This window comes from Mixophyes fleayi, chromosome 6 (assembly GCF_038048845.1).
Source record: "Mixophyes fleayi isolate aMixFle1 chromosome 6, aMixFle1.hap1, whole genome shotgun sequence".
Lineage (NCBI taxonomy): Eukaryota > Metazoa > Chordata > Amphibia > Anura > Limnodynastidae > Mixophyes > Mixophyes fleayi.
Genome location: NC_134407.1, coordinates 190,062,803 through 190,134,891, shown reverse-complemented (window position 1 = coordinate 190,134,891; position 72,089 = coordinate 190,062,803). Strand labels below are relative to the sequence as shown.

General features: G+C 37.7%; 1 protein-coding gene across 1 annotated transcript; it reads left to right on the top strand.

Moving 5' to 3' along the window:
- The first annotated feature begins 41,009 nt into the window (after window positions 1–41,009).
- Window positions 41,010–68,180, top strand: BPIFB4 (BPI fold containing family B member 4). Its single transcript, XM_075215393.1, has 15 exons — window positions 41,010–41,136; window positions 42,569–43,151; window positions 44,691–44,795; window positions 45,863–46,006; window positions 46,095–46,158; window positions 49,055–49,115; window positions 50,216–50,307; window positions 50,998–51,183; window positions 53,073–53,126; window positions 60,884–61,054; window positions 62,696–62,763; window positions 63,872–63,914; window positions 66,424–66,487; window positions 67,069–67,145; window positions 68,157–68,180. Exons 1-15 carry the CDS (start codon window positions 41,010–41,012, stop codon window positions 68,178–68,180), a joined length of 1,863 nt encoding a protein of 620 aa, XP_075071494.1.
- The last annotated feature ends 3,909 nt before the right edge of the window (window positions 68,181–72,089 follow it).

The following is a 72,089-nucleotide window of genomic DNA, read 5'->3' as shown; positions in this document are numbered from 1 at the left end:
GTGGAATATTGGAAGGACTTCTTGGTGCTGATGGATTATTGGGAGGACTTCTTGGTGGTGATGAAGGATTGTTGGGAGGACTTCTTGGTGGCGATGATGGATTGTTAGGAGGACTTCTTAGTGGAGATGGATTGTTGGGAGGACTAATGGATGGTGCCATTGTGGGGGACCTTCTTAGCACAGTAACTAGCACCATTGGGTAAGTTTAATCACTGTATATTATGTCACATTTATAAAATATATCATAACTAATAATTCTGTTTATATAGTTACACTAAACTCTAAAAATTATATTATTTAATTACATACTGTAATTTTAATTAGAATAATGAGGATATGTCTATTATGATAATTATGATAATGAGGATATGTATATCAACTTTAACACTTTAAACAGACTATTTAACATATTTAATAAATTATATTGCAATAGAATTATATCTAGGATACTATATATTATTATTATATCATTACCAACTCATAACTGCTTAGCTAGACTGTATGAAACATTTGTCAGTCAATCAAAGGTTGTTTGCAGCTTTATTTTTGACAATAAATGTGTATCACAAATTCATACAGTCCAATGAGCCATAAGACAAGCTACATTTTTTTTTTTTTAAAGAATATCACATTTTTATGTAGAGATTGTTATCTACTAACTTGGTTCAAAAGTGCAAATTTACAGTAAAACCGTAGCAACCAATCAGCAATTGACTCTTAGCTGTACAGTAGAATACATTTTTTGAGCAACACAAAAGTGGAAAAGTATTGTTTTTGTGAAAATCTTTTGAGGAAACAAACAAAACTGGATATTGCATGTTACTACAGGCAATATGTCACATACATACGGAAGGATTCACACATCTACAAAGTCAGAACAACTAAAACATTTTATTCATTTGACATTTTAAGGATTTTTTCTGATAAAAGAACTAGTGTCTCTTTAAAACATCAAATGAATAAAATATTCTACATTTCTGAACATCACGGAACTTGAGCGTAGTTCCAACCGTATTCAAATCCAATCGCATCTCAAGATAAGTTTTCATTTGAATTTGGGTGTAAGTACGTTTTGCCTACACAGTCCTTGCCCTATGTAGACAGACATAATAGAGTACAGTATACGCACTAGTATATGTGCAATATAAGGTCACATCAGAACGCACACAAATTTATGCTATAAAATAAATGAGCAACTCTGAACAGTATAATAATTAGGAAAAATATGGATTGTTAAAAATGTTAATATATATATATATATATATATATATATATATATATATATATATATATTTTTACATTAAATGCATACATTATATCAAGATGTCCTTAACATGTTCTTAATGTGTACTGTACATACATTATGTTTTTATGATCTATCTGAGTTGCATAGAGTTGTTCTGTGCTACCTAGTGACATGCATACGTGTAGTTTTTAATATAAAGACAATTATATCTTAGTCATCACTATCAGTCAGCACTTACACTTGTCCTGTAGCATGTGAAAAATATGCGGCTAAAATAACAGTACTTTCGAGAAACCCAAAACTTGAATCTGCCACATCTGCTTTGGAATGCCCTCGGCACACCTTTACTGCACATTGCCTACATTTGGCCGCCTCTTCCCTCCCCTGTTCCGCCTTTCAAGTCGCAGGCAGTGGTAGGTGTCATTTGCGTTCGGACATGAATTGCATGACGGTGGAAGGAATATGAGTCCCCAACAGGGCAGAAGAGGGATGCAAAACTCCTGTCTCATTGATGCACAAAGATTTTAGAGCCAAGCAAACACTTATTTTAAAAAAATGTTCATGCATCCATCTTGTTCTGTTGTAATTTACAAAGTGGAAGCATTTGTCTGTTTGGTTGCTATGGGTTACATCAACTTTTGCTCATGCACCAGTATTAGCAGTGATCCATCTGATTGTTTTTCTTCCTGCATAATATTTAATTTTAATGGTATAAAAATGGAATGATTAATATTCAATTTCAAAGGTTTACCTTTGGCAACCTTCCTAAAACACAGTATGATTTTTATGTATAATTGTATAATAATAATAAACAAAAAAACAAAACAAAATAGCAATAAACAAAAGCAACATAACAATGAATTATTTACAATTATTTTACAGGACTGTTGACATTACCTTCCCAAGTATTATAATAACACCACTGGAAGAAGGTCTTGGATTTAAAATTGAAGCCAAAGCAAGGATTGCTTTAGGGGGTGATTCTGGGTAAATTATTTTCTGATATATATAATTATTATTTTTAAATAGAATTACACTAAAGTGAAAATTAATATAATTTGTTTATCGTACATTTCTAAAATATTAGAATGCAGCAGAATACACAGGAAAATGTAGTAAGGCTGTGTAAACAGTGATCTGTGTACAAAGTATGTGTTTCTGTGTTGGTGCAGTGTTAAAATATTGCTCAGTGATTATAGTAAAGTTTTACAAATATAGCAATTAGGTTCACTGCAAAAACTCCAAAAATGTCACAAGGAGCAAAGCTATTAACATCATGGGCAATTTCAAAAAGAAGCACTGAAATGTCACCAATATTCACAAGCTGTATATAAGTGCTAGGGATATTCAACAAACTTTTGCAGCTTGTAAACTTGTTGTTACTGATGAATTATACCTGCTGCTAAAAGCAAAGATCAACATATTTGCACTTAGAATTTTAGATGACTTATTAAATAGTTCTGAAAATGTTTCTAAATATATGCTAAATCAGTTCTTGTCCAGTTTATTGAACTTAAAAGGAAAATTATAATCTTTAGAGGTACAGATGAAGCCATTGTTATCTCAAAACCTTTTGTGTTATATCATAGTTGCAGTTTCTAAACTTATCAACTATTCCTGGTGAAGTTTCTCCAAAAAAGTTTTAGCATGTAGATGTTATTACAGTTACTGTTAGCATTAAAATTCTTTATTTATTTAGCACCAACAAAATTATACAATAGAGCTGTACAGAGAATATTTAACCAGTTACTTCAGTTACTGCCCCACTGAAACTTCTGGAACAGTCCAAATACTCTAAATTCTACACATACATTAGGTTTGGTTTTGTCATAAGCCAATTAACCATCAAATGCTTAATTAACCCACCCACTCACTCACAACAAAACTACAAACTACCACCTACCAGGGCTCATAAAATTACATTACATTTAAATGGAAAATTTGCACTGAGCCAAAGTAACTAATCTTAACTACTTTTAGCTTTTATCTGTGTAGTGCATGCTAGACAATGAAAGCAAGGATTCAATTGGTTGCAGAAGTACAGTGCAATTTGTTCAACTAAATGCAATGTTAGTTAATGAGCCCTATTGAAACCACAATTGCAAACAGCTCATTACATATACAAACTTACACATGCCGTACACAATTAACACACACTAGGACCAGACCTTCCAACATGACCAATTTAAAATATTGTACAAGTGAGGCCATGTCCTTGTTCCCCTTTGGCCACACCTCTAAATCAACTAACTGCTTACCTCCCAGCAGTTGGGTAGGCAGCATTGGTGGGGGGGGGGGGGCGTGGCCACGGCCTGATGGGGGCATGGCAGGCCTGACTTGGCGTGGCAAGGTTGATATGGGCACGGCCACAATTCTGGGGAGTGCCTAGCACTTTTGAAGTGCTAGGCTGCTCTATTCTCTCTTCCCTTCCCCCCCCCCAAACCCTTTCATTGCCATGCACACGGTACCCATTCCCTACTACTCTGACATGCAGAGCATCAGTGACCAGAATACCTCCCAATTTTCCCACTGATCGGAATAAAGCTGTCCCGATCAGGATGGCAGAACAGAGCCCTCAAATTGGGATTGTTCCGCCTAAATCTGGAAGGTTGGGAGGTATGTAACTGCATGCCAAAAATGACAATTTCATCTGTCATGTTTACACTAATTCAGTTCTGATGAAGGAATTATTTATCACATTTTATGTAGTATTTTAAGGCATTAATTAGAAAAGGTTCATCCCACCTCTCCTTTCTATACAAACTGGGTGTTTGCACTTTACAGGTGCCAGACTATGTGTAACTTTACCATGTAAGTTAAACAACATAGAACTTTTTTTTATAGTATAGTATTCAATTTATGGAAATTTAGTAATTTCAGTCATAGAATGCATGGTTTAGCAAATATAACTGAACACCCAAAGCCATCTTGGTATCTTCATGGAAGCACTAAGGTGAAAAAGAGTTAGGAAGGACATAGCACTTTTTTGAACTTGTGTTGTTTTCTTTTATATTTTTGCAATTAGTATAGTGTACAATACTTCAATTAGTAGCATGCTTTGAAGTATTTATTATGCTCAAATAAAAAAAATGTTTATTTGACTTATGGTGTTTATAAAACTTGGAAAGAGACACATTTATGTTGCAATTGGTAAAATGGGAGAAAAATGTTCCAATATAAATTATACATGTAATATATATGTATAATGATAGTACTTAGTTTTAGTTAAAGAGTTTTTCCATTAAAATATTTTTTTTTAAATGTCATGAGTGGAAAATTTTTGTGTTGATTTTTAGGACAATCATAGAGATTGTGCAACATTTTAAATAAACTACACTATTGTTGTAATATAAAATGTTTTGTTTATCTAGTTAGCAAGTTAGTGGGTTATACCCACTTATAGCTATTATATGTGAGCTGTACAAGTTTAGTAACAGAGGCACTCACAGCTAATACAAGACCAACCTGGAGCATTGAAGAAATATATCCATCTCGTAGACATTCAAGTATGCTAAAGTGGTATTTCTAGTGTGCAAAAATAAAGGCACTGCAAACTTACATTGCACCTGCCTATTGTAAATACCTCCTAGGGGTAGATGTATGAAGCTCCGATTTCAGCAAGACACGGCAAATCGGCGAATTTGCAGGGGAAATTTAAAGTGGCGTGAATTTATGGTACAAAATATTTTTTCAAAAATTGAGGGGATGGGATACATGGTATAATTTTCATTAAAAAATAACAACAACAATAATAATAATAATAATAATAATAATAATAATAATAATAATAATAATATCATAATGAGTAAAAGCATATTCAATAAAGGCATTTCCCTAATTAATATTATTTATTTTTTTCATTTTTAACAGTCTAGGTATCTGTATCGAAGCTGACATTACTGTATTTGTCAGCTTACAACAAAATTCTGGTGGCCTTGAAATAGTAGTGGATGAATGTACAGAGATCTTTACTGGCATTAGAATGAAAGGTTTGGGGTAAGTCACATGCCTAGTGTGGTTCTGGCACCCTTACAAACACTCAGCAAGTTATGTTTTGCTTGTGACCTTAATCATGCAAAGGATTATTAAGCTATCTGATCAAGTCAGCACATACCTCACCTGTGCACACAAAGCAAATTTATCCAAATATAAAATGTTAATGTATAGATCAGGCTAGGACAACAGAAGAGAAAAGCTGAAAACTGGAAAAGTCCCTAAACCACTATATTTTGATTAACTGCAACCCCTGCCCCAAATTTTTAGTCTTAACTTTGTATTAATGTCACAATTATGCCTATGTGTCTGCGTTTCTGTTTTTTACATTAATGACAGTTGCATTTTATCAGATTCATATATGTTAATCTACCTTTTACTCAATAAACCTAGATTGCTTGAAATGGGAGAAGGCATTATCCATGGAGTTCTGCCGGGCTTCGTAAGTAATAATAGTAATAATATTGTACATGCATGTGTGCATAAGGTGACTTGTTGGGGTGTTAATTCCAGACAGTGTAAGCTATGCAAGTAAATCATCATCAATATGTCATCATCATCATTTATTTATATACTGCCTGCATATTCCGTAGCGCTTTACAACTCCACAGAGATAAGGTCCTGGTTGGAAATCAAACTCATGACCCCAGTGTTAGGGCTAGTGGCTACTATCATAAGCTTGCAGAACTAGGAATAGAGGTCTTCGCCTTTAGCAGCCGCCTTTCCCATAGAGCTTGTCGCGCTCACAGTTACTCAGATGCCCCCAGGTCTTAAACTCAGCGTAGTGCAAGCTTATGAATAACACTGCAGCGAGAAAATAGGAGGTTGCGACAGAATAGAAATGGGTAGTAGAAACAGGCCGAGGTCAGGGGTCAGTAGTAAATAGCGTGGTCAAAAACAGGCAAGGGGTGAGGGCTGCCAGTAACAAGTAACCAAGTAACAATCCAGAGGTCAGGGCAATCAGTAAACAGTCAGAATCTAGATCAAGCCAAAGAGTCAACAAAAGAGAAAGAAGCAGAGGTCAGAGGACTAAACAGCAGCAAGTCAGCAACACAGAAGTGAGCAATATAAACGTCAGGGAGGCTAAGCCGTCCCTGCCTTAAATACTCAAAAAGTCAATCAGGAGCTAAGGCCCCCAGACTACACAAAATACCTCCCATATGTGCACACGTTCGGTTGCCCATAATTGCCGAGACACGGCGCAGATCAAACAAGCGTCCCGGCTTTTGCCCTGGTGGCGGCAGGGGGAAGTGATGTCCCAGTTTTCATAGCAATGGCCAGGACGCAGGAAGCCTGTAAACAATGAGCTGCAGCGGCTCAGGCACCGCCGTGACTCCTAACACCCAGCAGAAATGCTAACCACTGAGCCATCATGCAACATTTTAAATTATAAATGCCTAGAGGGCATGTATGTAGATCTAGATATAAGCAATCTATAAAATACCAGACAGAAGAGCCTTTAAGGCTATTCTTACCTAGGGGTGTATTGTTTTTAGGTTTGTGAGACTATTTTGAGCCTATTTTGCTTTCTTTTTAATCTGGTGGTGGAAAGTCTATTTTGGCTAGATGTGAATACAGAAATGTGGTGAGAAGGAAAAATATACAGTAGTAATGTGAGCAAAAGCATTGTGGAAGCAGAAACATCGCAGTCCACAAAAGTACACAGTAGCAAGCAGAGAGTTTGGTAGCCCTCTTGGGCTACTACTCACTTCCCTCAATCTTGCACATTTGAAAATAACCCCAGAAACATTGACATTCACATCAATGAGGAGGTGGGGTCTGCTTACTTGCGGTCTTCATCCAACCAGGTCAGCCCCCAAATTTGTAATTTTCTCTGTCCAGTAGTCATTGTTGGCATCTCTGCCCACACTATAAACATTCAAATATTCAATAGGAAAATGAAGTTTGCCTGAACGCTCTCATCATTATCATCATCATCATCATCAACATTTATTTATATAGCGTTAGCAGATTCTGTAGCGCTTTACAATTGGGAACAAACAGTAATAAAACAATACTGGGTAACACATACATATGTAGAGGTAAGAGGGCCCTGCTCGCAAGCTTACAATCAAAAGCAATGTTGCAAAATAGTAAACTGGGAAAGATGCTATGTTAATTGTAAAATGTCACTGGAAAATGTCTTTTAATTTTGTGACTCTTAAAGCATTTTGTGAATCAATGTTGTACTCTAAGTTTGTATAGACTACCCACAGATGTCATGCCTTTTTGAAAAGTGTATAAGTGAGTGGAAGATCTATATAGTGAATGATTTTCTGTGTGTGTGTGTGTATGTGTAAAAGGATTTAACTAACTCATACATTTTTAATAGTGGGGCAGATATTCATAGAAAACTATACAAAAAAAACAAAAAAAACAAACTGATGACATGTTTCGTGCTTAAAATCCATTCTAAATATATTTGTGATTTATTTATTATTTTTTTAAAAGCAGAGTCCAGAGGTGGAAAACTTAGTAGGAATAGCCAATAAAATCTTAACCATACTTGCCGACCTCTAGAAACTTGTTTCCGGGAGAGGGGGCGTGACAGGAGGGTGGGAGGGGGCGGGCGGGGGCCAATCGCGTCATTTTGGTGGGGCCAAAATGACGCGATTGGCTCCCTCCCACCCTCCAAAATGGCGTGATTCACAGAGAATGCCGTGATTCTCTGTGAATTCTGGAATGCGGGAAAAATGCCAGCTCTCGCGGGAACTCGGGAGACTGATCCGAATTTCGGGAGTCTCCCGGACTTTCGGGGAGAGTTGGCAAGTATGATCTTAACTGTCAGCTGCTCTTGCGTTATTGTAACATCCTGTTAAATCTGTAACCACCTTTTTAAAATGGAAGCCGCCATATGGCAGATTTCAATACTGACCATACTTGGCAGCAGGAGCAGCTGAACTCTATAAATGGTTCCATCATGACTACCCCAAAGCTGTTTGGTAATAGCTACCGAACTTGTTTACTGTAGTTTCTACTTGAATGTTAGAACAGCCTTTTTTACTAAAAAAAAAAGACATTACTGCATACTGCCATATTTCTATGTAAGTCCATGGCATAATCATAGGCAATAACAAAGAAAAATGGACAACCATTGCAATTTACACAGTATTTCCGATTTAGTACAATTGTATTTGCTCTTGGCTATACAGCAAATTCTCTTCACTTTGAGAGACATCAATGGCTTCTCCCTTTTAGGAAAAGCTAAGAATGTATGCATTTGAGGAAAATATACTGTATTATCATTGTTGTACCTGAACAGATACCCCTCATAGACAGTTCTGTAAAACTCATAAAATTTTATTTTTTTAGTGTTTAGTTACTGTAAATTATTATTGTGTTTATTATGTTCTTAGTTTATTATATTCTTAAAGTGCTAAAATTAATTATTTTAGGCACTCTGCAGATAGACTTGACACTGCATTTCTTAGATTATCTGAAAAGTATTTTGATACAACAGTATATCTAATTATAGTTAACTATACTTAATAGAAAACAATTAATTCCATATGTGGAAGTGACCCACAATGTTCTTTATTCATTGACTAAACAGGTGTGTCCTGTGTTTGAAATTGCCCTTGGCCTTTTGAACACAGCCGTCAAATTAGCAAGCGGTGAGTTTGATTATTTATTCATTTGTTTTATCAAATAAACACGGACATCTAATGGGGATTGATATGCTAAATGTTATCATATATTTTCTCTATTGTAGGTTTTCTTCCTCTAGACATAATTGGAAGTGACGGGGATGGTGATGCTGCACCAAATGGAGAGATGCCAAACTTAATAAGGGGGGATATTATAGGTGGCATTGAAGAAATGATGCCAGAGATTGTAGGATTGGGTGAATCAGCACTTGGTGATCTAGACTTTGTGAATCTATTAGGGGGTACAGGCCTTGATCTTGAGGATCTTACAATTGTAGGCTTTGAAACACTACATGAATTTACAGATGGTCTAACAAGAGGCATGTACTATGATGATGAGTTTTCATTTGGTGTAATGCCAGATGGGAATTCAAATTCAGCTGTAGGTAGTATTGGTATTGATGTGGAAGGTGTAACAGAAGGCATGAACTTTGATGTAGGCTATGGAATGGTAGCTGAAGGAATGCTAAATGTACCTGAAGTAGTAAAAGATATTCTTGATATTGATGATCTAACAGGGGGTACAAACTTTGGAATTCTACAGGGGATTACAAATGTAGCTGAAGAAAAAGTAGGTAGCTTTGGTTTGGAAGGTATTGAAGCAAATTTTCAAGCGCTAGAGAGTAGTCTTGGCATTGACATGGAAGGTATAACAGAAGGTAGAGCTTTTGATGGTGGTATTTCATTTGGTGAAGACTTTAGAAGGCAAGAGGGAATTCCAAGTATAGTTGAAGGAGTACAAGACAGTCTTGGTACTGATATGGAAGGCTTAGTAGGAGGCATGGGTTTTGGTGAATATAGTCTTGGTACTGATATGGCAGGCTTAACAGAAGGCATGGATTTTGGTGGATATAGTAATTCCATAGGTAATTTAGGGGGATTTGATGTAGACCTTGAAACATCTGGAGGCATGGGTCTTGGTGGTAAAAGTATTGATGCTGGCTTTGAAATGATGGATCAAATTTCAAATAAAGTTGGAAGTGTAGAAAGTAGCTATGGTATTGATATGGAAAGTCTAGAAAGAGGCATGGGCTCTAGTGCAGATGGAATTTCCTTTAGAATGCAAGAGGGGATTGCAAGTATAGTTGAAGGAGAACAAGGCAGTCTTGGTACTGATATTGAAGGCTTAACAGGAGGCATGGGTATTGAAATGGCGGAGAGAATTTCAAATGTAGTTGGAAGTAGCTATGGTATTGATATGGAGAGGCTAGAAGGAGGTATGGGCTCTAGTGCAGATGGAATTTCCTTTAGAATGCAAGAGGGGATTCCAAGTATAGTTGAAGGAGAACAAGGCAGTCTTGGTACTGATATGGAAGGCTTACCAGGAGGCATGGGTTTTGGTGGATATAGTCTTGGTACTGATATGGAAGGTTTAACAGGAGGCATGGGTATTGAAATGGCGGAGAGAATTTCAAATGTAGTTGGAAGTAGCTATGGTATTGATATGGAGAGGCTAGAAGGAGGTATGGGCTCTAGTGCAGATGGAATTTCCTTTAGAATGCAAGAGGGGATTCCAAGTATAGTTGAAGGAGAACAAGGCAGTCTTGGTACTGATATGGAAGGCTTACCAGGAGGCATGGGTTTTGGTGGATATAGTCTTGGTACTGATATGGAAGGTTTAACAGGAGGCATGGGTATTGAAATGGCGGAGAGAATTTCAAATGTAGCTGGAAGTGTAGAAAGTAACTATGATATTGATAGGGAAAGTCTAGAAAGAGGCATGGGCTCTAGTGCAGATGGAATTTTCTTTAGAATGCAAGAGGGGATTACAAGTATAGTTGAAGGAGAACAAGGCAGACTTGGTACTGATATGGAAGGCTTAACAGAAGGCATGGGTTTTGATGGATATAGTCTTGGTACTGATATGGAAGGCTTTACAGGAGGCATGGGTTTTGGTGAATATAGTCTTGGTACTGATATGGAAGGCTTTACAGGAGGCATGGGTTTTGGTGAATATAGTCTTGGTACTGATATGGAAGGCTTTACAGGAGGCATGGGTTTTGTAGGAAGTAGCTATGGTACTGATATGGAAAGTCTAGAAGGAGGCATGGGCTTTAGTGCAGATGGTTTTTCCATCGGTGGGTTTAGGGCAGAGAATGGAAAACCACAGGACAATTCTGATACAGCTGGAAAAGCAGGAAGCAGCTTTGGTAAAGACATACAAGGTCTTGCAGGAGGTATTGATTTCAGCGGAGAAAGTCTATCTTCAGGTAGTTTTGATGCAGGCTTTAAGGGGTGGGAATTCTCAGGAGGGGACATTATAGGTGATATGGGGGGAAGTTTTGAATGGCAATTTTCAGAAGGTGACTTTAATTCAGATTTGGGACTATTTAGTGATAATTCAGGCTTCAAAGAATGGAAATTCTCAGGAGAGGATTTAGGACAATTACAGAATTCAGGAAGCTTTATGGAATGGGAATTCACAGGTGGTGACTTTGATGGGGATTTCGGAAAACTACAGGGATTAATGGACTCTTCAGGTGGTAATGGTGCAAGTTTTAGTTGGACTAAAAATGGCAATTCTGGAAAACAGAGTGAAGGCTCTTTTGACTGGACCAATCAATTCACTGATTGGCAATTTTAGACAACAGAATATTACAGAACTATTATAATGATCTTCAGCTAGTTACAGAAAAGGTTATAAGGGAATGTCCTGAACCAGAATATTACATATTTTTTATGGTAATCAAAAGTTGAAATTAAACACATGAATACAAATTTGATGCACAGAGGTGCAATCCATTCTTTCACATGTTATGAATTAATTTTGAATAATAAACCACTTGTCATAAGCTGTATCATAAATTAATGTGATTTGATTAAATGTGATTTGATTAATAATAAATTTAATTGTCAATAAATTACTTTTCATGATTTTAAAGTTCTTTTTTGTGGTAATATGTTTGCATAGTGCTAAAAAGTGAGATTTCCAGAGAGCTCTTCAAACTTTAGAAAGTAATAAATACATATTATTTCAATCAGTAGATATCTATAACTCACATTGTAGAACTTGAAACTAGAACTTCAATCTAGAACTTATGAGAAAAACATATGTCAATATCTCAGCATGTGCCTACAATACTATTATCTTCTTAAAAGACAGTATAACAAACTACCATTTCTGTCTATGAATGTTTGATACTTTGTAGTATTGAATTACATATAGTAGTATTATGTTAATTTACTGTGATTGTAGTTATATAGTTTTCTAAGACCCAGGTGCATCAAGTTTCACCTTTCATAAAAACTATTTGCATTGATTCAGAGGAAAGCAAAACAAAACCCCCAGTTTGACAGTTGTCAACTTCTCCTGACAAGTTAAAAGCATTCATTAGTGAATCCAAAAATGGATGAACAGGTTACTTAGGTTTTCATAATCTGTTACTATTGTACATTTTACTATAGAACACCTTCCATCAGAGTGATCCAATGCAAAATGTAGGATTGGAAATTTTCATGCTCCCAAACAAACAGGTAGTCATGAAGGGCTATCTGGAATGTAAAATAACTATATAATGTGTTTAAAAAACTTCAAGGCTTGGAAATGGAAAATTGACTGAAAGCATCAAACTAATTACTATTGTGATTGTCTGAATCATAGTAGTTATACAATTGCCTTCTTTTCAGATGAACTGTACTTACTCTTCCCATGTCTCATATGTTTAATTAACAGCTGTGGCTAATCAACCAATTTGTCTAAACCTAAAAAGGGCGTTGATTATTAATTTTCCATACATTCAAGTGATCACAGATCAAGATTTCTGTGTGGAGTCAAACAAGACACTGCTACACACCAATCACCTCACCCTGTTTTACCAGACCCATAAACCTAACCTGTTTAAAAATCATTAGATTCTTGTAATTATACCATTCCCACTGTCCCATTTTTGTTACCCTCCATCCATCATCATTCTCTTTATTTGCACCTGATGCCAAACTTATTTTTAATTATCATATTTTAAATGAGCCATATATCTCTTTAAATGTGCACTGGGCAGGATACAGTCTCCCATAATTCCCTCTCCACCCAATAGAAGTGCTGATCTCAAATACAAAGTATGTCACAATTTTAGGTTTATATTGGAACAGCTACTCCCTTTCATCCTATCCATCCCCCACTCACGAACATCAGCATCTCTTCCATTCAAACAGACACACATGCTCATAAATTGTAAACCACACAGCCCCACAAACCTCTCAGACACATTAACATTTTTTACACCATTATTAAAAAAGTATAAGATTCTTTAAAACATAATATTATTATTATAACATGTTTTGATGAAACTTTTCTTAAAACAGTTACTTACAACAAAAATAAAATATTGGTTGGACTCCCCCCACATTAAAACAATATTTGAAAGCCCTTACAATTTTTGAAGCACCTACTCACAGCACAAACAACATACAATATATGGACCAATTGAATTGTACACTTTTGTAATGCAATAAAAACAAAAAGCAAAATATAACTGAAACACTTGGTAACAATATTAATACACTACACATACAGCTAGAGCCACTGACAGACAACAGCGATTATAGGGAATTAGAATCAGCAACTGACAATAAATCGCTAAATGATTCAAACTGAAAGAATAAAAATAAAAACATAAAATAGATTACGCTAACAAAGATTGATGATGATCTACAACACATAACTAAGAGTAATAATTATGTTAATATCACAAAACAGGACAGAACAGTCTTAAATCAACTAAAGACAAATTGGGAAATAGTGATAAAACCATTGTGCAAAGGTTGTGGGATCATGCTTCATAACAAGGCAATTTACCTTAAGCAGGGATATAATGTACTACATCACACCCTAACTTGCAAAATATTGCCCAATAACTCCATAGAATCATACCAGACAGTATTGCATTTTTTCCTAATAAATGGTCCCAATCATAACGAGCTACATTTCTCTCGAATAAACACATAAAATTTCCAGTATTCTACTACCATCACAAAATCTAAAAATAAAAACACAGAAATCACCCAATAATATTTGAAATAAATTCATTAATTGTAAAACTGTCACAATGCATAGGACAATTCTTATAAGACATTGTTTAAACACCACTATCATACATACAATATGCAACCCAAATCCTTCAACTATTAAGCATAATAAAATGGTAACCACATTACATCATAGCCATAAGTGACATAAAATCACTACACATATGCATAAATCAAAACAAAGATAGTAAGATCATGGGTTATTTTTCTAGAAAAAGTGAAACAAATTCAACAATACCAAGTAAATTTCATCATACAAGGCATTGAGGAACTAGCTTCACCTACAAAGGACCGCCATGTGAACCAGGTTTACACCAAGTTATGCCAACCTCTGTATGAGATGGTCTCAAGAAACGGTTGTTTGGTCAAACTCCAAGTGGACCTGGCTCCTGGCAAATATACACTGACAATACTAAAGTCGTTTGGAAGGGCATCCAAAAATCAATTCAGCAGTTCATACACAATATTAGGGATGTGCACCGGCGACTTTTGAGGTCTCGTGTTTTGTGTTTTGGATCCGGATTTTCGTTATTTTTGAGGTTCGGATTTGTCTCGCAAAACACTTGACGAAAGGTCTCGGTTCGGATTTAAGGTATTGGATTCGGATTTTTTTTGAAAAAAACATAAAAAGTTTAAAAATCAAGTTTTTGGGCTTATTTTCACTCCTAGGCTATTATTAACCTCAATAACATTCAATAACAAGCATTTCCACTAATTTACAGTGTATTCTGAACACCTCACAATATAGTTATTAGTCCAAAACGTTGCAAAAAGGTATCTTTCTGGACTGCGTAGAGGAGTGGGTCACCACAATATCTTAAAAACCCTGAACTTTTATGATTCGCACCAATAATTGTACCTGGACTGCGTAGAGGAGTGGGTCACCACAATATATTAAAAACCCTGAACTTTTATGAATCGCACCAATAAATGTACCTGGACTGCGTAGAGGAGTGGGTCACCACAATATATTAAAAACCCTGAACTTTTATGAATCGCACCAATAAATGTACCTGGACTGCGTAGAGGAGTGGGTCACCACAATATATATAATAAGAAAACCATCAACTTGTTTGATTCGCACCAATAAATGTACCTGGACTGCGTAGAGGAGTGGGTCACCACAATATATTAAAAACCCTGAACTTTTATGAATCGCACCAATAATTGTACCTGGACTGCGTAGAGGAGTGGGTCACCACAATATCTTAAAAACCCTGAACTTTTATGAATCGCACCAATAAATGTACCTGGACTGCGTAGAGGAGTGGGTCACCACAATATATATAATAAGAAAACCATCAACTTGTTTGATTCGCACCAATAAATGTACCTGGACTGCGTAGAGGAGTGGGTCACCACAATATATTAAAAACCCTGAACTTTTATGAATCGCACCAATAAATGTACCTGGACTGCGTAGAGGAGTGGGCCACCACAATATATTAAAAACCCTGAACTTTTATGAATCGCACCAATAAATGTACCTGGACTGCGTAGAGGAGTGGGTCACCACAATATCTTAAAAACCCTGAACTTTTATGAATCGCACCAATAAATGTACCTGGACTGCGTAGAGGAGTGGGCACTGGGCACCACAATAAAATATATAAAAAACCTTCAACAGGTCTGCATTACACTACACATACGGCTGCTCCTCCATCCTCTCCATCATATACATGTTGGAGTTTTAGCGTGTGACAACCTCTTGTTTTTGATAATGTCAGTGCATTTTGAATATTTTTCAATTTGCCCCACACCACTGAATGTACTTTATCTATGATACGCATCTATCTATCTTGACTGCGTAGTGTGGTGGCCCCGGTACACAATTTGGTACCGAGGCCACAATATAATTAAAAAACCCTCCACGTGTCAGAATTCCACCAAACAAGTATCTGGACTGCGTAGTGGGGTGGCCCCGGTACCCAACTTGATACCGGGGCCACAATAAAATAAATACACCCTCCACGTGTCAGAATTCCACCAAACAAGTATCTGGACTGCGTAGTGGGGTGGCCCCGGTACCCAACTTGATACCGGGGCCACAATACCTCCTCCAAACATGCTACAGACAATTCGTCATTGAGATCCCATTAAGTATGTTAAAGACAGACAGGGTCCAAGTGTTATTAGTTGACTTTATAAAGAAAAAAACTGTCCCTGTTGCACATAGTCGTGCAATGAAGACTTACTTTTTCATTTAAAGGCACGATCTTTCAAGTGTAGTGTTTGTAAGTCTAAGTCATATTATACTTTTGGTAAAATTGGTTTTTTTTGTTCCTCTTTATGTTAATTAATTAGTAATAGAATTAAAGTAGGAAATAGAATTAAAGTAGGAAATAGAGTGGTATAGAGTTGTAGTGTGGTATAGATAGAGTGGTCCACACAATATAATAATAAAACCCTCAACTGGTCTGAATTCCACCAAACAAGTATCTTGACTGCGTAGTGTGGTGGCCCCGGTACACAATTTGGTACCGAGGCCACAATATAATTTAAAAACCCTCCACGTGTCGGAATTCCACCAAACAAGTATCTGGACTGCATAGTGGGGTGGCCCCGGTACCCAATTTGATATCGGGGCCACAATACCTCCTCAAAACATGCTACAGACAATTCGTCATTGACAGACCCCAGACAGACAGGGTCGTAGTGTTATTGTTTGACTTTGTAAACCCAAAAAAATGTCCCTGTTGCACTTGCACATAGTCGTGCAATGAAGACTGACTTTTTCATTTAAAGGCACGATCTTTCAAGTGTAGTGTTTGTAAGTCTAAGTCATATTATACTTTTGGTAAAATTGGTTTTTTTTGTTCCTCTTTATGGTAATTAATTAGTAATAGAATTAAAGTAGGAAATAGAATTAAATAGAATTAAAGTAGGAAATAGAGTGGTATAGAGTTGTAGTGTGGTATAGATAGAGTGGTCCACACAATATAATAATAAAACCCTCAACTGGTCTGAATTCCACCAAACAAGTATCTTGACTGCGTAGTGTGGTGGCCCCGGTACACAATTTGGTACCGAGGCCACAATATAATTTAAAAACCCTCCACGTGTCGGAATTCCACCAAACAAGTATCTGGACTGCATAGTGGGGTGGCCCCGGTACCCAATTTGATACCGGGGCCACATTACCTCCTCCAATTTCCAAGTGTAGTGTTTATAACATCTTAACACTACACTAATTCTAGCACGTCAAAACCTCTTGTTTTAAATAATGACAGGGCATTTAACTTTTGATTTAATTTATTGAATTTGTTGGCATTTTCTTTTACTTTTTGAACATGGCAAACGACTGTTGAATGGTCACATAATGCCAAAAAAAAGTTGCAAGATGGAATTGTCCTTGGGCCCTCCCACCCACCCTTATGTTGTTGAAATAGGACATGCACACTTTAACAAACCAATCATTTCAGCGACAGGGCCTACCAAACAACTGTGGCTGAAATGATTGGTTTGTTTGGGCCCCCACACCAATAAAACAATTCATCTCTCCCTGTACAAACTAAACAGGCTCTACTGAGGAAAGATGTCGTCCTTATCCTCAACCTCTGATTCCTCTCCCCCTACAGTGTGTACTTCCTCCTCCTCACACATTATCAATTCGTCCCCGCTGGACTCCACAACCACAGTCCCTCTGTACTGTCTGGAGGGCAGTGCTGTACTTCATTGAGGAATTGATTATTCATTTTTATAAACATCATTTTTTCAACGTTGTGAGGAAGCAACCTCCTTCGCCGCTCACTGACCAGGTTCCCCGCTGCACTAAAAACTCTTTCCGAGTACACACTGGAGGGGGGACAACTCAATTAAAAAATAGAGCCAGTTTGTACAGGGGCTTCCAAACTGCCTTTTGGAGTTCTACCACGTCACTACCTCTAGTTAATTTAGATTGCAAGGCTTGTTAATATAAATACTTTGAAGATAAAAAAAAGCAGGCTGCACAGACTGTGGAGCTAGAAAGTGAAATTAAATGGACCACGTTACTTTGGTGGCTATCTATGCCCCCCCCCGCCCTACACTTGTAGTTGAATATAAATAAAGCAGCCTGCATAGACTGTAGAACTAGCAATTCAAATATACAAAGAAATGGACAAAGGCAGTTTGGTATCTGTCTGCATCAGATCCCCTCTCCACTAGGAGTAAAACAGAAAACTTTTCAGCCGTTATATAATCTAGAATATAAATAGAAATTGAGAAATGCAATTTGGTATCTGTCTGCATCATAATCATCAACATCCTCCTCAGCGCCAGCTACATCAATATCCTCCTCCCAGTGCACAACATTCACACCTTCATTAGCCAAATCTGTAACTGGACTGTGGGTGATCCTTCCAGCATATGCAGAGGGCGTGCTGCAAATGCTGGATGGAGTCACCTCTTCCCGTACAGTGATGGGAAGGTCAGGGTTCACAACCAACAACACCCTTGGACTCGCCTTGGGGATTTGTGATGTCATCTGTTTAGAAGGCAGAGTTCTTTGCTGTTTTGTTGTTGTTGCTGACAGCATAACTCTCTTAAATTTTTTGTAGGGGGGGGGAGGAGGGCTTTGATCCTTGGGTGAAGTTGGACCACTAGTCATGAACACGGGACAGGGCCTAAGCCGTTCCTTGCCACTACTTGTCGTAATTGGCATATTGCCAACTTTACGTTTCTCCTCAGATGATTTTAAGTTTCTTTTTTTGCTGTTTTTTGAGAACTTGGGCTTTTTGGATTTTACATGCCCTGTACTAGGAGATTGGGCATCGTGCTTGCCAGACGACGTTGATGGCATTTCATCGTCTATGTCATGACTAGTGGCAGCAGCTTCAGCATTAGGAGGAAGTGGGTCTTGATCTTTCCCTACTTTATCCTCCAAATTTTTGCTCTCCATTATATGTAGCACAAGATACTGCAGAATGTGTGAACTTGGTAATATTGCAGTACCAATGGACTTATAATGCTGGATTGGTTTTGCAAATTTGGTTATAATTATTATATATTTTTTTTTTTTTAAATTTTTTATTATTTTTTACTTTTTTTTTATTTTTTAAAAACTTGGGAATAATGGGGAAATAACTTTGCCCTTAGAAGCACAGAGCACAGGACACAGCACCACTGGACTGAACAGGACACGGCACAGGACCCAGCAGCACTACGGAACTCAGCAGGACAGAGCACAGGACACAGCACCACTGGACTGATACTGCAGAATGTGTAAACTTTGTAATATTGCAGTACCACTGGACTTTTACTGCTGAATGTGTGAACTTGGTAATATTGCAGTACCAATGGGCTTATACTGCAGGATTGGTTGTGCAAATTTTGTGGTAATTAAAAAATATTAAAGTAGTTTTTGGTATTTTTTAAAAAAACTTTTTTTTATTTTTTTAAACACAGGGGAATATTGGGGAAATAACTATGCCCTTAGAAGCACAGAGCACAGGACACAGCACCACTGGACTGAACAGGACACAGCACAGGACCCAGCAGCACCACTGACCTCAGAAGGACAGAGCACAGCACACAGCACCACTGGACTGATACTGCAGAACACAGCACAGCACAGCACAGCACAGCACAGCACAGCACAGCACAGCACTAAACAGCACAGCACAGCACAGCACTAAACAGCACAGAACTAAACAGCACAGAACTAAACAGCACAGAACTAAACAGCACAGAGGACCACCTAACACACCCTCCCTCTACCCTGATCAATGCCCGAGTGAAGATGGCGGCGACTAGCGGGGAATTTATAGGATCCGAGTATCGCGAGATCCGACAACGGGATTATGAGTCAGAGCCTCAGTTTCACTTTTGAATTTGGCGCCAATACCCGGATCTGTCTCGGATCCGACTCGGATCCGCAACGTTCGGGTGGGCTCGGATTTCAGAAATCCGAGCGCGCTCATCCCTACACAATATGGAAACTAATGATCTCAACCTTCAATTTACCACTAATACAAGATATCAAAATGTCATATTTCTGGACAATTGATGAGCAACAGGCAGTACAATGGCAGACTGTTGTCCTCTGAGTCTTCACCTGCAGAGCTCAGCTTCTACTTCATGACCCATTTGGCCGTTCCTCTGCATTATGTCCCAAGTGTCACGATCTGCCTCCATCTCCTTTGCAACATCTTCCTTTAGAGTGCTGCTTGTCTTCTGCAGCCCCTGTTTGTTTTGAACTATGTTAGTCTTGCTGTGTTTGTGTTCCTGGATGCAGTACCTCCATGCCGCCAGAGGTGCTGCTCTTTCACTATGGACATTTTAACTCACTAATACAGAAGATTCCAAAAATTGTCAGTTCAAGGCACCCTTAGGGTCTCCAAAATGTTTTCAACGCACCCCTAAACCAAAATAATTAACAGGTAGCCCCCTGCCTTGCTTACCACTGGCCCTAGCCAAGGCACCCCTGTGAGATCTCCAAGGCACTCCAGGGAGCCTAGGCGCACAATTTAGGAACCACTGCACTAGTAGGAGTTAATCTCTGCTCCTCGTTAATAGTACACCTGTGTCTGTCAGTATTTATGTCTGTTCCTTCCCATGTACCATGCTGGTCATTGTTGTTGTTGTTGCTACATGTTACTTGTAGTGCTCCTGGTGCACCTGTTCTCAGGGATTTCTACTAACTGCCTGTTCACCTGCATCAGCTGTGTTTCTGTTACCTGCCTTCAGCATCTCCTTGCAATCCACGTGCTATATCTACACCATCCAGTTTGTACCTTACTGCATTTTCTGGAAATGTATCTGCAATAAATATTGTGTATTTCACCATATTCTGGGCTCCTTAGCCATTATTTTTGCACTGAAATGTGACACCAAGTATAATCCGAGGTTGCAGCTTTTAGAAATAGGAGCAAGTGAAGTGGGTGAGGCTTGGTGGGTCATAAACCAGAGAATGAGACTGAACTTGATCTTATTTTTTACCTGCAGCATCCAACTTCCATATCACACTACCACCTCTGCATCATGTGTCTTCCTCCGCACAATGCAGGGAGGTCAATCAGCACATAAGGAGGGGGACAGGCAGTCTGCATCTTGTGTCTCTCTCCTTTCTCTGTGATAAAGAGCTGTGTGGTTCCTGCTTAAGTAATTAAAACAAATTTAGGTAGGCCCTATTGTGCTGCAAAGTTCTTTATTTTTGGAGACATTTACACATTATCAGACATTTTCTATCATGGAGCTCATTAAAAACAACAAGCCAACAAGTTGATGGATGGAAGTCTCTTTGCAGAGTTGTGCTGCGCCTGTTCAACCCTAACTTTCAAAAGCTGGTAGATAACTAGACAGTCAGAAGTCACATTGAATATGTCAAATTTCTTTGTTATAGCTTGTAACACTTGCTTATCTTACACTGACATTCTTGCTGGTATGCTATTATAGGTTGGTCTATCTTTCTTTGATTAAATACATTCTTTTAACTTTTACTGAGATTTAGGATTGAGTGTGGCCCTTTTGAAGGCTACAGGGCTACACATAACAAGCTGGGAATCTAAACAGATTGTAAACTGAGGGACTACAACAGTCTTATTTTGTCAACCTGCAAACACCACCCCATTTGGCTCAAAAACATGCAAATGGACCAATTCACCAGACTAAGGAGAAACTACTCCAGAATAAAGATTTTCATAAACGAAAAAGATAAGAAAACAAAAATCAGTGAAGCATTACAAAACAAAATTGGCAGACAGAGGTTCACCTAAAATATAAAAGACAGCACACAGTTTCTCAACACAACAAATAAACTTCATCCCTTCATAACATAATACTTCACTTTGTCAAAAGCTGATGAGACCCTAGAAAAAATCCTCTCACACAAACTAAAAGTTATATTTAGAACAGCTCCAAAGGTTAAATTTATCAAGTTACGGGTTTGAAAAAGTGGAGATGTTGCCTATAGCAACCAATCAGATTCTAGTTATCATTTATTTAATACATTCATAAAAATGACAGCTAGAATCTGATTAGTTGCTATAGGCAACATCTCCACTTTTTCAAACACGCAGCTTGATAAATTTACTCCCAAAACTTAAACAAAAACTAGTACCTAGTCATCTACCTGTCACACAGCGAACAAAACACATTTGCTAACTCTAAACATAAACAAAGTTGGCTTTGATTACTGTTATTATTGTGATTATTCATGTAGACAACAAAATATAGATTGAACCATCTGCACCTATGGACTGCGAAATAAAATCCACGTTATTGCGGTACCGCGGATTACGTTCGCGACCGTTCCGGCGTGATCCCGCGAATCGGGATCGGAATTGAATATGCCCCTTAGAGTCTGAGGGCCTGATTCATTAAGGATCTTAAATTAAGAAGTTTCTTATTTCAGTCTCCTGGACAAAACCATGTTACAATGCAAGGGGTGCAAATGAGTTTTCTGGTAAGGTAAATACTGCCTGTTTTTTCATGTAGCACACAAATACTTGATAGCTTATTAGTACACTGAAATTTAAAGTTTATATTTTTGTGCTACATGAAAAAACAGTCAGTATTTAACTTATGTGCAAAACAGAAAACTCATTTGCACCTCTTGCATTGTAAAACGTTTTTGTCCAGGAGACTGAAATAAGAAACTTCTTAATTTAAGATCCTTAATGAATCAGGCCCTGAGTCATTAAGGAGAGCAAAGCATAAAAATGGAGTAACTTTGCACCTGGGCAAAACCAAGTTGCATTGGAGGGGGGAGGTAAATTTAAAATGTGGGGACTGATTTGTAGTTGGGATAGGGCATGTCCTAGATCAACTTTAAATTTCAGTGTAAAAATAAGCTAGCAAGTATTTGTGTGTTAGATGTGAAAACAGTCAGTATTTAACCTATGTGCAAAATAATAAACTAATTTGCGCCCTTTCCATTGTAACATGGATTGTCCTGGAGAACATTTACGCCTTTTATTTTGCCTTACTTTCCTTAATGACTCAGGCCCTTAAAGTTTAAATTTCAGAAAACATCTGAAGCATAAAACTCTCAGTTTGTCTCATCATTTTAAAACTCATCCACAACAGTGAACCCTCCTGTCTCAATTTTGATTGGCATTCAAATAATCAAAAAGAGGCAGTGAATTTAACAAAACACTTAATCAAAGATAATCTAAATGGATATACTAAGTAAAAACACTAGCCACAGTGGAAAAGAATTTAGATTTTAAATAAATTTTCAACTGTACTAGAGCGATGTTTGGTAGAAATGAGGGCCTTATAAAGGCTACAAACAGGGAGGGTCTCTTAGTCCGAACTGACTTGACCTTTAGCAGCAGGGTCTGGTTGGTAAATATTAACCTGGGGGCGAGGATCCGCTCACCAGTCTAGTAGTAACATTTTAAAATAAAAAATTACAGGCAGCCCAGGGACCTAGCTCAGGGTAGCCCATTATAATCATCAGCAGCGGCAGCAACATTTATTATATAGCGCTAGCAAATGCCGTAGCACTGTACAACTGAGAAAAAACACAGTAATAAAACAATACTAGGTAATAAAGACAAAGAGATAAGTGGGCCCTGCTCTCAAGCTTATTATCTATAGGACAATGACAGTTTGATACATGAGGTTAAGTGCTACATATTGCATGTTGGTCCAGCCAGAGTACAAAGATAAAAGTGCTTAGTGGGCTATATGATCCAGTCACACAGCAATGTTGGTCCGGTGGTCAGAGCGTCAGAGGGTTGTTGTCTTGTGTGAGGTTTGTAAAGGGTGGTAATTGTTAGTTATATATTTTGATGTTAATAAAGGTGTTCAGCATTGTTAATGTAGATGTTAAGGCACAACACGTTTGTTTCTTAAACAGGTTTCTGTTTATTAAAGATGATAACAACAGTGGAATGCAGTTACTCACAGTTGCTTGTAGTACTGCAGGCAATTCAGACAATAACAGTTTATGCAGTCTTGTATGCACATACACTTATACATATGGAGGTATGCACTGTCTCATAGATTATAGATGCAGGCAGGTTCTTTAATATACTACACGTCCATGTAATATTACTGTGCTGTGGGCACAGACTCCTCTAATACTAACAGGGAGCCTCCGGTCACATTCTATTATGCATTTAGGGCATTTTTGTATACTATGGCACGCAGCTACTAATGCAGCAACTGGTCCCGTACACAGGCTGAAAAGGTAAAATTCCGGTTATCGGCACCTGCGGAAGCGCAGTAGTGCATCACGGGCGGTGGAGTCATGCTCCATCTATTGTTTCATCCTCCTTGATTCAGGCAGGAGACAGAGTGAAAGTGCTCGTTTACTAACAGTAATATGGTAAACTAGTGACGTAAGAGGGTGGTTGCAGGTATTGCACGAGATCATCACATCTTTTAAGGTTAATCGTGTTCCAAATATGTACATACAGCACAAACATACTCCACACCATACAAAGCCCTAATGCACAATTTATCTATACTATCTAATTTTGATAAACCATAAACAATGATATCCATTCTGACACTGACACATAGGAAAGTGCACATGACCAAATACAATATCACAAAAAAGACATAAACAAAATATACAATTTCATTCATTAATGCTGAGGCTATCCAATGTTGCAAATAAAAAAATAATCATTTCAATCTTTCAGTCTTCTATTACTGCCATAAATCATATTAAGTCTCCAATAGAGAAGCACCACTTTTCCTTGGCACAGTCTATAATCAATTTACTACATTCTAGAAATATTCACTGGTCCCACATTATTGTAACAAGTGTTTAATTACCCCAAAAATACATAATCAATACCATTCATGTACCAACATTCCTTTACACATTATACCCTTCATCTGTATATATTATTGCCACTTTGAAATATATTACTATGCTGCCTTTAGCAATCAGCATATTACCCCTCTCAGATCTCAATATTGTAATTACAACAATTAAGTCCTCCATAAACACTCTGATATGTTATAGTTCATAATACTCTCATGCTCATATACATTGATTCAGCTTCATACAGTTAGAAAACATAACAACAGACAGTTACACCATTTTGAAAGTTTTAATTTATTTCATTTTTCAATAATTGATGTTAATGAACTAGAAAAACCAAGAATGGTTGTGAACTGCGTCAGTTTCACTAAAGTTATATCCCTAAAATGATTGACACTTTTTCATAACTTACTAGCTGCATACCAGAAAGCACATGTTAACATAGCCCAACTCCAATGATAATCAGATTTTATTTTCATTTTATTATTTTAATCCAATTTTCTACATTCTACTTTATTTTACTTTGTTCTTTTAATTTCTAATTTATTTCCAACTCATCCAATTTTTCCCCAATCAAGATTGCTATGTAGAGTCACAAAAGGAAGCAATACACAATCCCATAAACATAACCTATTTTAATTCCATTAGATTCTTGTAATTATACCTTTTCCTATGCCCCATTTCCCCTTACTCTAAATTCTACTTCCCTCCTTGCCCTTATTTGCGCCTAACACCCAACTTATGTTCACCCCTCTTATTTTAAAGAGTCAGATAACCCTTTAGATGTGCCCATCTCCCACCACCACTCACTGCCCTATGTGAGTGCTGATTCCCAATAACAATTATTCGTTAACAAGATGAGCATTAGCTACACTTGGGGGGAGTTCAATTGCAAGCAATGTGGAATGCAGACATCACGCCGTGCACATTGCCGGCAATCATGGTAGAAATGTCTGCTCATTTTTCAACGGCCCTCTATAGGGTACGAGGAAAAATGAGCGGAGCTTTCCTTTAAATCTCTGCCGCGAAGAGTCTCACGGACGTTCCGGAGACACTTCGTGGCTAATTGAATTCTGCCAATATGGTATTTATGTATATGTCACCTTATACACTTGCATTAGTAACAGTGATCTTTGTTGCACACCAGTGTTTCATACAGCCCATTAGTGTAGCAAACAATGAAGGCACTATCAATGTGGATAATTAGCTGCAAATGTAATAATCTGTTCATATTCCTCTGAATGCAATTAGATGTCACATTGTTGGTTTACAGCAAGCCATTGTCCAAGTCTAAGATTTTCAAGCAGGTATTGAGTTTTAACCTTCAGCAACATAGAACACAGTTGAAGTGCTCAGATAATGTTGCAGTATATAGCAACTGTGTGGCACAATCACACCAAACCCAGGACATAATGAGACACATGTGAACAGACTCAGTGGCTCATAGTTAAAGATCCATTTAAATTAACCTTTAAAGTTAAGGAACCTCTTTAGAAAAATCTTCTGCCCAAATATTCAAAAGAGCTGGCAATTCAGACCTTCACATATTTGCTCTATTTAAGAAATTATTTTCACAATTTGTAGCACCTTATTTAATACAAGTTAACCCGTGCATGATACTCATGCATTCTAGTCAAATCAAGCTACTTAAGGTGTTAAAAAGGTTCTTGTCATGCATTTGGGCCATAGCCCAGGCCTCCTCAGGGGAAGAGCGTTACTTCCCGACGTAAGCTCCCTGTTTTAACGTGGTTTTGTCCACATGTCACCACCTCATCATTCTTCTCCATCACCTCATCCTTCATTTTCATCGCCACATCTATCCAGATGTCTGTCCAGACACAGGGATCTCCCTCAGCGGTCCTGAGTATCACACTCCTCTCACTCTGTCACCCCCGGCAACCACCAATCACTCCCCACTGTCACCCCCGGCAACCACCAACCACTCCCAACTGTCACTTCTCCTTCAAGAAATATATATATATTTTTTTAAAATCTTTATAAACACTTTTAACAATTAACAAATTAAATTAACAAATTAAAAACATCTTAGCATACCAAATTTCAGCCCTTTCTGAATTTTTTTTTCCACACACACTAAGAATTTAGTAGGTCAGTGTATAACTCCGCCCAGCAGGTGGCGCTGCAGCTTGGTTTTATTTTTTCCACACACACAGACAGACTAACACACGCCACTAGACATTTATATTATAGATATGATTTTTCATGTTTAGCAACAGGGCCAGTGCTCCTGTCAAGTGAAAGGCAGAGGCAGTCTAACGTAGGCCAAGTACATTGAGGGTGTGTTCGCGCAATCGCAAATAGATGAAGACTCCTGTCAATAGCTGAATAATTTGCGGATGCCTGACGACAGGTGCAAATACACGCTGATGATGAAGGTCGCTTATGGTTGCCTGATTGTGGATTCACCTCTGATGGTGATTTCCTAATTGTTTATGCATATATTATGTTTTTGTGAATTTCTTTTGGCAGGATTTTTTTGTTCTAAGCATGCACAAGAAGGAGAGTCATACCTGATGGTTTTTTATTTTTTTTATTCCAACCTAATAGCAAATGTGTGTCTCTCTATCAAAACAGAAGTTTTAAAAATTATGTGTAAGTGTACCTGATGTATGCCTGACGTAAACCTGACATAAACTTGGCACAAATACTACTGGTGCATCTTGCGATTTGTCCAACTGTATTTTATGTATGCGTTTTTTCATACAAATGAATTGAAAGTCAACATCAGCCTCTGAACATGTGACATAATGCCTCTCAGTGAGTGTTTTTATTTTCCTGGTGGTGTCCCCACACTGAAAACCAAAGTGGAGACAGCAGCCATATAGAGGGGCAGCAGCCGGCAGCTTCTTATCAGTGATACCTTGGCTGTATAGTCACAGAACATCACCACATTACCTGACAGACAGGAGAAGAAACTGTTGCCCTGTCCCCGCTCGTGGGGGGCAATGGGGATGGGGCTTGTGCCTGATGGGAGGGGTAGCGCTGACCGCGTACCTACAACCTCTGGAAGGACAGGTACCAAGGAGTAAATTGATGGCACAATAGATTGAAAAGCATGGTGGTAAGGTTTGCATTTACAGATTATGTCAGGAATTTTAAATATTTTGTAGGAAAAGAGGAATGGAGGTGTAAAGGACTGGATAAGGAAGATTTTATTTTCTCAAGACAAGCAACGAAACAAAAAGAACCCATGGAAAGGACTTGAATTATCTTACAATAAATGACTGAGAGGTGTTGGAGCTACAGTAAACATTTTGATATAACCTAAATGAGTTCAGAATAATAAACTTGTTAAGAGATGCTGTCAAATCATGGCCTGTCAACCCATCCAATGACTGCTATTTCTTTATTGGTCCATCCAAGTTCCAAGGCCAAGGTCTAAAATTAGCTAGTGTGCTAACCTTAGGTCATCGTAAGCACTCTGTAGGATAAGGTTTGTTCCTTTGCCAAAAGTTTGAGGCCTAGGCTAGAATTTTCCATAAAAGTATGGAAATAATATACAAGTGCATTAATTCAAGACCATGTGTATCAAGCTGCTGTTCAACTAATGCATTGTGACACTTTATGGAAGCATTTTGCTGATTTTTCCCAAAGTGTTAAGCCTCAGTTACCTCTTTTTATCACTCAGGAACCTTATTTCACCACCAGATGCCATATTGAAGCAAAGCATCTGCATGTACGCTGTGCACCCCATTCAAATAATGGAAAACTTGATAATAAGTGAACCACAGAAACATGCCCCCCTAAATTCCATAACCAGCACCAATGATAGACAGGTTGGGATGGCCCTCTGTCATAATGTGATCCAGCTCAAGCTGTTCAGCATGGAGCCATAGCCTCGATGAGTGGGGGCACAAAAATAGCAGGCCAACCCCACACTGAAAAACGCAGAGCCCTTTCAGGCACCACAGGACTGTGGGCACTAGGGTAATACATAAATATCAGTATCCTTTGCCACTCTAGTGATTCTTTTCCCTGCAAACTAACATATAATAATAAGTAAATAATACTCTGACGCAAGAGGCTTAACCCGTTTTATAGAAAGAAAAAGAAGTCTATCAAAATAAAAAAATATTTTTTTTTGCAAAGAAAGGAATATATGAAGCCCAATCTGAGTAATGAGTGATATGTTTCACTGCTGAAATGGGAAACTGGGAAATTCCCAAAGATTAGAGGAAACTAAAAATGAAACAGATGTAAAACCCTGGGACAAATATCACCACTACTCTTTAAATAAAAAAATAAATAACATTATTATAACCATAAAAATATTGCAATTGATAACATCTGCCATTTGGTGCACCAAAGGTATAAAGAATATCTATTTTTAGTATCCAGATCTTCTAAATAAACTAAAACCGTGCTGTAACAATTTATTAATTTATATATCAGAGTTGTTTGATCCTCTCATGTAACATGCCAACATGTATCAGACAAAGATGAATGAAACAAGTGAAGTCTCACAGACGGATCTTGAATGCATGTTACTCGTCTGTCGGCCCAGACATTTCTAGTTTCTCTACTAATTACCTCCTTTTGTTTTACAGCATATTATAGTGACAATGTTCTCTAATGCAAGTCATCATGCTAAATAGATATTCAAGTAAAGCTTAGTCTTCACTGACAAATACAATCCACAATTAACCAGCGCTACCATTAGGCAAATCTAGGCAATTGCCATGGGCACCTGTGTTTAGAGGGCACCTAAAAGACTGAATGAGTAACAAAATGTCAGCTTCTGTGCACTAGCTGTAGAAGCCATAGTTTGGAATAGATCACTTGACATCAGCAGGATATTTTGTACTTTCTCTCTGACAATGTAGAGATTGAGATATACCAAACTCATGAGCGGATCTAACCCTGCACGTACTGACATTAAATGTAAGGAAGGGATTATGGTATCCTTGCATGCTATACTTCATCAGAACACTAAGCCAAAGCAGGAAGACAGCATGTTTTGATATTAAAGCTTGTACATGACCTTTATAGCACTATGATGACAGAGTTTATCTGATAATTGAAAACTAACTGGCAAAAAACAGTTTTCTGATATGATTCATAATCTCTGCGTTGAGAAGTTATCAGAGAATAGGTAATCCAAAATACAACGGTTATATTACAGCATTTCATAGCTCAGTTTATCAATACTGTTTGATAAAAGGGTTAAGACAGAATAAGCATGTTTAAGATATAATGACAGGTAGTTTGAATATTTCATTACGTAAACGTTGTTTAGTCATTGCAAGTATATGCTTGCCAAACTGAAAAAAGGCACAAAGTACCTTGTTATCAGGGGATTAAGGATTTAATTTTTCTAGTATCAGCAAAGTGATCTGTTCTTTTCTGGTATTTCTCTGATTTTCGAATTCCGGGTTTATCAAATTAATGTTTTAGAGCCAAGCAAATGAACTTCACTTAAAGGATTTTATTCTGCTAAAGTAAAGTTGCTTACATGGTCTTAAATTACATGGAAAAAATGGGCAAATATTTAAATAAATTATTATACAATTCAATTAGTAGGAACTAAAAAACAGAGCATGCATATAATGACTTTTCACCTATCCATGGCCCATTAAGACATTGCTATGCCCCATTCTGTATGCCATACCCCATTAACTTATCAGAAATGGATACTGTTGGGGGGTATGCTTTTATTTTCCAGTGGTAATTTGGGATACCAACACAATATCTATTTAAAGTCATTCCTAATTGGCCCCATGACATTGTTACAGCCATAAATGCAATGATTTCATTTTGGAAAAATGCTGATTCCATTTATAGGATTGTAATTATTGCAACAACCACAGCCGGAATAAGATTATATTGGTGATAACTGAAATTCCACCAATGGAAAAAAATAAATAATTTGACCATGTTTAGTATAATATACACATGTTTAGGCAACAATACACAACAAATCATTACTCAAACAGTGGCTTTGAATGAACAGTTAATGACACTAATTTTGAACAAAACACATAATACCAGCACCACCTACAGGTTATTCAAAAGAATGCCACCCAAATGAAACTGAAAAAGCTTGAAACAAAAGAAAAAAAAAAAATAGCGGTCATTTTCAAGGCGAATCACAGCCTTAATTTGAACAAAAGCACCTAGATTTCAAACAAAGTGCTTAGGTTTACAGCAGTAAAGGTACCAGTTTTCACAGAGGGGAGGAATTGGGCATATAGAAGGTGTTCCTACTGTACGATGTAGGTGCACTGATACCCATAAATTTGTGGAGCGAAACGAGATTTGACTTTGTAAAGAGAGATTATTGTAGTGAGATACAACCATTTCCTCTGCTGCAGGACTTCATTTTCGAGCCAGCTTGGAGGTGGCAGTATTAGGGTCTTGTCCCACATTATACTTTTTCTTTTTTTTTTCAATATTTAATTAAAGATCAGTTTATAACAAAACAGGTCATTTTCAAACAGCAGTGGTTCAAAAATTATATATCGGTGCTTAATATAGTGTAAGCACAGAACAATGGCATATAAAGAAGGGATCTGCGGAATAAGTTGATCATCTTTTTTGATGTATAATTATAGGGTGACAAGGAAGGGTTTCCAGATTTTGGAACAGAGCCTACAACAGACACTTTTTTTGTAGTGAAATTGTTTTACTGTAAATAACAAGTAGTATAAGATGTTTTCTAATAACAAAGCTAAGACTAAGGGGTAAATTTATCAAGCTGCAGGTTTGAAAAAGTGGAGATGTTGCCATAGCAACCAATCAGATTCATCATCATCATCATCATCATCATCATCATTTATTTATATAGCACCACTAATTACGCAGCGCTGTTCAGAGAACTCATTCACATCAGTCCCTGCCCCATTGGAGCTTACAGTCTAAACTCCCTAATATAGACACACACTCACACACAGACACAGACAGACAGGAAGACAGACTAGGGTCAATCTTCATAGCAGCCAATTAACTTACCAGTATGTTTTTGGAGTGTGGGAGGAAACCGGAGAACCCGGAGGAAACCCACACAAACACAGGAAGAACATACAAACTCCACACAGATAAGGCCATGGTCGGGAATTGAACTCATGTGCTGGGAGGCAGAAGTGCTAACCGCTACTCCTCTGTGCTTCCAGCTGTTATTTTGTAGAATAAATGATAACTAGGCAACTGTAGGCAACATCTCCATTTTTTCAAACCCGCAGCTGGATATATTTACCCTTAACAGTGTAAACAATTCTTTGTGACCTTCTAATGATAGCCATGGTATCAAATTATTTCCATATGACCATTTTCTTACCTGCCAAAGTGAAAACATATGGAATAATCATTTTGTATGAAATTTTAGTTATAATTTAAAGGCAGAAAAATAATGTATTTTAAAATGCATTTAATGCAGAATACGTAAAATGAAAATTATGATTATAAAAGAATACACTCTGAAAATGCCTAGTACAAATCTGACCCTGGACTCTTCTGACAAGGAAATGGCAATGAATTTGCGTTCTATAAAAAAAAATGCTGCAAAAAAGCTGTTTTAGAGCCAATCTCATGTTTACCCAGATAAAACCATGTTACTAATAATTTTGTTCAGAATTAGCACATTAACACGTATCGTGTTTTACTTTGGATGTTAATCTAACAAAAATCGCATATAAATATTGATATGTATCCACATGCACGGCCTGATTTATTAAGGATCGTAAAGCTGGGTATACACCTATGCAATCTTACTTCAGAATCTACTTCTGTAATGATTTCACCAAGTATTAAAGTGTACAGATGCACATGGCGATTCATGCGTACACAATGTACCTTCAGATCTGTGATCTTCATCTCTCATTACCAGGGCCAGATTAACCCAAGGTCAAACTGGGCTACAGCCCAGGGACCTCGGGCATCCAGGGGGTCCTTGACAATGCTCAGCGGCATTATCGATCGGTGCGGGGGGTGCCCCCGGCCCGATCAATAGCTCAGTAATCTCCTTACTGAGAAGATCTCGTGAGTTTCACTCTCACAAGATCTTCTCAGTAAAGAGTTTACAGCGCGCCGCGAAGGGCTGCAGAAACAGGACAAGAGAAATAGGTAAGCGCTTGGGGCGGGGGGGCGGCGGGCTGCGGGTGGCCCACGGGGGGGCCTCGCGGGGTGGCGACTCACAGGGGAGGCCTCACGGGGGAATAAAGGCCCCCTTAGCCCAGGGGCCTCCATTCCCTTAATCTGGCAATGCTCATAACCACAATAAAACATGATCGTGGAAGAATACACACTCTTACAATATCTGACCAAATGATCGTAAATCGTGTGATCTGCATAATAATTACGTAAGTGTGTGCCCAGCTTAAGTCCTGTTTTGTGTCGTATTTTGCAGATAATTGCTCTGTGCGTGCTCAGAAACGGATTTTGAGCCAGTGAATGCAAGTGCACACAATTCATGTTCGAACGCAACTTCCGACTTCCTACAATTTGCAGGGTGGACCAGTGGAGGGAAGGGGCGCTTGCATGAAGTCAATGTACAGTAAGTGTGTGCCAAGTTCGAGTGCACACACGTTTCTATGTATTATTTTTTATTGATTATGTTTTTAACAGGTGTTGTCTTTATTTATTTTATCCATGCTTTCTGTTGGGACTTTATATTGTACATATGCATTGTGCGTATCCTGCAGTGTGTTGCAGTTGTCTGCCTGCATATGACAAGTGCTGTAGAGACCTGAAGATCTGCTTGTACTTGAATACGGGATTAAGTGTGTGCAAAACAAAAAACCACAAATTGCGTTCACTTTGCATTCCTTGATTAATCAGGCCCACAGTACAGTAACACGTGACATATGTTTTAAAAATATAACTTACGTCCAAATAACTATTCTTTCTCAGTGCAGAGGTCACCTTAAAGTTATAGTAGTGTTATTAACTCTCTAATTAAAGTTTGGGGTAAATGAATGAGTTGCCCCGTTTCGGTGAAAGTATCCTTTGGCAGAATCTGCAAAAAAATATTTTTTTGCCTAAGCTTCCCTGGGTGTTACAATTAAAATAAAATATATATTTTATTCAACATACTACCAGACGAAAGCTCTGTCTGTCCTGAGTAATAATTTACATACAATTCCTGTATGTGTATATCGTAGAATATTATAGTTTATTTATATTTTTACAGCACATGCATATATATTGGTTTTACAAAAGACTGGACAATAGTGTCTTATCCTTGGTTATGGAACAAACAAGTAACTATAGATCATATGTTGTAATCTTTCCGGATTCTCAAATAGTTGTTTGTTTTGGAAGATATGAGCGACCACAAGAGATTATTTGATTATTTGAGATTATTTTCGCATAAGGATTATATGTGAGAAATTAGTTCAGGATATAAAGCCCTCTATCTGCCCTTTGCTCTTTGGACAAGAAGATGTGAGCAGACCTCATAATTTCTTACATGATTTGATAAAGGTAAGAACTATAGAAGCAAGACTTGAGAAATTAAACTTAGAGTGGTATTACTTTCTCCCTATTAATCTCTCTATGAAGCTCCTTACTATATTTTCTCTAGGGCATGGAACAAAAGGTTTACAAATAGTGTATTCTAGACCAAAATTCCCTAGAAATTGTGTGATTTAATGATCCAAACTGACCCAAAGCTTAAATGACTTTATTAAGTGCTGAAAGAGAATCTGTGGCTGTTGGGCTTGTAATTAAAAATTGTATGCCTCTTTTTGATCATAGGCAAACTAAGACATTGTAAGAACCATGGGCACAAACATGTAACCTATTGTATACTGTACACACAACAGCCCCATCCACCTTGTTTACACTGCAGCACTAGCTACTTGTACACACATATAAGTCATATCAACCCTATACATACAGCAATCTCATAAATTATGTACCACACTACTGTCTCATTCATCCGGTACACACTGCTGTCCCATCTGCCCCACTCAGCATTCTCAGCCACCGTGCACAAACAAAGCAGTTATATTCATCCTGTACATACAGCAGTCCCATTCACCCAGGACACACATAGCAGTACACCAATCCTGTATACACTGCTGCCTCATTTATCCTGTGCATAATGCTGTCTCATTCATCCTGTAAAACTTGCAGTTCTATCCAATTTATATAAGCACAGCATTCTCAGACACCCTATACACCAGCGGTGGGCAACACTTGGCCCGCCAAGCCTACTCTTCAGGCCTCCAAGACCGGCTTCTCCCAATCTTATTAGAATGGGGTCAGCCGACTTTGGCGTCACATGATTTCCTCTGCACAGTGCATAGAGGTAATGCGGCATACATGGATGAGGAGGTAGTGCACTGTGCCCTCCCTCTTTTCTCAGTGTGGCCCCTTTGAAGGCTGGAGGACAGCTCCTTCAGCCTTGAGCTACTTCATGTTGCCCCTCACTGCTGTTCACACACATTTAACATGTTACACTGTGAATTATACATAAAATAGTAAATTGTAATGTAAAGTATATTCGTAAATATACTGAATGGTAGACTATGCATAGAAAATGAAACAGTGGTTATATACCATAAGTGTATAGCTATTCAGGGTTCCTAAATGGATTTTTAACCTTGAAGGATATGCTCCACCATGTCTCCACCATGTCTTGTATGGAATAGGGTTTTCACTTTTACATATACCTGAGACCTCTGTCCAGGTATTTCCCCAGCACCCTGATGGGCCCCACTCCCTAGGGCGGCAAGGGCCACACTGTGCACGGCTGCCTGCACCCTTACTAGTGTGGTCCCGCTCTGTCTTACTGCATGCGGGGCTTGGAGATCTGGACTGGCGGCTCCCCTACCCACCATTCAGGCAGGGCTAAAAGAGACTTTCCTGCAAATGCAACGGTAGCAGAGAAGCAGCTGTGTTTTCTATTTGCTCCCTCCACACTAAAGCATTGCACATGTGACCTAATCACATTGAGTGGCTGTCAGTGCGGAGGAACCAGTACGAGAAGAAAAGGAAGACAAGACCCCTCACCTCCCACACCTATTCCTTCACTATCCATTTTCCTACTAATTCTTGCTAAATTTGTTGGTCTGGTAAAATATTTCCCTCTCTCTAATTCTTAATGTTTGTTATTCCCCCCTCCCCCCCTATCACTAATCTAGACAACCACAAAGCATCTTCCCCAGCCTGCTTCTTTAGGTTAATCCTGGATAACCCAATTAGGCACAAGGGAGGATTGTTTTTTTGCTAGCTTCGTTTGACCTGAACTGCACCCAATGCCAGCTCTTGCAGTCAAACCAAGCTAACATGATATTCAAGATAGCCACTTGACTTACAGCTTATTGCTAAGATTCAATCAGTATTTTAACACTTTTCTGTCAAGGCCCTTTCCCCTTTTTGCACCACACTAACATTGACCTACAACTATTTTTTGTAGTCACTCATACACCTAGCTCAATATGATTCTGTTTGAGGATTGTGGTCTTTCTTCCTACCTCTAGGAATTTACTGGCCTATAAGAGCTTTATATTAATCAGAACACAAACTGCTATAGGGTTTGAGATTGATATTGATCCGGACTGAACAATTAACTGATGTCTTCCACTCATCTGATTTGGATCCATAACTTTGGGAACATGATGATACAAAGGACACATACATATTTAAGACACCTGGTACAGAGGGAATGACTACTGTACATGAAACTGGAGTTGACTGAGACAACCATTTACCACACATAGACATCGAATGACACACTAGGATAAGTACTACTAGGTCAATTTATTTGATAGTGGGAGCTATTTCATTCAATAGGGGGATAATTATAGTGTTTATTAATTTAAGGTGAGGTGATGGGACTATTATTTAATACTGGAATGGTTTTGGATTAATAATGGAATGTGTGTCTGAGTTTGGTGAGAAGGAGGGCTAATTATGAAATGTGATAGCCTTAAAATTTCAAGGCTGGTTGAAGGTAGAGAGGCCTATTTATCAAATGTGAGATTTATTGGCTTAACATCTTTGGGGTCGGAGGTATAGAGGCTTCACTCATTGCACCTATTCATTTTTCCAAACAGGAATCCAACATTCCAGGATCCAGACACGCAGCAATTATGCTGTAGTTAGTTAAATGGGCATAAATTAGAAATACTCCCTATCCTAGTGGTGGGCCCAGGGCTCATCAAGACTCCAGCCCATCTGCATTTGCCAGAACTGCCAAACTGCCAATCTTTATTGATTTTATCTTTATTAATAACGTTAAGCTATATAGATTTTTTTTCATTTCTATTCAATGCAGGGTGAAAGCAAAGGTTTTGAGAGCAGCCTTGGTTAAAAAAAAAGATAGTGTTGCTGCTTTAAAATGCTAATTTAGATCAGAGGCCTCATGAGTCATTGAAGTGCTGCTTTTGACTCTTGAGTCTTTGTAGTTCCAAACATAGGTCAATATGGTCTTTAATAACAACTGTGAACAGTGTGTAACTGTGATGCATTCCTTCTGTAAGAACTCTTTGGATGTTAATGCCACATAAATTCATAAGTATTTTATGCTGTTTTAGCAACTTTCAAAAGAATAGTTAATTATTGAAGCAAAGTAGACAAATGGTTTACTAATGCAACTCTCCCATCCACAACTGATACAAAATGAAGCAATCCTGCTCACTCTGAAGACACACACACAGCCTATACACTGGAACCCTTATTATGGCTAGCAGCATTCTATTCCAAGATAGTACCCATCTGCAAATCTCACCAAAAATGTACACATCTGCAAATATCACCAATATCACCCCATTTTTTAACTTATAATTCTTGCATCACCCAATATGCCATGTATCGCCTATACTATTTACAATGGATACCATTGTGTTCACAAAGCAGTTTTCACATAAAACTGAGGAAATAAACAAATCTCCCTTGTTGATATTAAAGCCTTAGCAATCAAATACAAATATATGAATGTTGTCTTAAGGTAGAAATCTCATTTAAACCTCTTCCTGTGAATGAAAATCTCCCACTAGTGCAAAATCAGCAGCCCCCATAATTTAAGTCACTCCTTCAAAATCCAGATCCCAAACTTCTCCCATCCTAAAAATCATTTCTCTGTTGTTGAATTCCACTGTATTCACATCATTTTCATGACATAGTCCAACTATTAATTTCCTACCAGTCTCCAACTACTGACCTATCCATTTAAAAGACCTCCCATTCTCCAAATTAAATCTCCACCTCACCACCAGTATCCTGCCACTCTCAAAATATCTGCCTCCTAAAAATTTTCACTCCACTCAATGAATTTCCCCACTCTCCAAATCCTCCTCTCTACTCTTACCTCTTGATACAGTCATTGTCAATTTTCTGAATGCAATGTTAATACATCTATTTAGATAATCTTGTCTTCAACATATATGTAACATATGTAACTAATAAATTCTGTATCAGAATAACAAGTATAGACCTTGTACAGGCATATTTAGGCTACTGCAAGCCTATGTGAACTATTGAAGGTGAAGAGAAAATGCACATCTTTTCAGAGCAATACATTAAATTAAATACAGTAAAAATATGAATAACAAAATGATTTCCCAAATAAATAGTTGTAAAAAAAAAAGCTCAGTAGCACAAGCATGTTAATGACTGTATATACTCTGTGCCAGTCCATGACATAAATCTGCTAAATCTGCATCACTTTTCATCAGATGGAATACAGGCAGTGGCATATATAGACACTCACAGTTATTCACAAAAATGGATTATATTGTACAGTGTAAGTAATGCAAAGGGTCATATAAGCATTATAAGCTATACCTTAACCTTACTTACTGCCTCCCATCTTTCTGTGAACCAATTTGCAAATTAGTATAGAACATTACAATGGATCCATTTTTAAAATTAAATTTACTGTAAAGTAATAGATTAGGTAGAATTAGCTTCAACAAAGCATATCATGCATTTAAAATTATGAGTCAGTGAAGGAAAGAAACACATCCTTAACATTGTTCGCGTACACAATTCAAAGAAATTGACCTACATAGTTACATCCAAATGGCCTAAATGTACAAATCAGAGACCTTCTTTATGTCACTGTTTATAGGGTTGCCTATGAAATGAAACATTTTGGTTACAAGTCAAACTTACATAGCACTAGTCTTATGGAACTTTGTAGGAGGCAAGCTTAACAGACAGCAGAAACAACTTCTGGCTATCATTTCAGCAGTGACAAAAAATATATTTTGCAGAAACAGAAAATCTCAATTCCGCATACCTTGGCTATGCTTAAAGAGAAATTATTCTGCTAATTATTATGTAGCTAATAATTCTGTAGCTTAAGCAGCTATTTAGTGAGGGCAGCATTGATACCTTCAAAAATGAGAGATACAAAAGCTATTTTAGACATTATTTCTATTGCATTGACCATTGTTTTTTAAGAATAGTAATACAATTAGTACGTTTTGTTTTTATTTACTTTGCAGTGCTTCACAGTGTTTGACTTTTTTTTAATTCACGGAATATTTAGCTTTTTGTAATATATTTAAGATGGATGATTGGATGAAACCCACCCGCCTGAAAAACAAAAAGTTTAAAATAATTATAAAAATGTTGGTGTGTTTTATTGAAACTCTTACTCAAACAACTAAACTGCAATTCAAGACTTGCTTCTAAACAACAACTTGGTACAAACCCGGAATGCTTATTGATGATCCCTCAATCCCAATATAAGTGATTAAAAATAAAAAAATTCTACATTCTAACCTCAAGTTGATTCACAAGGGGTCTACTTACCCCATTCTCCCCCTTCCCCTTCTTTTCCTTACCCTTTTCCACCCACAATATATTCACCTAATCATCTCACAGTTTCCTTTCTGATATGCCTATATCATGCCTATATCATAAATATGCAATTTGTGGAACATCAATAATGTTAACCGGAATTTATTCACTTTGAAACCATATGTCAAAAATGTTCTACTTACCCATTTTTGTTTTGATGTAACCCTGTTGCAATGATTGTTATCCTTGAACTATGAATACAAACAATTAAAACCAAAAGGAAATCAACCTGATGATTTAATTTGCATAGGAAACTATTAATTATTTGTTGTGCTCTGTGTACCAAAGGCCTTACAGATATTATTGATGAAGTTTGACCATAAGAGTCACATTGATACCCACATCCCTTACTCAGAGGACCACCTGCTCCCACTGGCCCATGTGTAAAGCACATACATGTTAGAGTATATGTAGCCCCCATTGCCATTCCTTTAGTGTGTGCATAACATTTGCCATCAAACAGAAAGTAAGTGTTTCTCTGTTCAGACTGCAGGCTAATTGGACATGTAACCACAATGCTCCTACATAAAAGTCTCTGAGCTCTTCAAAGCACAAGGTATAACAATAATATAATGAAAATACAGATGTAATAATGATATATGTTTAATCACCTGTAAGTATATATTAATTGATGGCACCTAATAAAGGAAGAATAGGATGAACAAAATAATGCATTCTTAAGTGAAAAATTGTCTGTTCGCCATAAAAATTAGGGTTCATTTATTTATAAAATGATCTTAAAGTTGTAAAATGTGCACACCTGTATGTGAACGGTACACACAAGTGTTTAGAGTGAATGCTGGATGGTTCATAAATGCAGTACTGTATTCATACAGTGCAGGAAGCAACAATTATTCCTAGAAAAAGACTACATAATCCAAAAATGGAGAAAAATAGTTAATACAAGAAAGCACATCTTTTTGTAAAGAGTGATAGATGCATGGCACAATCTGCCAGCAACTAAACAATGTAAAAAAGAACACCTGGTACAAACGTAAGACTATTATTATTATTATTATTAATAAACATTATTTGTTAGACACCAAATAACGCTGTGCATTTTAAAGGGGTACACAGAGCATACATAATAAACTAAACTGATTAAAAGGGTGAAAAGACGCTGCTTGCGAGAGCGTACAATCTAAAGGGAAAAGGAAATAAATGAGACAGGATCTTAGCCAAGTGGAGACAGGCAGATTGAAAAACTGTAGTTAAAAGGAGGATGGTGTATTAAGAGGAGTGAAAGTGATAATATGAGTTATTAGTGGATGATTTAAGGGGATAGTTTTAATGGAATGAGAGAGTATTCCAGAGCAGAGGAGCCTCTCTTGAGAAGTTCTGTAGCTGTATGTATAAGAGCACCAGACCTTGGGATGAGGCAGATCTGAGAGTACTTTGAGATGAGGTTAAAGATAGAATCATCTGACTTCTTTCTTGATGGCTTTGTGGGTTATGAGAAATTGTCTGAATTTTATCCTTAGAGACAAAGTGCAAGAACTGTCAGAGGGGAGCAGGTGAGATTTTGTGTTTAGTGAATTAAAAAACTTCCAATAAACAAGAAACAATTCCCACAACAACCCTATCAATATTTGTGTTATGTATTATTTTAGAGCTGTTCAGTCAAAAGATGTTCAAGCTGTGGCGTATCTTCTTTGTATGCTGTCTGCTCGTCCAGGCTCATTGTCTTCGTAGTGCTGGAGGACCTGGAAATAAGGGGGCTGTACTTCGAGTGTCTAAAGGAGCATTAAATAATGGTGAGATCTGCAAATTTTATTTCACTTTTAAAAGAGACAGTTTTAAATATGATATTTTGTGAGACAGATACCATTTCTTATATTACCATAGGGGTATTTACGCATAAATGTAACTATTAAAAGGTTATAAGCCAAACTTATATTTATTGACATTTTGCCAAGACGGAATCTAATCAAGAATGAAAAAACATCTTCATTCATTAATATATTTACAAAACACACATGGAGTATTTTGCATAGTTTATTAGCGTATCACTGTTTCACAGTGCTCAATTTGTAGAAATTAAAGAAGTTGAATTCAGATTAAAAAAACATTGATCTTAACAGCTTCTGACATATACTGGGAGGACATTAAACATTATATTTAAAGATTAGAAACGATGGTGCCAAAAGAAGACCCAACGTTTCTGGGTAATTTGCTACAAATCTGCTGTTTATTTTATAATAATCACCCATCTCTCTACTCTCTATGAATTTGATCATTTACTTTTATTATGTATCATTTTTGTTTTTCTTGTTATACTTATCACTATAGCAAAAACATAAAAAAACTGTATTTACATTCTGACATAGTTGTACGTACAATTGATACAATTCATTTTCATTCAGAATTGGGTGAAATGCCCATTTGCAATATATGGTTTTTTTTTAACTGCACATGAGCGCAAAAAAATTGAATCCGTACATCCATATTGCACTATTTGCATATGTTAACGTAGGTCAATACAGTAAAAGCATGTTACATACTTGCACACTACTTAGATGTAGAGACAAACACTGAAATGCCTGTTAGGAGGTGCATTTGTTGTAGATGTTCCTCCCCAAGAATAAATAATTAAAAAAAAACCAAAGCAAAACATGTATCCCTCCACCAACAGTGCTCCCAGCACCAGCTCTCACAACCTGGGCTAGTAGTCGCAACAGGAATTAACAGCGTGGGGCCCATTGCAAAACCCGCTATTAGCATTAAAATATGACAGGCTGAGCTGGTGACACTCTAACAAAGACACCCACAGAATCGGGACATTTTGAGGATCCAAATATTTGGTATAGGTGGTAACTCTTTATTACCAAGTTTCTGCAATATAGTGCAATCACTTGTTAGGGTGGTCATTTGACTGAAAGTGAACATCTCACTTAAGTTTTACACTGGAATCTTCATTTTAAACTTGTCCAGATCAGTTCATATTTTGGATATATAATATATTTATAATGTGTAATTATAAGATGAATTATTACCTGTATTTTGATATTCAAGTATTTATTTATATGACCAGTATTTATTTATGTTACCTGTAAAGACAATACCACTATTTTTGTTAGAGCAGATATAACTAGAAGCATGCCTAGATTAACTGGAAAATATTAATTGTTCTCAAATATAAGATGTGGAAAAAAACCCATAATTATTTGATCTATTCTTTGATTGTAGCTGTCTCAGGACAAATGAAAGGAAGACATTCACAAAACAACTTGAAAAGGCCTGCAATGGGTAGTGATGGTGGGGATCTTGTTGGAGGACTGCATGGTGGAGGAAGAGGAGGAGGAGGAGGAGGAGGAGGAGGAGGAGGAGGAGAAGGTGGAGGTCTTTTAGGTGGTGTTTTGGGTGGTGGAAAAGGAGGTGGTCTGTTAGGTGGTGTGCTTGGTGGAGGAGAGGGTGGTGGAGGTGGCCTCCTTGGGGGGGTTCTTGGTGGTGGTGGTGGTGGTGGAGGTGGCCTTCTTGGGGGGGTTCTTGGTGGTGGTGGTGGAGGTGGCCTTCTTGGTGGAGTTCTTGGTGGTGGTGCTGGTGGTGGAGGTGGCCTTCTTGGGGGAGTTCTTGGTGGTGGTGGTGGTGGTGGAGGACTTCTTGGAGGCCTTTTGGGGGGTTCTGGTGGTGGCAGTGGTGGCAATTCTCCTCACATTAATGGTGGCATCCTAGGAAATGGAGGATTACTAGGTGGTTTGCTTGGAGGAGGAGGACTTCTTGGAATACTTGGCAATGGAGGAATTCTAGACACAGTACAGGGTATTACTGGGTAAGAGGTATAAACAATTTCTGTCTTGTTGTTTTCCTTATTCCTTTGTGTATTTATATATTCACCATTTTTCTAAATTTAGTACTTTGCTACTTTTTTATTCATTTTTACTCTTATTATTTCCATTATGTTTTTGTACATTTTCTACTTGCTTTGAACTCTTCCACATGTGCATTAACCAGATATATTCTTCTTAAACATGTACACTGTAAAACACGTACATATGTTATGATCACTATACATTCCAGCATAAATTTGTTTTTTTGCATCTGTAAACTATGTCCAAAATCAAATATGGAACATTTGTCTTTATCACGTGCAAAAACTATACATTAAAATGGCATTTAAATGCACATCTTTACATTGTGACCCTTAATTTCACTTCCTTTGGGCCTGCATCATCTCATTTAGAGCCCCATTGAGAGTTAGGAATGCCCCAATTATCATGGTGTGAATATACTGTATGCATTTACATTCTGCACATGCACACAAATATGCGTACACTTCATTATATTATTATATTATTATATTGTGCACAATTAGAGTAATACATTCACTGCTAACACTGTCAAGCCACATCTCTATGCTATTGTTAGGGGTAAACACATTTGCAGGCCTGATGCAGAAATACTGTGGTTTTGGAGTTTCACATATATGGAGATATATGCAACTCAACATTCATATGTAAAAACGCATTTTTGCAATGGGATCTTTACCCATAATTTCGGAACGCTACAAGCACCCTTAATGTTCCCAGGAATATCTATTTTTGTTGCAATACATATCCTTTTGTTCCAGCACTGTACATTGTTAATTCCTCATTATTGCTCCTGGAGGGATACATAATGAAAATATGCACTCTACATACTAGAGTATAATGTATACTGGAGTATCATGTATGCCACCATTAGGGCTTCCCCTTCCGCCTCTTCTTATTGCACTAAGACCACCACATTTCTGCTGGCTGCCACTCCTAGAGCTCAGAGGCACCCAGCGGGGAAAGGTCTATAGCCTCAAAATCCACTAATCTTCAAGGACCCACTTCTTAGTTACTCACCTTCTTAACTCCTTTCTTTATCTATGGTGGCCGTTCCGTAAGCTTCACACATAGGACCTCAGATTAATTTAGCCCCGTGGAAAGTATATTTTAGGCTTCATTACTGCTTGTCATTTTTGTATCTCACTCTTTCATACTGGACATTGACTCGCAACTAGAGAGACCCCATCCTTCACAAACTTCTACAGCAGCGGCATCTTCCTCTGTCACCATGTTATTGTCATGTTTTTTTTCCCGTGCTTCTCTCTTTCTCAGTTACTGCTGGATCCCTGAGAGCATCGACCATAATAGCTTGTATGACCAATTATATTTTACACCAAACATACCACAGCTTAGCTGCAATATTTAACTGTTTGCCTAGCACTAACATGTACCTGTATTTGCATGCATGGATTTTTTTATTTACTGCATAATCCCAGTAACTGCTGGGGGAAATTATTTTTTTTCCCCTCAGAAAGTAGTAATATAAATATTTCTTTCAGCCTACGAATTATAGACCTTACACTTCCACAAGTCTCTTTGCATCTTTTGCCTGGAATTGGAGTGCACCTGAACCTATACACCAAAGTGGCAATTAATGGTAATAGGTAAGAATGATTTTCACTTCATTCATGCGCACAGAAAATATTGTCTGCCCTGTTGAATTGCACACAGCTTCACAGAGTACATAGCACATTACATAGTGTTACAAGTTGAGATGTCCAAAACAGTTGAAAAGGTTTGACTTCCATGGTATGACATTGTGGGAGTTACCTAGCTTGCCAAATATGAAATATTGAAATAGTCTTTAAAAATATAAGTATTCAAAATCACTAATTTCAGTATGAATGGTGAATGGAAACTGTGAATGTTGAACTTCAAACCCAAGTAGAGTAAGAAGGACACATACTGAATACAAACTACAAGTGGGAAATGTGATCCAAAAATTTTAAACCACATATTCGAAATGAGTGACTTTACTGCATGGCCATCGAACTGGTGAAATCCATCAACATACAATCCACCGTACTGCATAGGGCAAACAGCAGAATCCCCAACGCAAAAGGAAACAATAGCAAAAACATAAATCCAGGGATGGGAAGGTGAGCAAGTTAGCCAAGGCAAAAGAGGGAGACACCAACCCAGCAAGAGAATTTCTATAATGGCAAGCTAGGTAACTCCCAAAATGTTATACCATGGGAGTAACCTAGGAAGCCTGCCATGTCCCCTTAACCCCATCAGGGAAAGCAGCCATTTAGGGTTTGAACACAACCCTTAGGGCTAGATTTACTAAGCTGCGGGTTTGAAAAAGTGGGGATGTTGCCTATAGCAACCAATCAGATTCTAGCAGTCATTTTGTAGAAAGTACTAAATAAATGAAAGCTAGAATCTAATTGGTTGCAATAGGCAACATCCCCACTTTTTCAAACCCGCAGCTTAGTAAATCTAGCCCTTAGCTTTTTCATTTTCCTCTGGCTGATGACACCCCTTAGTTGTAATAACCTAGAAGAATTATGATGAATTCTACAAAGAATACAAGTCTTCTAAAAGGCATTGGTCTATGACATAACAAGTAACAAGTATTCCATATAATTAAGATAAAATGTTTGAAATGACCATTGTATATTAAAATATATTAAATATATTACATTTCCTATTAACATTATATTTTAAGCCTTTTAGGATTTCTTGATATCTTGGTGGAAGTAAATATCACAGCAAGAACCAGATTGACACAGGAGACGACAGGAGTTCCCCGGTTAGTTATTGAAGATTGCCAGGCACTTCTTGGAGGAATAAACATTAGACTATTAAAAGGGTAAGTGGCAAAATGAAAATTGTTATATGGAAGTTTCAGCTATAAAGGTATGTGATAACCAATAAAGGTTGCTTTGTCCACCACATAGATTGCTCTCAGGAATCTTGGATGGGCTTCTCAGTAATCTTCTTCGGAACATTTTACCAGGAGTGGTAAGCATCCACATCAGGCCAGTATTTATATCGTGCACATAGTAAATTGCTTTCCATTTGTTTTTACTGATTGGTCTGACATTAGAGAGGTGCTGGTAAAGGCACATGGTAGGAGAATTGTTGACCTAACGGCACAGTTTATGGATTATTGCAAGTGGCACAGTTATTTTGTTCAAGCCAATTCTTTTTCTTCTTGCAAATAATCCTTTTACGAAAGAAAAACAACTTCTCTGTATTAGTATGGTTGCCCTTGGAATCAATGCCCCACTCATTTGAATATTAAAGCATGACACAGGCTTTTGCTGATACAGGGAATCTAGGTATATGTGGCCCTGTTATGTTTTAAAAACCAAATGGGTGAGGCATTGACTGGAAAAGTTCAGATGGTAATCCCCCTTTGGAAAGAATTATTTGCATGTTGTCCCCAGTGACGATAGCCTGAGTCGATTATCAGACAGCAATCAAAGTTAAACATTCATTAGATAACAATGACAGAGCAAACATTGCAAACCTTACAAAATACAAATTGCTCACTCTCTACATAGGCTGGAGCAAATATACCTAACCTATTCCATAAATCCTCAAAACTCAACCACCCAGACTGGAAAGAAACAAGCACCCCAAGGAAAAAACATACTGGCACATACATAGAAAGGATGTAATAGTTATTCTGACATACACTGTATAGGTAATAATGAATGGATGACAAATCCCTGTGGGGCTACTGCGCATGAGCAACTAAAGTCACTCATGCACATAGCTACGGGACTTGATGCTGGATCCAAAGGCTTCTCCAGCGATGATGGAGTCCAAAAGATAAGCTAATGTCATCTTAAGATGGCATTCATTTAAAGACTTAAATTTCATCACATCGTAGTCCCCATAGACATCTAGTGACCAGTGTTAAACATGTTAAGGCAGGAGAAATCCTTGATTATTCTTGCTTAACCCCCCTGAAAAAAATTAAAAGAAGAGCTGCAATGGCCATTCTCTGGAGAAAATAGAAAACTGCTCCACTCTGTAAAATCCCTTCACTGGCTCCATATCCATTCCTCAATTCAGTTCAAGTTTACCCTCACTTACAAAGCTATCATCAATGCTTCTCCAATACATCTCCGACCTCATCATGAGTTGGATCCCTGGTCGACCACTCTGCTCCAGCCTTCTCCGATCTTCCCCTCTCATAACCTCCTCTCACTCCAAGACTTCTCCTGTTATGCACCTCATCAATGGAACTCCTTACCTTGCCTTACCAGAATTTCCCTCAACCTGCAATACTTCAGATGCTCCCTCAAAACCCACCTCTTCATGCTGGCCTACCCTACTCCCTCATAAGCGGTCATATCCACTACCATTACTGCCACCACTTCTATTCTATCCCAGTTATTTATACGGTCTCTCATCCCCCCGTCCTCTAGACTGCAAACTCTCATGGGCAAGGTCCTCTCTTCCCATTGTCTCACATCTGTCCACTGTCTGTCTTCTTCTTATGTCCTTTCAAGTCTTTGCTGCATTACGAGTGTATGCTATTTGTTTAGTCACACTCACTGAATGTTATTACCATGCTTATTTGTCTTCATATATTTGCGATTATGCTTATGGAATCTATGGTGCCCTATAAATAAATAATAATGATAAGAAATAAATTATTATCCTTTGATTACTAATAACATAATTACTTTATATTTGGTTCATAGTGATTTCAGAAAAAAAACAGCTAATTTACAGATGGTTATAAACCACATTTGAACAAAATATCTACTACTGCTCTGCTACATTTCTCAATCATCTAGATCAGTAACTGCAAACTGAGATTAAACAACCACAATTTACCAATGTTAATCCTAATAATTACGGCACAAGTGTTGGGCCCTCAGACATGCACTCTCACAAAGAGCCAGGGTCTGTCTTTGCAAATGCAGGGCATAGAGGGTGTGTCCAGTACTTAGTGAGATGCATGTCTAAGGCTCCCATTTAACCAGCCAATTATGTCTGACAGATGGGGGTAGGTGTGATGAAATGAGGTTGATATCACCTTAACCAGCCTGTCCCTCGTTTCTCTCAAAATAACAAGTATTTTTATAGCGCTGGTAATGTCCCCCAGCACAGCAGAGTACAAGTGTAGTGTCTAATTTCATGCAGATTAGATTACAATGTAGCCTGGAGACTTTTTCACTTTGTGTTATCCATTGTAAACATTTATATTGCTGAAATAGCAATTATACTGTTACACACTGTTGCTAAATTGAAGCCAGGTGGTTTATAGGTAAGGACCCTGTGTGGTCCAGTTTAAGGCTGTAGCTGCATTCATCCCCTCCTCCTTTCTCTACTGGAGGTACTAGTAAGCTGCGGTGCTAGTTCTGGCTGAAAAAGTTTGTAATGTGCATTTACTGAGAGTGTCACTTAATCTTGGCCTTGCCCTTAATTAATCTGAGTATGACTCCATTGTCTCAGGTTGTATTCAGCCAGATACCTTGGTGTCAGCCTGTCAGGGGACCAAGGCATATATTATGGTGAGATAGGACAATCCTAAGTGATTATAGGATCCATAGAAGATACAGGGTATGCTTACCTGGTATAGCATGGAACCCCTGGCAGGCCATCCAGTGTGAAGTGGGTATAATTGGGTCAGATAAACCTGATATCTTCACAGTAGGATAGGAAGAAACAAAGTCTGGAGAAGGGTGTTAAGTCAGCTCTTTCTGTCAAAAACTATCATTCATGTAACCATTGAAGGTTATGTAAAATTTACCAAGGTAAATATATAAAACAGAAGGTACTGTTTGGGTGTAGCACACCACATTGTACTATAAAAAAGTATTTTCCAATCTCTTTATCATATCACAGTATGTATATTTAATTACATTCACATCTGAAAATTCTCATTTTTATGCAGTTATGTCCAGTGGTGAACATTGTGCTTGACTTGACCAATGGCCTTCTTCTTACTGTCAACTGTAAGCTACATAGAAATTTTTTTTTGCATATTTCAGTATAATTAAAATAATTCTTTCTGCAATTTTTACCAGTGATATAATAATTGGGTTTTTAAATTTAATTAAATGGTATTTATTTCATTCAATATCCCTCATGAGATCTCCATTTAAGTGATTTGGAGATGAAGATAATGAACTAGGAATATGAATTTAAAAGAAAAGTTAAGTTCACTTACGTGACACAGTGTCGTTCTATAAGCTGGACCAATAGTCATAAAAATGTATCCATTCCCTGGGAATTAGTGACATAAGTGCATGTGGATGAAAACAGTTGCCTCCATGATGTTTAGGTAATAGGTGCACTTTAGTTGAAATCTGTTTTGTTTGCTTGTTTAGTCCACTAAAATAATGATATTCTATCTCTACTAGCCAAAACTGTAACAAAAATTAGGAACTTTACAAAACCATTTCTCTTATCGCTAGGAAAGTAAGATTACATCTAATGTTATAAATCTTAGTTTTGATAGCAATTTGGTGCACATAAACTTTTTTGCAAAACAATCAGTTTGTTTATTTTTTTTTTTGCTTCTTTTTTTTGCTGGAGCAGCAGTTGTGTATTATCTCTTGTACTATTGTTTCCCTCTGACAATCTCAATGTCCTGACAGTTTTCACTGTTCTAAAATAACAAGGTACATATAATTATCCCTAATTAATTAGTACAATTGTCTATAATCTAGGAAGCCGGGGACTAACTGCTAGAGAGAATAGAGCAAGAGAGGGCCAGCTGCTCTTAAGGAAACGCAGTGGACCGGACTCAGTTATTCCAGTTCATTAAAACTGAGGAGGGGGGTTTGATTATTATAATTTTGTTGCTTAGAAGCTTAAAATAAACATCCATTGTGTCTTGAAGTTAGATGAGCAATGACATTTGTAGTGTTAAGGAATCTTTACATGTCCAAAGTGTTCAAGATTTCCAAAAAAAGAGAGTAATTTAGTATCTAACTCCATACAAACTTAAATGACAATTGATAGTAGAATTGGAAAATAAAAAGATATCTTTGTTAAATTTTGATGTCAATACTGTTTTATTTTTAAATGTTCCTTGATTTATTTTATGCAGCAATGGTTCCTCTTGGTTTAATTGGCAGTATCCAATATACCGTATCAAGCCTTCCCATAGTGACCGGACAGTTCATTGAGTTGGATTTAAATGTAAGTTACTTTATAAAACAGTTGGCAACAAAACAAGTATTAATAAAAAATCATGTGTATTATAATGAAACTTATTGAACATATTAAAACTACTGTATACCTGTTTTCTGCCAAAGTCCCTGTTATCTTTTTTTCTGTTATCTATGCAAACACAACTGGGATTACTGGAAATGTCCTGCAGTGCTTAGGTTCCTTAGGTGCTTTATTGTTAGCAAATCTGTCTATTTCTCATCTGTATGTCTCTAGTTTTGAAATGGGCAATAGGAGAATAATGTTCAGCCAGTCAGTCCATTAGAATAGTCAGAAGAGCAGAGTATTTCAGTAGATTAGAGAGGTGATCTTGTCTAAGGAGTCATCTGCACACGTATGTGATTATATTAGTGAAGGACAGACTGGATTTGAAAAGGGCAATGTTAAAGCTTGAGAATAGAGGTAAACAGAATGACACAGACTTAGTTTTAGTCAGTGGAAGGAGCAGGGTACACCAATAGCACAGGATAGTGGTCTTAGGCTTCTGTCAAACTGATGCAAGAAACTGTTGTATCAAACACAATTCTTTATTAAAAGAACAAGTACAAGTACTTTAACAAGTACATCCATTTTGTTAAAGCTGTAGACTTCATCAGTGAAATAGAATTTGGTGTTTAGTGACTCATTATGGTTCTCTAACTGACCTCTACTTTGCCACAGACGGTAGTGAGTCAGTTGGGTGGTGGTCTCATTGATTATCCTCTTGGCAACGCTGAACACATTTCTTTGCCACCAATGAAGGAAGTATCTGAATCCCAACTTGGCCTCTCTTCCAATTTTCTGGGCTGTGTTTTAACTGCTCTGCAAAAAGAAGGTCTGATGGATCTAGAATTAACAAACGGAGATGTAAGTACCTGTTAAAATAATTATTTCTGAGAGTAGATCTCATGTCAGATGCTATATAGTAGAGATGCTTGAAGATTTCAAACTATAGTATGAGTAACTACACCAAGCAACACTTGTCAATAAAGTCAAAAGCATGCAGCATACCATTCTAACTTAAAGATATGAACTAAAGAAATGTAGCTTTTGTTAGTTTTTTTTTATATTTTTTTTTTTTTCCATTATACCCTTCAGTCTCTTGAAACTCCTCCAACTTACCTTCCATGGCCATGTTTTATACTTAATCAATTGCTTGCTAGGGGACTGAATAAATTACACTTCTCCATAAACGTGTATTTGCAATGCCATAGAGAGGGATCATTCCTTGGCTAGACCAAAACCCTCATTCAACTCCCATTACATGTGTGCACATATAAGATATAATGCCATATATTTGCTATCACAGCACAACACTTGAGAAATCTCTCTACATATCTGGGGCACAACACGAGCAGGTCTTTGCTATGGCTGGGTACACACTATACAAAATTTCTCCCAATGGGATATCCTTAAAGATTTTACCAACGATTTAAAAAAAAAAAAATAAAGTCCTGATCAGCATGTCGATTCATGTGGGCACACTAAGCACGTTTTAGATGATTTACCTTCAGATCTGTGCTCTTCATCTGTCATAACCATCAGATGAAAAGATTGTGACTTCATAGAGATCTATGGGCACTGCCGGTCCTGACCGCATACACACTGCAGAATTGGAACAACATCGTCCTATCACTGACCAAGATTTGTAGTCTAGTTTAAAAATTAAATAAAATATATGATATGCTTTAGAATGATAATTGTTCATCATTACAGCATACACACTAATGCGATATTGGGCCGAACAGTCGTTTATCGTTTGATTGGACCGATAATTGTCTGAAAACACTGTAGTGTGTACCCAGTCTAATTCCTGCCCTCAATCTCCTAGATGCCAGGGTCTAGAGCCAAGACTCTTAGTTACTCATTTATGTAATTTTTTGGGTTAGACTGACTATTTACTGTCTTTGTATTGTAGAGCAGGTTTACACAGGTGACATCATTTAGACAGTGGAAAATGACAATATTAAATGTTTTAGATTATAGAACAGGATATGTTGCATTGCAAGACAAAAGGGCATGAATGTTACATATAATGTGGTTCACTAATTTTTGAGTGATTTGAGTGGCTTTAATAAAAAAATTTGGTAAAGACCTGTGGGGAGTAAACATCATAAGAATAAAATCTAAATAAGGCAAAAGAAAGGTTTTTTTTGTGTTAAACACCACACTAAGGGCTAGATTTACTATGCTGCGGGTTTGAAAAACTGGGGATGTTGCCTATAGCAGCCAATCAGATTCTAGCTGTCATTTTGTAGAAGGTATGAAATAAATGAAAGCTAGAATCTGATTGGTTGCTATAGGCAACATCCCCACTTTTCAAACCCGCAGCTTAGTAAATCTAGCCCTAAATAGTCTTTCAAACAACAGCATTTTTGTAATGCATGAAATGTTGGATAATTCATTAAGATCGCTGATAGGGATATTAGCAAACTACTGGAACCGCATAAGTACATATACCACGGTGCACCACTCCAAGGAAACATGAGTTTCATATTCCTGTGTACATAATGTGAGCAAGGTAAGTGTTTTCAAACATCTAAACCTGCACATTGAACTTAATAAATTTGGTAAAAACAGATTCAAGAAATGTAATTCATGAAAATAGCTAAAACAGGCAAATATCTCTAATTTTCAAAACTAAAAGTGATATGTTTACACTACTCTTAAGAGAAAATACCTCCAGTGTTGAAATGGTGTTGGTTTGAGGATATCAAACACCTTCTATTTAACTAAATATCTATTTTAACATGCAGGTTCCTGGGATTCCACCCCTCACAACAAAAGTCATTGGTGGTATCATTCCAAAGGTGGGTAGTATAGAAGTTCTAGGAAAGTTGTTTTACTATAATTGGTACATGAGGATGTGCAAATGTGAACTGCATATATTGACAGTCATAACATAATGTAAACACCAAAATGTATAAAATAAAAGTTTAAAGTACACATTGACAGTTCTAACATAACATAAACACTAAGGGCTAGATTTACTAAGCTGCGGGTTTGAAAAAGTGGGGATGTTGCCTATAGCAACCAATCAGATTCTAGCTGTCATTTTGTAGAAAGTACTAAATAAATGAAAACTAGAATCTGATTGGTTGCTATAGGCAACATCCCCACTTTTTCAAACCCGCAGCTTAGTAAATCTAGCCCTAAGATGTATAAAAATAGATTGAAAAAATATATGAAATTGCTTACTAATTGTCTTATGTATGTGATTAGTTATTGCACTAGTATTAGTGCAATAACTAATACTAGTTATTAGCCTGTTGACTAAATTGCTAGAAACACATATGAAAGAGGACAAAAAAATAAAGGTTTGATATATATTATATATATATAGTGCTTTTTGTAAGAAAAAATGCGCTAGAACTCACATCAGGTAGTCAATCACTGTACACACAGCCACACACGTCAGTTGTGTAACGAAACATAACGGTCGCCGTCCGCAGTAAACAATTGGCGCATGACCACACGACCAATCACAAGCTGAGCAGCGCCACAAGCCAAGCACTGCCATCACAACCAGTGCGGACGATGTACGCATGCATCGGACTCGACACACAAGCAGCCCGCATGCACCGTTTCAATTATTTTTCCACCGACCTGCTACGCTCAACAGGGCGTTTCAAGTACACGTGGACCAAACATCAGATGTTTAAAGATACTTTTAAAACTTTGAGTTCTATGACAAAAAAAGTACTATATATATATATATATATATATATATATATATATATATATATATATATACATATATATAAAATAGAAGAAATCAGCAGCACATAGTTACTTGCTGGGCAGGAGAGAGTCATATGAAACATAACATTTTGCAAGGTAAAAGAAGCTGGCACACGCAGCATATATTCCCAAAATCCAAACAACTATTTCAGGCCATAAAGGTTTGGTAGTGAAAACAAGCTGACAGCAGTGGTTTTGATCCTAGGCTCTTCATCTGTAATAAATCCAAACCCTCATACGCGATACAATACTAGCTGCTAATAGTTCAAGTCCAAAATGAGTTCTAAGCATCAGTACAGTCATATTCAATATATATAACATAAAAAGAGTAAATATGAACTTGCACACTTTTTTTAATATTGAGTGCGTCAGTTCACATTTACTTTGTTGTGTGCCTGGGAAGGTATATATATATATATATATATATATATTTATATATATGATATGTGGATTTCCGAATGGCCTGAACTCAGGCTTGGAAATAAAAGTGCTTTTTAACCTTGCGTTCGACTCAACATAAGGCCCTTCGTTGCCCATTCCTGGCTAGCTTGTTGCCTCAAAGCCTTGATCTTCACATATCAGCTGAGATACTGAGAAGTGGGCATTGGCATTACTTTCAATTGGAAATCTTTGGCACAAACCAGACACAATTTGTAGGGGAAACCACATATACATTAAAATACTAAAAATATTAAATATGCAACGTTGACACAGTAAAGTAAAACAGTCCCAATGTCCGTTTACTCTCGTGATTTTTGTAAGATTAAAAAAGCAGTATCTTGGAGGGTAAAAAAATGAAATGTGTAGACCACAATTAACACTGTGCGGCTCATGTTAGCACAAAACAATAATTGCAAAATTACCATGAGCCCCTGTATGTCTGTATTTATTTCAATTTGTACATAACCCTTTCTAAAATGGTTTTCCTATACTCCATGTATAAATGTTAAATTGAATTCCATACTGATACAGCAATATTGGCTCCAAATGCTGCAAATTGGCTAAATATTGCCATCTGTATCACTGCAAAACAATCAACATGCTTGAGAACGATCAGATCAAAATCAACTGGATTATGTACGGGTATGCTTGCAAATTTAGTAGAAAGATATTGGTAAGTGGGAAATTATAGGAGCCCAGAAACTCCCCTTCAGGCCAGACATACTGATTGAAATATGGGGGTGGCCATTTCTATCACTATGCCTACGGCACACCTGTGCTGTTTGTATGCTTTTCCAAAAGGACATACATACTAAATACTGTCTATATATACGAAGTAGTGCATTTAGAGTTAAAATTTTGGTGAAAGGCAAAGGTGATATCACCAACTACTGAACAGCTGGAACTGTAGGCTTGGCACCGATGTTAAATCGAATTCTCATACTATCCTGACGGACCTACTGTGGGTGCAGGGGAAATGATCATTATAGCAGCCACACCACCAGCACTCACGGTGCAACTAAGGCAAGACAGTACTACCTGAGGCCCCCTCTCTGCTCTGAATAGAGCTAACCATAGTCCTCATCTAGTGGCGCCTGTACAGTGTGTGTGTGAGTGGGTGGAGGGGGGCTGGGAGCCTATAGCGGCATTGCTGGGACCATAGCCAAGTTTTACTTTGGCGTCCCAGTGACGAACTGTTCCCCCTAATACTGACACTCCACCAGCAACAAAATTCTGCATCAGGAATTGTGAGTTGAAAACAGAAAAAAGCAAACAACAAATAAAATAATAATGGCAGGAATACAGAAGGATTAGTTGTGAGACATTTTATTGTGTGCAGTAAAATATGAATGTAATGTGTGGGTGCACACATGCACAACACAACAAGTGTTTATTCCGTTCAGATCAACACAAATTTTGTAGCAAAGGAAGTTAAACTTTGGCAGGTTATTATTATCATTATTATCATCATCATCATCATTTATTTATATAGCGCCAACATATTCCGTAGCGCTTTACAATTGGAGACAAACATAGTAAACTAATAAACAAACTGGGTAAAACAGACAAAGAGGTGAGAAGGCCCTGCTCGCAAGCTTACAATCTATGGGACAATGGGAGATTGACACATGAGGTTAAGTCTACATTTTGCATTTCGGCCCAGCCAGGCTATAAAGGTAAAAGTGACCCATAAGCTAAATGATTCTGTCACACAACAATGTTAGTCAGGGGGTAGTTGTCTTGTGTGAAATTGTGAAACGGGTTGTAATAGGGTAAGCTAGTGAGGTTAAGTGGGTGGTTGAGGAATATTATAAGCTTGTCTGAAGAGGTAGGTTTTCAGAGAACGCTTGAAAGTTTGTAGACCAGAGGAGAGCCTTATTGTGCGAGGGAGAGAATTCCATAAAGTGGGTGCAGCCCGAAAAAAGTTCTGTAGCCGGGACTTTTATTATATTTATTGTTTACAGTATTAGTGTTAGGTAAGGACACATCTTGGTGGAACATCATTTAAAATAAAAAAAAAATTGCCCTTCTTAAGCACAGTAAAGACAGAAAAAAATACAATTAACTCGAAAACACATATTTCTTTCTACTCCCTTTGCATTTTTAATAGTCTCCTGGTTTCTTACCAGCTGTTTAGATTGGGAAATCGATACAATTCTGGGTTTCTCTAGGTCAATGCAAAGCCATTCCCTTGTTACAAAGATAGGGATGACACTTAAAAATAGGGATGAGCGCACTCGGATTTATGAAATCCGAGCCCACCCGAACGTTGCGGATCCGAGTCGGATCCGAGACAGATCCGGGTATTGGCGCCAAATTCAAAAGTGAAACTGAGGCTCTGACTCATAATCCCGTTGTCGGATCTCGCGATACTCGGATCCTATAAATTCCCCGCTAGTCGCCGCCATCTTCACTCGGGCATTGATCAGGGTAGAGGGAGGGTGTGTTAGGTGGTCCTCTGTGCTGTTTAGTTCTGTGCTGTTTAGTTCTGTGCTGTTTAGTGCTGTTTAGTGCTGTGCTGTTTAGTGCTGTGCTGTGCTGTGCTGTGCTGTGCTGTGCTGTGTTCTGCAGTATCAGTCCAGTGGTGCTGTGTGCTGTGCTCTGTCCTTCTGAGGTCAGTGGTGCTGCTGGGTCCTGTGCTGTGTCCTGTTCAGTCCAGTGGTGCTGTGTCCTGTGCTCTGTGCTTCTAAGGGCATAGTTATTTCCCCAATATTCCCCTGTGTTTAAAAAAATAAAAAAAAGTTTTTTTAAAAAATACCAAAAACTACTTTAATATTTTTTAATTACCACAAAATTTTCACAACCAATCCTGCAGTATAAGCCCATTGGTACTGCAATATTACCAAGTTCACACATTCAGCAGTAAAAGTCCAGTGGTACTGCAATATTACAAAGTTTACACATTCTGCAGTATCAGTCCAGTGGTGCTGTGTCCTGTGCTCTGTCCTGCTGAGTTCCGTAGTGCTGCTGGGTCCTGTGCCGTGTCCTGTTCAGTCCAGTGGTGCTGTGTCCTGTGCTCTGTGCTTCTAAGGGCATAGTTATTTCCCCATTATTCCCAAGTTTTTAAAAAATAAAAAAAAAGTAAAAAAAAATACAAAATTTAAAAAAAAAAAAAAAATATAATAATTATAACCAAATTTGCAAAACCAATCCAGCATTATAAGTCCATTGGTACTGCAATATTACCAAGTTCACACATTCTGCAGTATCAGTCCAGTGGTGCTGTGTCCTGTGCTCTGTCCTGCTGAGTTCCGTAGTGCTGCTGTGTCCTGTGCCGTGTCCTGTTCAGTCCAGTGGTGCTGTGTCCTGTGCTCTGTGCTTCTAAGGGCATAGTTATTTCCCCACTATTCCCAAGTTTTTTAAAAATAAGAAAAAAGTAAAAAAAAATAAAAAATTTAAAAAAAAAAAAATATATAATAATTATAACCAAATTTGCAAAACCAATCCAGCAGTATAAGTCCATTGGTACTGCAATATTACCAAGTTCACACATTCTGCAGTATCTTGTGCTACATATAATGGAGACCAAAAATTTGGAGGATAAAGTAGGGAAAGATCAAGACCCACTTCCTCCTAATGCTGAAGCTGCTGCCACTAGTCATGACATAGACGATGAAATGCCATCAACGTCGTCTTCCAAGCCCGATGCCCAATCTCGTAGTACCGGGCATGTAAAATCCAAAAAGCCCAAGTTAAGAAAAAGTAGCAAAAAGAGAAACTTTAAATCATCTGAGGAGAAACGTAAAGTTGCCAATATGCCATTTACGACACGGAGTGGCAAGGAACGGCTTAGGCCCTGGCCCGTGTTCATGACTAGTGGTTCAGCTTCACCCACGGATCTTAGCCCTCCTCCTCCTCCCCCCCCTACAAAAAATTGAAGAGAGTTATGCTGTCAGCAACAAAACAGCAAACAACTCTGCCTTCTAAAGAGAAATTATCACAAATCCCCAAGGCGAGTCCAAGGGTGTTGGTGGTTGTCAAGCCTGACCTTCCCATCACTGTACGGGAAGAGGTGGCTCGGGAGGAGGCTATTGATGATGTAGCTGGCGCTGTGGAGGAACTTGATGATGAGGATGGTGATGTGGTTATTGTAAATGAGGCACCAGGGGGGGAAACAGCTGATGTCCATGGGATGAAAAAGCCCATCGTCATGCCTGGTCAGAAGACCAAAAAATGCACCTCTTCGGTCTGGAGTTATTTTTATCCAAATCCAGACAACCAATGTATGGCAATATGTAGCTTATGTAAAGCTCAAATAAGCAGGGGTAAGGATCTTGCCCACCTAGGAACATCCTCCCTTATACGTCACCTGAATAACCTTCATAGTTCAGTGGTTAGTTCAGGAACTGGGGCTAGGACCCTCATCGGTACAGGGACACCTAAATCCCGTGGTCCAGTTGGATACACACCAGCAACACCCTCCTCGTCAACTTCCTCCACAATCTCCATCAGATTCAGTCCTGCAGCCCAAGTCAGCAGCCAGACTGAGTCCTCCTCAATACGGGATTCATCCGAGGAATCCTGCAGCGGTACGCCTACTACTGCCACTGCTGCTGTTGCTGCTGTTAGTCGGTCATCTTCCCAGAGGGGAAGTCGTAAGACCGCTAAGTCTTTCACCAAACAATTGACCGTCCAACAGTCGTTTGCCATGACCACCAAATACGATAGTAGTCACCCTATTGCAAAGCGTATAACTGCGGCTGTAACTGCAATGTTGGTGTTAGACGTGCGCCCGGTGTCCGCCATCAGTGGAGTGGGATTTAGAGGGTTGATGGAGGTATTGTGTCCCCGGTACCAAATTGGGTACCGGGGCCACCCCACTATGCAGTCCAGATACTTGTTTGGTGGAATTCAGACACGTGGAGGGTTTTTTAATTATATTGTGGCCTCAGTACCAAATTGTGTACCGGGGCCACCACACTACGCAGTCAAGATAGATAGATGCGTATTGCGTATCATAGATAAAGTACATTCAGTGGTGTGGGGCAAATTGAAAAATATTCAAAATGCACTGACATTATCAAAAACAAGAGGTTGTCACACGCTAAAACTCCAACATGTATATGATGGAGAGGATGGAGGAGCAGCCGTATGTGTAGTGTAATGCAGATCTGTTGAAGGTTTTTTATATATTTTATTGTGGTGCCCAGTGCCCACTCCTCTATGCAGTCCAGGTACAATTATTGGTGCGAATCATAAAAGTTCAGGGTTTTTAAGATATTGTGGTGACCCACTCCTCTACGCAGTCCAGGTACAATTATTGGTGCGAATCATAAAAGTTCAGGGTTTTTAATATATTGTGGTGACCCACTCCTCTACGCAGTCCAGGTACAATTATTGGTGCGAATCATAAAAGTTCAGGGTTTTTAATATATTGTGGTGACCCACTCCTCTACGCAGTCCAGGTACAATTATTGGTGCGAATCATAAAAGTTCAGGGTTTTTAATATATTGTGGTGACCCACTCCTCTACGCAGTCCAGGTACAATTATTGGTGCGAATCATAAAAGTTCAGGGTTTTTAATATATTGTGGTGACCCACTCCTCTACGCAGTCCAGGTACAATTATTGGTGCGAATCATAAAAGTTCAGGGTTTTTAATATATTGTGGTGACCCACTCCTCTACGCAGTCCAGGTACAATTATTGGTGCGAATCATAAAAGTTCAGGGTTTTTAAGATATTGTGGTGACCCACTCCTCTACGCAGTCCAGGTACAATTATTGGTGCGAATCATAAAAGTTCAGGGTTTTTAATATATATTGTGGTGACCCACTCCTCTACGCAGTCCAGAAAGATACCTTGTTGCAACGTTTTGGACTAATAACTATATTGTGAGGTGTTCAGAATACACTGTAAATTAGTGGAAATGCTTGTTATTGAATGTTATTGAGGTTAATAATAGCCTAGGAGTGAAAATAAGCCCAAAAACTTGATTTTTAAACTTTTTATGTTTTTTTCAAAAAAAATCCGAATCCAATACCTTAAATCCGAACCGAGACCTTTCGTCAAGTGTTTTGCGAGACAAATCCGAACCTCAAAAATAACGAAAATCCGGATCCAAAACACAAAACACGAGACCTCAAAAGTCGCCGGTGCACATCCCTACTTAAAAATTAGATTGTAGGCAGGTATGGCCTCCTGTCTTATTATTTCTGTGTTTTGTTTCCCTTTGCTTGTTGCCTTTTTTTATTTAAATCTTATTAAAAAAAAAAGCAAAGTAGAAAAACAGCAATAAAAATGCAGAAAAACAAAAAAAAAGATATAGAAAAAATACACAGATAAAATATGTGTATATTCAGGCTATAAGTGTAGCTTTAAGCGAAGCTTTCTAAACATGTCTAATAATAAGTGTATCTGTTACAATGATTTATTTTTCAATACAGGTTGCTGTTATGTATAGAGAAGAAAGGCCATTAATTTTGAAGATCTCCGTTCCTACTGCTCCAGTCGTGAAACTGCAGAATAAACATGCTACTGTGACATTTTTTGTTAAGACAGAAATATTAGTGCCCAATGCAGACTCCTCAAAAACCTCTCTATGTGCACTAAGTGTTGTAAGTAAAGCTTTGTTTTCAGTATTTTTATACCCGAAAAAGCATATTGTCCCATGTTAGCAAGTAGAGAACTTTGTGTGTATTTTTTTGCTATGCAAATGTTTTATAAAAATTATACTAATGAGTAATTGAACCAATCTAATGGCTAAACAGGAAATATCTCAATGCAATCATTCATTTGTCTAGTATTTGCCTACAAAATGGTCCTCAGTGATAGCACTGTGCAAGAAGGAGGCATCTTTGCAGATATTGGGGTTTGTCTGCGTTCAGTAGAGGATCCAGTATATAAAATTATTGTAGAGAATTGCACTAATTTGACAAATGATATACAATATAGTTAAATTCTGCTTACAGCTTTTCCATACCGTCATTTATTGTAGCAAAACATTTTAATATTAGATAAATGTGTGGTACCAGAAAACCAATGCAAAGCAGATTTACAAAGATGCTGTTATATATTTATCTTCTGTATGTTCCATGTACTGTGACAACATTGCACTCAATGAGTCGTATTCAAGTTCGGACGTACACCCATTTGCATAGTTTATATTGTGTATCTCTACAATTTTCCACCCTATCATTTGCACCCATTACAGGGCAGGTGTAAATGCTATCTGATAGTGATGACTGACACGGCATATTTTTTGTTTTAAAAGTACACATATGCATGTCAGTAGCTAGCACAGAACATGTGTATGCAAGTAAGTTAGATGATAACAATTTATTGTATGTACAGTACACATTGAATGAATCTTTATCTATTTAATGTAAAAAAATGTAAAAATATATTTTTGATGTGACCTTTTATTGTACTGACGTATTTGCTTATACTGCAGTCTGTTCTGTCTGTGTGCGTACAACAAGTAACGTTTAGGCAGACCGTACTTACAGCCAGATTCAATTCGAAAACATCTCTTACGATCTACTTGGATTTTAATCCAGACGGAACTATGCTCAAGTTCCGTGCTCTTTCTTTTAAAACACATTGTTGCATTCGGACTTGAATCAGAACCAATGTTTTTCCTATAAGAAGACTCAGATTGCTACACTGTTGCAATGTATTTTTGTACAAACCATATATATGACCATGCTGCACACCACAATATGTAAAGTTGCAAGTTCAATGAAGACAGCCAATCATAGTTGTTACATTTGAATGAAGGCATGTATACCAACTGTCCCATGTAGGTGAGACAATACAGATTTGATGGTACTGTCCCAACAGTCAGGACCTTTGTGATGGAAATCTGATCACCATTGTGAGTGGCTGCTTCACACACCTGCCACTGGAGTGCCTGGCAACACACGGGACTCTGTAGGGAGGGGAGGGAATTGGAGCTGGTATAGTGTGCCTGAAAGGCTAGGTACACCACCCACACATTGCAGTCCTGCCTCCAAAGTGGCATGACCAATCCCCTATTGTGGGTCTGCCACGGAGGGACAATGTTTGGAAATATGTGAATGTGCACAGCAGAGATCTTAGCTCATATTATATATGTCAGCATCTGACTGCCAGATACTACATTCATTTTCATTGCAATTAGTAAACTATTAATTTGAACATGGTATTTTAATTCACACTGGAAAGTTCATTGTTGAAGCGTTTTTTCTTCTTAACAACCTGAAAATATCTCACTGTAGGATGCACATTTAGGAGCACAGTTCTCCGCTGTTGGGGATAAACTGAAGATCTCAATGTCTGTGGACAGGTAAATGTTTCAGGGATTATTTATTGCATCTTATGAAATTTAGAGAATGGTCAATGAAAGATCATATGTATCTCTATATATGATTCTATAACATTATTAACATCTCAGAAATGGTAAGGGATAGAGATGTGCTTTGAAAGAATAACAGACAATATTGAAGAGATTCTTTACACGCATAAAAAATATCTATGCTCTTCCTATAGGCGGTACATAATAAAATAATAGCACCCATCTCTAGCTCCCCTGCTGTTTGTTCATACACCAGTGTCTGTCTGCAGGCTTAGCACCTGTGTTCCCCTTGCACTGTACTATGCAGAGGTTGAACTTCAAGGCATAGTTAGAACAGATGTTGATGGCAGTCATATGTCATTATTTTTATTTTACTATGTACTACCCACAGATAGTATATAGGTCGTGTTTATATTTTTGTGCAGAACCCATTTAAATGCAGTGTAACCTCAAAAATTGTATTTGCTTAATTGTGCATAGCACAGAGGAATATATATGCTAGACACATTTTTGCTGTCTCTCTGTGTGGGTTATAAGCAAATCCAGGCAGTTGGAGTCTGCTAGCTTTCTTCATGCTCTGTCATATTTTTGGTAATTTCCAGATTTGGCCATGCCTGCCAAAATTATGTCACACATGTCCCTTGCTAAGGTAAAACCCCAATCTATTGTATTGCAACATACTTACCAATGCAGTTTATGGGAAAGCTCTTGGAGTAGAAGGAATTATGGGTAAGAGAAGACCAAAAATGTAACTGTGCTAAATATGGAGCTTTGTTAGCACCATCACATAAACTAGGTAAAGTTCTATGTTAAAGTTTTTGTTGTAAAGTTAGCCCTTAATAATTTCATAAGATAAAAATAAAGGGAAACTTGTAAAAATAAACAATTTGTGTTAGAGTACCTTTAAAAAGTTCATATACAACAGTTGAATAATTGGGATAAATACATTGATTAATGTAAAAAAACATGGGCATGAGCAGGTCTATCATTAGAAAGATTATTTACAGTCAATTGCAAGGATGGAATTGATTCAATCAAAAAGGTTAAACCAAAGAGCTTAAATACTTTGTCAACTGATCTTTTTCCTTTTATTTTTTAGCATTCATCTTTCTATAGCCTCTTCCTCAGTTGGGCGATTTGATGTAAGTATGCCAATAACTATGTGTATTTAAGTATAAACTATTCATTGTTCATTTATACAATTTTTCAGAATACACACAAAAAAATCTAAAAAATAGGAAATGTCCAATTACATATGCTTATGGGTCCCCAACCAGTACCTGTCTATTAGCATAGTAAAAGTATGTATTTTGATGCCAGTGGGTAAGGCACTATGCATTCTAATGTATATTGTAATGTCCATTTCTATCATTACCAATAATGATTGACCAATGCGATCAATGTGGTTCCAATGCACAAAGATATTTAATAGCAAAATATAACAAAGCATACCAAATACAATAAAGTATTATATACAATTCATTATCTAAATTGTTAAAACAAGAATTCGCATTCTTAAAAATAAAATAACCACACATAATTTAAAAAACTGGAGTATTTCAAAATGATATCAAATACATGACACAGGAAGCCTATTTACATGAACAATTTTCTTGATTTTTTTAATAACCTTTCTTTTTCTTATGCAAAATTTTAGTTTACTACAGAAATTATTCAATGATGGAGATACCCTTTAAGAATTTAGTGATGGGGTAAATTGTGACTGCATCCCAAAAGTACATCGTGTAATGTTTGTTACAGAGAGCAGTGTGCAGCTGCTTCATATTCTGCTGTGTGGGGATTTTTTACATTTTTAAAATTTAGAGAGGCAAAACCAGAGCTTATATAAGATTTGAGATTGTTTTAATTATTAACCTACCTTTCCAATATGAAAACTTGATACTTGGAGGTCTGTCTGGTGAGGTGCAACAGATATAACACTAAGGGGTATATTTACTAAATTGAGGGTTTGAAAAAGTGGAGATGTTGCCTATAGCAACCAATCAGATTCTAGCTATCATTTTGTAGAGTGTACTAAATGAATGACAGCTAGAATCTGATTGATTGCTATAGGCAAAATCCCCACTATTTCAAAACCGCAATTTAGTAAATAAACCCCTAAGACTGGTTACATTACAAACCGCCCTTCTGACAGTGAGTACATGGAAAGGAAGTAATTAGGCCATTTGGCAGTATATGACTGCCAGTGGATTGGTTGGGGACCCAATGTGTGAGGAGGATAGCAGGGGTCCAGACAGTTTCTGGGACTCTTTGTGGATTGTAGTTGAGAGAAAAAGTTTACTGGTGCCTGACACTAAGACTATGGAGGTTTGTTTTATGGGTCAGGTGGTAAATTAAAGGCAAGCCACCGAGTGAGCTATGTGATCAGGAAATCCTCCCCATACTCAAGGTTTGGGTACAGCAGAATGCCCATGAAGTGCGGCTTGTATCTGTCAGCCCTACACTTGGTCTGGATCTAGATTCAATGTTGGATCCCCAGAGATATAGGTTTGAGCCTTCAAGACCAAGCGTAAACCTGTAACTGGCCACTGAATAAGGCAATAGTTGGCAGAGCCATTAACAGAGGGGTCTGGGATTGTTTCTTTGCCAATTATTGGTTTGTAGAGTGGGTGAAGCCACTAGATTACTAAGTATGGTATTCAACAGTGCTTCTGGCTCATATGACTCCCCCTTAATAAACTTTTTAAAGTATTAATTACCAGCATATTTTTTTTTAGTGAAGAGGAAGAAGACATCTAGCTATGTTGCATTTATTTTTGAAGGCAACATTTTTTGTAATTGGAAAATTGCAAAAGCCAAAATCCAGCAGCTAAAGCAAAACATTCTGTAAATCAAATATTAAGCGATTTGCTGTTCTTCAAGGCTGAAAGGTCAGTATTAGAAAACTTAGGGCCCCTCACAACCTGACAAAGAGCAACATCAATGAATGTAAAAAAGTAATGTGGGCACTCAAGTAAGAAGGTTGAACCATTCCATCTCCTATTGGACAAACTGAAAAGCTGTCCTCTGATGACTGAGTGGGTTAAAGGTTGCTCTTTTAGAAGCTGCCCCTGGTTTTGCTTCAATAATAAAACACAGAGAGAAAATGTTGGATGACACCTGCAATGTACACCATTGTCAATGATACTAGAGTGTGTGTGATGGGCACACTCTGTCTTAAAAGATTCTGGCTACTACATATGCAGAGCAAAGGCAAATTGCTTTGTAAAACATAATTATTAAACTATTCTAGATCTGGAATAGTATACACTAGTGACCAGAGTGCAGCTTTGTTTATTCTTGTCACTACATTGCAACTAGCATATACAAAGCCACTGGTGTCAAATATATACAGAGCCATAATCTTTTAGAATATACTTTTTAGTGCACATAATTTGCTCTTACATTAAGGGTATATTTAATAAATTGTGGGTTTGAAAAAGTGGAGATGTTGCCTATAGCAACCAATCAGATTCTAGCTTTCATTTATTTAGTACATTCTACAAAAATAACAGCTAGAATAAGATTGTTTGCTATGGGCAACATCTCAACGTTTTCAAATCTGCAGTGTAGTAAATATACCCCTAAGACTTTTGACACTTGTGACAAATTAGAATGTTGTAATTCTACTCACTCATTTTTCCTTTACAGGTTTCTTCATTAGAGGGTCTGGTTGGTAACATTTTCAGCCTTGCCTTTCTACCAGCAATTAACAGTAAGCATTTATCACATTGGAAAATAATAAACATGATGTATTTTAGATGATGATAATTGATAATTAATGAGTGTCGGTCAGACCAACAAGGTGCACTTGTGCAAATGCAAGGTGTTTTGTTCTGCGCCTTGGGTGCGCTCTTTAAATTACCTCCTATGTATTTTATAGGGAACTTCAGCAATAATATGCCTGATTTATTCCTGATTTCATCCAGTGTTTAGTAACCTAAGAAAGGAAGACCTCAGGTTTAATTTTTTTTTAAAGAGACTGAAATAGTAGACAACTGGGGTACTTACCCCAGAATAACTTTTCCATACTGCAGGTACACCCTGCATTCTGTATTTCCCAGTTGTAATAGCCTAAATAAAGTAAGATTGCTAAATTTCAGGTTAGTTGGCGAATCAAATGCTTTATATTTTACTTGATAAAAGTACTGCTGTTGTGTAATGCACTATAAACAAAACAAATGAACTAAAAAGTATACAAAATATTAAAACAAACTTTGGGCATTATACATTTTTTATAAAAACAACTTCAAATAAGGTTTTAGTCAAAACCTCTGTTTTTTACTCTAATTACAGCTGTTGTAGGGAACGGAATACCTCTACCAAAGCTGATGAACATTGACTTTAACAACGCGGACATTGACATTTTGGATGTAAGGATTTCAGTAAAACATAAAAAAATTTCCTAGCTCTTTTATCCCTTATGCTTTGCATCTTGTTTTAATATTCTGAATTTTGTTTCTTTTAAATTGTTGTTTTATATGATCTTAGTAATTGTGTATATTGTATCGCTTATAACACTATATTACACGATTAACAGTAATATACACGAGAAGCAACTGGTCATTTCCCTTCTTGTCACACTGATCACAGTGGAAGGACTTTCCTTCTCGATGGATGTTGCTGTGAGCTGCAAGCTGCAGTAATTGTTTGTGGTAGAACAGTAGCTCTGCCTATGAGATAGCAGGTTTTTTAGAGGAGGATTTCAAATTATAATAGGGATGTTCAGTGATAGCCCAGAACACAGAGGAAATTTAACATGAATGGCGCAATTATGACCTTGACAAAAGGTCATACTGAGGGGCTTGCTGTTTACTACAAGTTTAAGAGATGTTAATGCTGTTCATTTCAAAATACTCAGTTGTTCTGCAAATATCATTATTAAACTAGAAAAAGCACTAGAAAGAGAGATCCCTATTAAAGAATGAATTTTAATTTTGGGAGAATACATCAATTATGCCTTTAAGCAGTCAATACAAGGAAAATATTTTCATATTTTACTCCATCGGTACCAAACCCTTAAGATATTACTTGGCTATTACTTATATTTCTCTCACTAATATTGTTATTCCATATTACCCACGTATTATCTTCTGCTAAGAAGATAAGATAAGATTGGAAGCAAAGTAGGTGTCAACAACTTTTTTAGGTTGTGTTGTAATTTTGGTGTCATTGGTGCAATATACTGTTACACTGTCAAAGTAAATCAATGAATGAAATAAAAAAAAGGCATATATATATATATATATATATATATATATATATATATATAAATATATATATATATATATATATATATATATATATATATATACATATATGTTAAAGGTGTTTAATAACTAATGCTTTAAACTTGACTTTTTACCTTCTCTTTTCATTCTCAGAATCTTGTGGTACTAAACGCATAAAAGTCTAGGTAAGAGCACATAGGCCAGTGTAAGAAATATATTAAATGAATGGATAAATAAAATAAAAAGACAGCATAAATAGTGCTCAGGTACTTGTACATTTTAAGCAGCACTGTGTAGGTTTTTGAGACAATTCTCATATTTGGTATCATATTTTGTGTATGTAATGTAGATCTCTCACATAACTGGCAGTATGTAACACAGATCCCCGGGCAAAGTAATAGCCTCCACCCTATGTCACTATGCCCAATTGCGTTATACACCCGATTAAAAAAAAAACATCCCCATGTCAACCATAGTGTGCCCATTCCAGCAAAAGACACAGCCATTCTTTTTCTTGCCACACTCCTTTTTAACTGCTGAAAATTGTGATCGTTTCACAAAATTGAAACTCTTGTCAGGTTTGTTCAGGGCCGGACTGGGACAAAAAAATCAGCCCACCTCTGTTCCAGATAATAATGATGATGATGATGATGCACTCCATTTTCAGACAATGGTATGTACAGGGCTGCCAAGAGAGATTGGTACAGTGAACCTTCAGTGTCCCCTTCCAAAGAGGAGCAGGATAGAAACTGTGCGCCAAAAAATGGCATGGCCAGATTGTGTTGGAAGCATTGTCAACATGGGTCATTGATGCATATATTATAATAAAACATTACATTTATCAAGCCCTCTCCAGCCACATCACTCCACCCCCCCCAGGCAGACATATGTTACACATAGGTGTGTGCAGTACATTTTATTAGTGTACGCACCCAGGGAAACCTAGAGAAGGATACTATGTGCCTCAGCTCACCACTGGGGGGAGTGTCTAGCATCACCTAGGTTATATAATATGCCACACAGTCATGTCCTAAGTTCCTATTATGCCATATAATAGTATCCCAATTAATATTATGCCACAGTAATGCCTGAATTTCAAATTATACCACACACACACATTACCATTAAAGACATAAAGACAGCTCTGTTATGTGCGAGTGGACTCAGCTCAGGCCCTTCACATAGACAGTCTTAAATTCCGCGGCAGGGCATGCGCAGCTCCATTTCATGGAGGAGACACAACTGTTGTCATGTGGAGAGAGGGGCGGGCACAGAGGGGAGAAACGGATCTGTACGATCCTCTGCCAAGCACTTTATGGTGGCTGGGGAATGATACATACACTTTTAATATATTCACAATGTAAGTTTATATGCGCATAACATTCCTTTTGGTAACTGTAAGAATGACAATCTGGCCACAATACAAAAACTGTTGGATAATGCCAAATCAAGGTTGTCTAAAAAAAGGTTTGAAGTAGTAAGGGAATAGCTTGAAAATTTAAAACGTAAATGGTAAGTGTAAAATCTATCCTCAAAAATAATTAATTATGTCTTTGGCTTTTCCACATTCTGCAAATTGTGAACTCGGGTATGAGCCTCTAATGTCTCCTCTTTGTTGAAGTTCCTCTCACACTGGCTGCATAGAAAGGGCTTATCGGGACCATGGGTAGACTGGTGAGCCACCAATTGTGTATTCAGGACTGAGTGCACTTTGAAGGCTTAGTGTTTGTGTGCACTCCCTTGTGAGTGATGAGCAAGGACTTGTGGTTGAAGCTCTTCTCGCCGTGTCAGCACTTGTACAGTGTAGCTTTCGGCTGGCATTCTCTGTGAGCTTCCAGGTTGCTTCGGTTAGGGAACCATTTGTTGTAATGGTTGCATTTCTGAGGCTTCTACCCGGTGTGGGTTCTCTTGTGGGCAGCGAGCAGTGACTGGTCGTTGAGCTTCTTGTCACACTGATCAAAGTGGAAGGGCTTTTCTTCTCGATAGATGTTGCTGTGAGCTGCAAGTAGAGCCGGTTTGGAGAAGTTTTTGTGGTAAACAGGGAAAAAAATGCTTCTGGGAGATCCTGATGCTAGGACGGGAAGCCAGTTGGATCAGCTCATTTAGCAATCGGCCCTTCTGACACTTGTCAAAAGTGCCAGATGGCCAGTCTGGCCCTGGGTGTGTTACACTGACAGTGTGTTAGGATTCACTTTTTTTCCTATTTACAACATACATAGTTTATAGATTACATTTATACAATCACAAGTACACATGCTATCTCACATACCCCAGCTATCTTATATTTTGTCTACATGGTCATAGACAAAGGCAATGGAAAACAACCTTGTTAAAACATGGATAAATACCTGAATTTTGCTCTCGCTATTATCAGAGAAAAATTGAAACATATTTAATAATGCGTCTCACAGTCTCCCTGCAGTATGTACTTAATGAGCATTCCCATAGAGCTCCATGATATTGTACCAAGCACTAATGCTTCTGAAAGCTTCAGGGATACAGAGATACATGTATCCTGCCTGTAGTACCACTGTTCCACCAGTGGTACTACAGATTGCTCTCTGACCTGCCAGAGCTAGGCTCATTACTCCAGAATGCTTAACACCTGTCCTTGGCCTATAAAAGCCTGTTTGTGACATCAGCCTTTGCCAGATCATACTGACAGGATGCCCAATAAAACCATTTTGCTCACTTCACTCTCTCTGTGGTTTTATATTGGGAATCTGACAAGGGAAGATCAAAATTGACATATAGGGAATGCTTGTCAGAAAGTATGTGCAGGTCCATTTGCTTACATTTATTTTTGTACAATCAGAACCAAAGCACATTCAACATGTTTTGACAACACTCTTTAAACACTTACTTAAAATAACACCTGTGTGTGAGGACATTATGCAATCTAATAAGCACTCAGAGAACTAGCTATTGCCCTATACACTTACAAACATATCATAAATTACCTCTATTCTATTATGACTGATTCCATCTTTTTTTTCAGGACTAAAGATAATTGCATTGTTACCATATTAAGATGGACTAATGTCATACATGAAGAACTATGAAGGACACACCCATGTACAAGCGTGATACTGTTCCCCAGGTCAAGAATGCAGCACTTTTTTCCAATGCAGAAGTGTGAAAGTCTGCACAGTGAAAAATCAATGACTGCCTGATAATTCCAACAATAAAGGATTTTTCAGTATTTAAAGTGTTTGACTTGAGCCATGTTGTCCTAATTAACAGCAATAATGGGATGTTATTAATGGCCACATGTTTCCTATTAATAGTGTTCATTTCCTTTTCTACATGTTTTGCCCCAACAACAGAAAGAATAAAATATAATAGTGTTCAACTTAATGGTGTCTCTATCGGCCAAAAAACGTGTCATTACTAACTATAAATATGTAATTAAGGTATATTTATATTTTTGTTCAAACAATAAGGAGCCAATAAGAAAGTGATTGAAGTACAATTAGACAATAATAAAGATATGGACTTCCACTCTACTCCACTACATGGTTCATTAATAGCTCATCTACTTCAGTAACTTATCTCCCTCTCTTCCACTTGGTTCCATACTCTGCGTCCATTGTTAGCCAGATTATTGCACTGGAGGAATAAGTCCATCCATAGCACTGCTTCAATGGAGTTCTGGGGAACTCTTCCAGTGATGTAGATAGCATGCAGTGCACTCATTTTTAGTACAGCTTGCAGCAGGGAAAATTAGCATGACAAGTATCAGGCACAGTGAGGGTTCTCCCTTAATCTAGTCTAAGTAGCGTTTTCCTTTTCAGCATATTTGGCAATCTGGGGTACTAAAAGGCATGTAATGTTGGCAGGTACAGCAAACAGCTAATACGCTTTTTGCTGCACTGGGACATCACATAATGCTTGGGGAGAAGGGAGAGGAAATCAGTTCTGGACATTTGTTAGCACACTACCATTACTTACATATGCAGTAGAACTGATTATTTAAGTTTTTGTGCATGTGTAGAACTTGTTAAATAGCAACTGTGCCTTACTTAACGCATTAAGTAACACTCATAAGTTTAATTAAGAGAAGTTACTTCAGGTAGTTGACTTACA

Coding starts and splice junctions, on each gene's coding strand:
- BPIFB4 (XM_075215393.1), top strand. CDS start 41,010: ATGTTCAAGCTGTGGCGTATCTTCTTTGTATGCTGTCTGCTCGTCCAG. Junction 41,137..42,568: donor TAAAGGAGCATTAAATAATG/GTGAGATCTGCA, acceptor CTTTGATTGTAG/CTGTCTCAGGACAAATGAAA. Junction 67,146..68,156: donor CGGACATTGACATTTTGGAT/GTAAGGATTTCA, acceptor TTTCATTCTCAG/AATCTTGTGGTACTAAACGC.